General features: G+C 37.6%; 1 protein-coding gene across 8 annotated transcripts; it reads left to right on the top strand.

Moving 5' to 3' along the window:
* Nucleotides 1–27,780: 27,780 nt before the first annotated feature.
* Nucleotides 27,781–59,589, top strand: MYB (MYB proto-oncogene, transcription factor; the record flags this gene model as incomplete). 8 transcript variants are annotated; one of them, XM_081296536.1, is made up of 16 exons in its annotated part: nt 27,781–27,905; nt 32,169–32,286; nt 34,078–34,149; nt 35,720–35,812; nt 36,062–36,282; nt 37,962–38,196; nt 39,391–39,471; nt 40,125–40,220; nt 41,710–41,964; nt 42,933–43,268; nt 44,720–44,862; nt 45,887–46,001; nt 46,093–46,218; nt 46,895–47,008; nt 48,058–48,165; nt 59,473–59,589. In XM_081296536.1, exons 1-16 carry the CDS (start codon nt 27,883–27,885, stop codon nt 59,587–59,589), a joined length of 2,253 nt encoding a protein of 750 aa, XP_081152662.1. In that variant the 5' UTR covers nt 27,781–27,882. The 8 variants fall into 8 exon arrangements, with proteins under 8 accessions (XP_081152662.1, XP_081152663.1, XP_081152661.1 ...); XM_081296537.1 differs by having other exon boundaries at nt 40,125–40,229; nt 41,710–41,916; XM_081296535.1 differs by having other exon boundaries at nt 40,125–40,229.
* Nucleotides 59,590–72,089: the final 12,500 nt, after the last annotated feature.

Genomic DNA, 72,089 nt, shown 5'->3' with positions numbered 1-72,089 from the left:
AGAGGAGAAGAGAATCAAAAAGAAGAGAGGAGACAAATAGGAAAGGAGAGGAGAGGAGAGGAGAGAGGGCAGAGCCTTGATGCCAGAAGACATTCTTCATACCTAATTAGTTTGCTCTGATTGCATACTGTGTGATAGACATAGCCTCTCTTTCTCAAGACAAGTCTCTTCTCTGCTTCAGATCTCAGATCCAGACCATATGGAACAGATGGATTCTGAATATGGACATAGGTCCTCTTAGCTCAATCCACTGGAGTGCTGGTTAACTGGCTCTGGAGAACGGAATTGGCCAATTTTTATGATGTAAATACATCCACCCTGGCCATTTTCAAGCTACAACCAATGTTGCTGAATGTCAATTTAAAAAGACATGGATATATAGAAGTGGGTTTGAGCGGCTCCGGCCCACTACTGGCTCAATCCATACAAGAGTCATTCATTACCCTCTGTCACAGGACTAGCCACCTGGCCTTCTTTCAATTCCCTTTACTGGCTCTTCTTCCTCTTGCAACAAGACCTTTGTATTTTCTGTTCCTTCTGCCTAGGATGCTCCTTCCTTCCTTTTCACCTAATCAATGACTATTCATCCATCTGTTCTTAGCACAACTGTGACATTTTAGGCAGCATCTTTCTGACCTTTCTAGCTAGGTCAAGTACCTTAATTCTAGTCTCTCATTGTGCCTTGCACTTTTCCTTTCTAGAATGTGTCACAAGTATAACTTTGCATTTGTTCAACTGGTTGTTTCATTAATGTCTATCTCCTGACCTTGATGGTCAGCTCTAGGAGGTCAGGCCATATCAGCTCTTGTTCATATGGCATTCCCAACACTTAGCCTCACAAACAGCAGCTGTGTCATGACAACTGATTGAACAAATGAGCATTGCAGACCATCCCCCAATCCTGGCACATCATCAGCTGTTATTTTTCACTCGAAGGTGGAAAGTTCGAAGAACAGTGTTCATTGTATCTCTCTTCTCCAACAACATCACATTCAAAGTTGCTTTGGATCAATAGAAAAACTTTGATCAAACTCAGTTAAATGAGAGTCTACAGTAGCTTCTTCATAGCTGAGGAACCACATACACAATAAACCAACAGAGGTTTAGAAATAGCTTTGTATAATCCCGATACAATATCTTGTGTGGTTGCCCTATAGCATCTTCTTTAAACAACTATATTTTTTCATTCTTTTCTATCTATTATATGTGCTCAATACAATTAGATATATATCCAGTTAAAATTAATCTGGAACATAAGAAGAAGAGAAATTGGAACTTAAAAGATGTGCAATTTTCAGTCCTCAAATACTAATGTTTCATCAGTGAAAAGTTGCATCAGTCTTTAAATAATGAAAATGTTTATATTATGCAGAAGTTGAAAGGGCTTACAAAAAACGGTTAAATAATAGCTTAATTATGGAGTACCTATGTTCTAAATCCTCGTAACTGTGAAGCCCAGAGAAGTTAAGCTAAAGACTCAAGGTCATACAACCAGAGGTAGAGGAGAGTTGGGAGGCATGGACTCGGACACTGGTGCCCACACTTGTAATTAATAAGATCTGCAGCCTCAGGGGAAAAGATCAAATGCAAATAGATATAGTGATCCTCCACTCAGAAAGAAAAATATGGACAAAGACATGCAAATAGAATCGGAAGAAGGCAAGAAGAAATTTAAGCAACCGTGCTAGTTTAAGAAGATAAGATAATAGATGGGTTTATTGTGGTTGCTATTACTTTTACATATTTCTTTAAGTCTGTTTGAAACCATTGTTAAAGAAAAAAAATCCCAGCTTGCACCATAGCTTGACCTGTGGAGCATACCCACACACAGTCATTAGCATCTTGCTAAGGATTCTATGAGGAAAAGTAGATTTCAATTCATTCCCCTCTGATCATGTGAACTGTGCCCTAGCCTAGTCATAGTAGAAGAGCATATTTGGCAGTAAAATCATAGTTAAATTTAGTTAAGCTGTTTAGCTACACATCAAAAGTCAGGAGTTGACTATATGAAGTTTAATATAATTTTCTGTAAAGAATTCATTAGGGACTACAGCAAGGCTTTAGCAGAAAAATTTAAACATACTTATAGAGACTAATTAAATTTCATTTACTATAGTCACTACTTAGTACAGTTCCCTTTACCAAAATAATTCTAACTTTCACTCAGAACTTCCTATGTACCCACTGCTAAGTTAAAAGCTGGGGCAAGACTGACATACATTATTTTTAATTCTTACAAACTCCTGTGATCTACTGGCTGTTATTCTCCTCATTTTAGAGTTGAGAGGTAAAGTAACTAGCTCAAAAATGACACAACGAAAGGAAAGCAGAAATTTGAATGGAATTATTCCTATCTGATTCACTCTACACATTTGCCTGTAGAATACAAAAAGTAGAGAAGGGATTTTTTCAGCTCTGACTGCCCATGGGTGGGAGTTGATGACTTGGCCCTGTCAACTTGTGACAATTTCATTCTGGAAAGTCCTTTAAAAACATATTCCACAAAGGAACTTCTACTTTGTAAGAACCTTACAAAGCAGCCTCTTTGCTTACTGAAAAATAAATTGATTAATAAATAAGAATTAATTAGAAATAATTAATTAGAATTAATTAGAAATAAGCAGCAGCCAGACTGTAGTGGTGGTTTTTAACTCTATGTATGTAAAGTTTGGGCTCCATCCCAGGCCAGTTAAATTTGGGTTTCTTAGGGGTCAGACCTTACTGATCTTTAAGAGCTCTCCAAGTCATGGAATGTGCAGCACTGGCTGGAGCATGTTGTTTGCCTCTCCTCAGAGCACTGAACACAGGAGCTTTCACCTGTCCTCTGCCCCCGCAAAATAATGTTCCTTCTCCAACAAAAATGATGACAAAAAAACTGATGTTTAAAAAAGGGGTTTTTGTTGTTTTTTTACTGATAGGCTTAATTTGTAAATGTATATGACTACTTGTAATTGTTGTTTATTTTATAAACTTATCTATGCTCCACCACCAGAACTTTCTAGTTGCAAAAGCCATACCAAAAGGCAACAGTAGATGGCCCACCTCTCTCAAAAAGAAAGACCCGACATTGGGTATTAAATGGAAGAACCAAAGCTTTCCTAGTAAATTAACATGAGGGCGGGGAGGTGAGTGAGAAGATCAAAACGTGTGGAGGAAAATAAGTTTTCAGAGTCTTCAGAGAACCATGGGAGAAAGAGTCAAAAAGAATCACTTATTTAAAAATGCAAGGAATGGAAATGAGCAAAAGCGATTCCAGGGTATATAGTCTTTGATACTGATAATGAAAGTAGTGAAAGTTAGAACAGGGAAGTTGGCAAACCATAAAAATTGAGTCCCAAAGTTCCCCCTAATTATGGATATCTTTTTTCCTCTTTTTGGGTGAAAGTGGGAATGGAAGATTTAGGTTTATGTGGACAACATCTGTGAGGAAACCTGCTCATTTCTTTCTCTGACTCCACCAATGTGCACCTTATAGAAGGGCCAGAAAGCCCAGGAATTTTCCATTGCATCATCTATATTTAAAATTGTTTTCATTTTCGCTTTCACCATTTGTACTATACTTCAGAGACATCAAGCAAACATACCACTCCTTAGAAATTAATGAAAGTAAAAGTCTAATTAAAGACTAGCTGCTATACGGTTAGTCTTCTAATACAAAGAATTTGTTATAATTGAAACAGAGTTTAAGAGGATTGTCTTTTCTTTTTTTACAAGGTTAATTATTTTTAGCCAATAAAAATAATAATAGGTGCTATCAATATCTTTCCTCCTGCAGATTTCAATACACACTGAATGGTTCTCATCTCCAGCCAGGAGGAAAGTGCAGTCATTTCCATTTTACAGCTGAGCCAACTGAGAGATGCCGGAAGGTATTTTGATGGAGATTTTCATGGGAAGCTCATCTCATCACCCCAATTCAGAACTCTAATTCTAAATGTCTTTTCCTGCTTCATTTCCTCTGGGCTAGTAGAAGTATGAGATGACATCTTCACTGCTAAGAAGACTCAGGTCCTAGTTCTAAGACCTATCATGACTAAAAGCTCAGAGTCCAATTTTAGTCATTACTTTCAACTTTTGACCCCACACTCAGTCTGGACCTATGTAAAGTTAGAGACCCTGCTCAAAGCTGCAGTGGGGGACAGAGGACAAGAAACAACCCTTTTACAAAGTCTATGTCCTAATTCAACTTTATGCCAGGAACTAACATTGAGCATCACTACAAAGTCCTGTTCCTCCAAACACAAGACTATAGATCATCAAACTCCCATTTTAGTATGCTTAAAAACATGCTGTGCTTTCACTGAGGCCTACAATCGGGCAACAAGTACAGTCAGGACATGCACTGACCCAGCCCCAAAACTTTGGTGGAAAATAGCAATGTTTTTCCTTGAAGTTCACTAATTACCAGGCCTCAAAGGGAGTTGGGGTAGGGGGGTAACCTAGAGTAGACAACTGTGGTTAAAGAAATGCCAGTAGCCATGACTGAGAACAGATAGACATTGGGTTATAGCTTAATCATTTTCTGGAATGAGATTACCCCAACTCTCCCCAGCTCTATATGCAATTAGGTAGAAGTCTAAGGATGCATCCTGAGGTATTCATTCTCCCTCTGCATGTCAAGTTTTATTTTTTGTGGTGCTGGGAACCAAACCTGGGGCCTTGGGCATGCTAGATAAGAGTTTTACCTTTGAGCTATGCCTCTAGTTCTTCAACGTTTTTGTTTATTTGTTAAGGCTAATTTCTATTTAATGTTCAGAAAGGGAGGTTGCTGCCAAGTCTTTTTAATAATACAACAGTTCTCACTGAGTACATAATTTACACAATTTCATCTGCAAACACAGGTGATGGTAGTGGTAACAGAGTTTTCTTATGGATCATTTAATTCCTGAGTTCTAGATTAATACCAGTTGTAACTACAAACAAGTACTAGAGCTACTCCTATGCACACCGCCTCTGAGAGCATTTATATCTATACTCAGAAATATTCTTAAGTAAAAATATTTAATAACTATGATTATTTTTAGAAAGTTATAATAAATTCAATTTACCATCCCACAGAACACAGCCCCTGATCTTGCTATTCAACACCAATCATTTCCAGAACATGAACCAAGATGGCTAGCTAGAGGTCTGTGGGCCTGTCCATCCTACACTTTTATTTTATTTGAATCTTAGATTATTTAAAAATATTTTTGTTTGGGCATTTTACAGGACTTCTATCTTCTTATGAAAAATGGAAGATCTGCCTACACTGAGCGAAAATTCATGTATAGCAGCAATCAGCTACAGCTACGCAGTGGCCTCAGATGAGACACGTGCTGTAGTTCTCCACAATCCCCACCCCTTTCCATTGCATCATTTCTAGGCTGGACACTCATGGTCTGTATCTGACTTATCCCTGTAGAGACATTTTACACTTCCATACTGTCCCCTCCAGCTAGTTCCTTTTTGGGAGATGCTGAGTTTTTCTCTGGTGGACTCCTACTGCATCTCTCCTCTGTGAGGTCCTTTATTTGTCTCCTTCCATGGTCTCCTATATACACTGTTATCATGGGATCGATCACAGAGTTTATTATAAGCATCAGTTCCCCAGATACTGTCTCCTTAGGCACAAGGCTGGGGTACTGTTTATCTCTGTACTGTCAGGATTCAGCACAGATGCTGATGAATGAATAATCGTTCAAGAGATCACAACAGGAGATAGAGAAAAATGAACTAATTCCCATGACATTGAAGGGAAGAGTGATTCTTTTTTCTGAGTCAGACATCATTTGCTGTCAATAGTGGTTGAAAGTGGGGCAAAAAAGTAGGGTAGCATGAAAGTAAAGAACACATGCAGGATCCTCGCTGAAGAACAAATTCAGAAATTAGGACACAAAATTGTTCATACTTTTCAAATCCAGATACATAAAGAGGAAGAAGGAGGAGGGGGAGATGAAGAAAAAGGAGATTATGACAAGTTGGGCAAAACTGTGAAGGAAATGTCTAAGAGGTTTTTTTACTTATATTCTCTAGCTGAAAACATTTTCAAATGGAGTCATGTTAGGCTTAACCATTAAGGAAGAACAATTTCAGAAATTGTTTGTAGACCTAGTCTTACATATTAAAAACCTACAATTTGAGGTTCAAACTACCAAATGTAGGTAGTGGAAGAAAATATAAAAACAAAGAGAAAGTAATTCTTTTTTTTTTTTTTTTTGGAACATTTACTGCAGAATGAAGTGGGGGAAAATATCAAATTTATTAACATCTAAAAGATTTGACCACTAGGTAAACCAGAGGCCAACTTGTGTTTTTCCAGAGCAACACTTCCCAGTACATAGTTTTAAAATCACTTATTCTGGTGTATAAATGAATTCTAGAAACAACAAAGTTGGGGAAAATGGTTGAATGGTTGTTGACTGAGACATATGGTCAGTAGAAATTATTGGCACATATCATAACAACAAACTTAATATCCTGTGCTAGTAAACAATGGTGTGGCTTGTGAAAAGGAGTCTTTCTTATTACTTTAAGAGGTACCCCACTGTGGTGCAACCTGTAATCCCAGTGGTTTGGGAGGCTGAGGCAGAAGAATTGCAAGTTCAAAATGAGACTCAGCAACTTAGTGAGGCTCTAAGCAACTTAGTGAGAATTTGTCTATAAATAAAATATTTTTTATATATTCTATCGGCCATCTCCTATTCATCTACTCCTTCTTCTTTTCCATTAGCTGCTCTATTAGAAAAGGAAAATAAAGATGTAGAAACTAAAGGACAAGTGGCTTTTTTTATTATTTTAATGAAAGAAAGGGAGTACAGTGAATGTAAGGTAGCTAGTTTCTGCTGGGAGGTTATTTTGAGTGACTTCAAGGAACCTCACATTTGTCTTGTCTAACACCAAGTTGGTAGTGTGCTCTTGAGAGCTTAAAAAAAGTTTTCCCTCTCTTACAAAATCCTGCTGAAGAAATAAAACATACACATGAATGTATAAGATACTAATTTCTTCAAGTATCTTCTACAGAGTTACAAAACTCATGATGAAATAACAGCCTCTTTAAACACTGTGTTCAATATCTGGAGCTTCAGTTTGTGCCGTTAGGAGTTCCCCAGCTTTAGAACATTCACTCTCAATCCCATGTCTCCAGGCCTTGGCTCTAGGAGCAAATAAGAGGTAAAAATGATGAGAGGAAGAACTGAAATGGCTTCTTCTGGGAGGAAGAAAGTGTGTCTCCATGTTATCATTCTAAAAATCTATTATCATGGTCAAATCCTTTCCTGTCACCAGCTTTTTGAGTTATATGCTTTATTTTACTTCAATGAACAGCAAAACCTGTAGTCTTTACAGTTTACAACTATATATAAAAAGATGGTTTCTTGAATACATTTTCTTGATCTTGAGAGTTAAATTGCTTCTTTAGGAAAAGCGTCTAAAAATTCACCAGGATAATTAAGACCAAGTAACAATAACAATAGTCTTAATTTTCTTCTATTTCTCTTCTTTGCCATAACAGAAATTGACCTTTGACTTTTAAGAATTAGAAGTTCATTATCTCTTTTTCAACAAATTAGTCACCATGAGTTCTTCTTGCCTATTATTTTCCATTTAAAGGAACAACCTCCAAGTACAGCAGTGCCTTCTAAACCTTACTTAACTGAGCTTGTATTTTTAATAGGATGCTTTGTTTTACTTTTGTGGCTTTATTCTGTATTTGGGCTTGTTACAGTCCCTATTAACCACTTGTGCCCAAACCATTTGCAAGTGACCTCATCTTTATGTGTGGATATATATTAAATATAGAGCTTATATTCTAGTGGAGGAGGAAAAATCACAGAGACAAATAAGTCCAAATATATTGTACATCAGAAAGTGGTTGAGTGCTAAAGAGAGAAACTGAGCCAGGAGAGGGCATTGGGAACATGAAGGTGGGAAACTGAAATGTCTGAAATGTCAGAGTGCACAGGAAGGTCCGTGGTGAGAAGGGAAATTTGGATGAAGACTTAAGGAAGTGAGGGAGCAAGTCCTGGGGATAGAGAAAGGACAACTAGAAAGAAGGACAAACGAGTGCAAAGGTCCTAAGCAGGAGCAAGACTAGCATGTTCCACAATCAGCCAAGTGAATACATGATAGGAATCCTGAGCAAACAATAGGAAGATATAAGGAACAAAACTGTTATGGGGGGCAGGAAAGACTGAAGACAGCCAGTCAGAAGAACAATATTGAGATGGAGATAGCAGAGGCTAGGAACACAGCAGTATCCATGGAGGTGGTGGTGAGGTAACGTCATAGTAAGAATATTTTTATAGGTAGAGACAATAAGATTTCTTGATGAATTATGAAGAGGGAAATCAAAGATGAGCCACGAGTTTTATAATTGGAAGAATAAAGTTGTCCATGCCCAGAAAGTAAGGATTGGAAGGCGCAAGTTTAGAGAGAAGTCTAGGAAATATTTAGCTATGTTGAATTTGGAGGTCAAAGGCAGATCCAAGCTGGAGATGAAATTTCTAAAACATAAACTTGTAGAAAGCACTTAGAGCCACTTGAAAGAAACTTTAAAGCAATGATGGAATTAACTCCTAACACTGACCTGACTGAGCAGAGCAGAGGACAGCAGAAAGGAACGTACATAGAAAGGAAGGGGATAGGTAAGGATGGTTCACTACTGGTGCTTTGGCATCAGGGTGCCAGGCACGGCCCTCTGTAGTAGAAAACTGGCCACAGGGGCAGATCTGGAAGGGCTGATGTGCTGTTCTGCCTTCTCCTTGTCCCACAGGCCCTGATAACCTCAGCCAAATCTCCACATTCAAGAAACACCTGTTTCACTTAATTTTTCATTGACAAATTATTGGTCTTACTATAATAAAATGTTTTTAGAAGTTTAGAAAGAAATGTTTAGTTACACTTTTAATATGCAAAGAAAATGTCATGCTACGATTGCCATTTGTTGACGGTTGTTAGGAACATTCCTAACGATTTGTTATAGTGGGATCTTTGAGTGAGCCATCTGTTATCTTAACTCACGGCCTGTGGAGCCTGATGTTTCAGGCAGTTTTCTCCCCACATTCTGTTCTTTGCTAGGTTTTCCTCTGTCACTCAGGAGCTCTTGGCCCCTTCCCCTTTTCATCCTGCAAACTCTAACTTGGGAGCTCAAACACCCACATAACCACCATTGTATCTGTTGATACCCCTCATTTTTCAGTGGAGCACTACAATTCCACTTCATGAAACAATGCTTCACGGGCATCTCAAAAGTCACATTTCCAGTCCGTGCCAGGTGTGGTAGCCCACACCTGTAATTCCATCAACTCAGGAGGCTGAGGCAGGAGTATCACAAGTTCAATGACAGCTCTACAACTTAGCAAGGCCCTAGGCAATTTAGGGAGACCTTATTTCAAAAATACAAAATCAAAAGGACTGGGAATGTGGTTCAGTGGTAAAGCACCCTTGAGTTATATCCCTGGCAATAAATAGATAGATAGATAGATAGATAGATAGATAGATAGATAGATAGATAGATAGATAAATCGATCATATGTTACAAAACAGTATTTTTTCTCCAGTCCTTCTCCTTATTCAGAATTCCCTTACACACAGGATGTGTCATCATTTAAAATCTTTAGAGTCAGAAACCTTGGAGTGGTCCTAGACTCCTTCATTTTCTCTTTCTTCAACCAAGTATGCAGTGAGTCTCACTAGTTCTACAAGTTAAATATTATCGCCTCCTCTATACTACTGCTGTAATTTCTGCATCCTTTTATCATCACATACATCACAAGATTTAGCAATTATTCATTTATATGCCTGTGTCTCCCTCAGACTGTGAGTTTCTTGAAAGAGATTACTGGAACTTATTGAGGAGGTAAATTCCAGATTTTAGCAAGATGTGAGCAATTAGTAAGGATGAGGATATAGATATCAGTGACTGCAGTGAGGTGTTAATATCATGTAACAACAGAGGACGATGCCCCTAGAGTTTTGCATACACAACCAGCACAGACACAAGTTGGGGTCTTGATTAGATACACTTGAATAGATGAATGACAATTTACTGACAGCAAACCAACACCATGATAGGCACTGTTGAGCTATAAATATGTAGCAAAAACATTCACTGCACCCACAAGGAGCCTTCCATCGAGCTGCAGAGAAGAGGTGGGTACAAAATACCTGACAGTATAAAACTGATGGATTTAGGATCTAGAAGATAAAAATTAATGAGAGTTGAAATGAAAGTTTTTATGCAAAAGATGAACTTTAGAAGGGCCTTAAAAAGGGGGTAAAATCCAAAATAAAGGGAGATTAAACAAAGGAAATGAACACATAGGTTTTCAGGAATGTGTTCATGGGATAAGCAAGTCTGTCACTCACCGAGAAGAGGCTTCATTTTGTGGGACGGTGGAAATTAGTTAGGGCAGGCGAAAGGCTGAAAAACTAGGCAGAGGATGAAATGTGCAAGCCTACAAGAGTCTAATGACTCTTGAGCAAACTGTAATTAAAATTTGATCCTATATTCTCCCTGAGGTTGATATTTCTTTTGGCTCAGTTGAATTTCCTTAGGTCGTCTTACACAAGAAGCACAATGACATGGATCCAGTTGTTTGCAAAGATGAAGGAAGGGAAAGGGCGTGCCCGGTGTCAATCAATAGAGACAGACCAGCTGATGAAGGAGGAGCACTATTTCACTTTAAACAGAGACTCTTGCTTCCTCCTGGGAGCTAAAAGGCTGATCACTTCAAGGGGAAAGGCAACATCAAAAGAGCTTTAACAGTGGGCAACCAGTGTTAGAACTCCACAGTAGAACACCAATTACAGACTCTGCAAATATGCATTTAACTACAGAAAGAAAGAGAGGCTGGTCCAAAGAAACATCTTTGTGCATAAGTGTGATGGAAACAGAAGATATCAGTTAAAGACAAGACAAAGGAAATGAAAGAGAGGTGTGAGGTTTGTCAACCTTTTCCCTAAGCACCCTCTCCAATTCTCAGCGAATGCAATATCACTACCCAACATGACACAAAAACTCATCATGAAACTCAAGCCAGTGGCGAGGTAGAATGAGCAATTTCATAGAACAACAACTGACATGAGGTCTGCAGCAGAACTACAAAAGGAAGAAAAGTTAACTGTTAAAACCTCCAACAGTTATGTTCTGCCTCGTTCAGGAACAACAAAATTTAGAGGCCATGTAGTCTGAAATTGAAGCCTCAGATGTAAATGCTTTCCTTTTATAAGCTTGCTTAGAAACTGAACACACCAGACTGTAGGAGATTTTTTTTCTGTAATTTGTTGTGCATTATCAGCTATTTACATAATTACTCTAATTAAGCTAGTTACAGCAGTTCCTGTAAATATGTGAAAGATCACTGAAACATGTAATTATGTCCTTATATCATTAATTAAACTCTATCAGCTGGGAAAATTACTGTAAATACGTCTGGAGGTGTCATTAGTCTGTGTAATGGAGACATAGAGTTCTTTATTGAACAACAATAAAGTGCTCTGCATCAATAATCCATTTAAAACGCCACTTGTGATTTTTTAAAGTTCCAGATCTCAGCATAAAAAGAAAAAAATGTATCTTTCATTTCACAATGGTTTGGAAAACTGATATATGTTGTGGGCTTCCTTTATTACCTACCAACTTAGGCGGAATGCAAAAGGGCAAGCAGGCCCACTCCCCTAGTGGTCATTCTTGGCATTGCAGTAGGAGTGGGCAGCTCCTGAGATCTTCCTTCTGGACCAGGCAAACCAAGGTCAACACAGGAAAAAACTCCAAGACTTGTCTGACTCCTATGCAGGGGCCACCCCAGCTGTTCTCTCCTGGGTGCTCATGCAGGTGCACCAACCAAACTTTGTCTTCAGCATTTATGTGTAAATCAATGTACCAATAACCCAGTCAAAATGTCTGATTACTAACAGTGGGATTCCCAGGTAAGGTGGCTTTTTAAAAGACGCAAACATTAGAAGTGTGGAAGATCTCAAAGTAATACACTTCTAGAGACAGAATTTCAGACAACATGAGCATTGAAAGTACGGAATCCAGCCCTTCACCCCTTCAAACTCAGACAGTTTCTGACTCCACCTGAGGTGTACCTGCAATCAGCACTTGGAGCAACCTCAATCCCCAACACCAAAAAACAGTACCCTGAGTTAGTCAAGAAAAAAAGCAGCCCACTGTGACAGGGGATAGCAAACAGTGGCTTCAGAAGCTCTTATTGGTTTAAAGGATGCTCACTATGAAAAAAGTGCCTAGGACTGAAAAGATGAGGGGATCCCCAGAGCTTTAGAAAGACACACAGGAAACCCCCTCCTTCAGAAAATAACAAACACAGAAAGCTTTCAGTTCTTCAAGTGCAAAAAATAAAGACTTATGATTAGAATTCTGATTCTGTTTAGTTGAATAGATATTTCTGGGGAGAGGAAAAGGTTAACTTTGTTCTTCTACCAAAATCTTACAAAAGTTTTCATCTTTTTTGGAAATCAACATCTACATTTTAAAAGTAAATTCTTTGAAATAGACATGTCTCAGTTTTGGTAGAAAGAACATAATTTTACTTTTAATGGCTATGAAATATAATACTTCTACTTATCTCCAGTGGATACAGCAAATAATATACTTGACTATGGTTCCATAAAATTCACATTTATGGATAAATAAGTGATTAAAAATAGATTTGGATTAGAATTTCTGCCTTCTTTCAACTTCATTCCAAGAGGGAGGATTAAACTCATTTTACAAAATGACACATAATAATATACCAGCGACTCTGCACTTTTTGGATCCACCAATGACTTCATGAATCTAATGACTACTGTGGAAATTCTCTCCCTTAAACAATGAAAACTTACATGAATTTATTTGTATTTTGCACACAATTTTAGAATGTCCCCTAAAGTCTACTCATAGACCTGGGTTAACCCCTGAAATAGACTGAATTTTTAATTTTTATTGAACTATGAGTGTTCTCTTTCAGAAACTCTGGAGTAAAGTGAAAAACTAAAGCATTTAATGAAAGAAAATTATGGCTGATAATAATATACAATATTAAATTCTGGCAATATTTTAATGTATACACTGGTCAGGAAATTAGACTACCTTTTAGGATACAAACACTGCAAATGTTGTTAATTATCCTTCCTTTCTTCAATTTATTTTCATATGGTTTCAGAATTTTATACACGCACACGCTTTCCTCACATATTCCTGAAGTGGTCTTGTCCATCTGATTCTGTAGTATTGTCATATCTGACTCCCAAAAGTGGAGCAACCTCAAGTAGACCATCAGTAGGTTCTGCATGGTCAGCTTCTGTCCTGACATCAGGATTCATTGACCTTCAGGAACATTCTGATCTTCTCAAGGTGAAAAATCCTCCATAAGGCAGTTTCCTTTCCAAACAAACAACAACAATAAATAAAACAAAACAAACAAACAAAAAAAACACTGTAACAAAAGAAGAAGGGACTGTAAAAAGAAAAAGAAAACAGGAGAGACCTTTTCTCTGGATCTATAGGAAGATCAGCCCCAAGTTTTAACTCACCAACCAGGGCATCTCAGCAGGAGACACACTGCAGCCAGCTTCCAAGAAGGGGCCTCAGTCTCCCAGAAATATCTGTTGATTCCTTTTCACCTGATGACAGCCAAGCCCTGACCTCATTTGAAAGCCCTCAGTGAAGCTGTATAAAGTGATCTTCAAAATCAAATTTCTCTTAGATCTCTGTTGAAATGAAAACACAACAGGAACACCGGTTGTTGCATATTGACCTGAGTTCTTCTGTAGCAAGCAATGTTCTTCCTGGCGAGCAATCCTCAAAAGAAATCTCTTGGTCAGCCAGAGTAAATAAGCCTTTGGGGTCACATACCTGGCCACAGAATTCATCCGAGGAGTTTGGACTACAAATGGAGTCCCTGATACCATCAATGGATTAACTCATCTAATTTAGGTGGGTATTTGCTCTCAGATAGTAGACCAAGGAGTTTCAGCATGACTGTTTATATTAAGACAATAAGAATCTAGTATTGTAAAGACATCAATGATATTCAAAAGAACATATGTCTTTGAAAATTTTTGTTAAAAAAAAACAAACGTTTTACAACGCTCAGAGTACAATGGGCACTTACAGGTACTATATTTACTATGAATGAGTGAAAGTTAAAAAACCAGATTAATCCTAGGCTTCCTCCCAAATCCACCAAGTGAGATTCACTCTCTGGGATTTATTTCCTACTGAATGAGTTTCTTCACTCTAGGGTCTAATTTGGGCCTGTTCCCAGCCAAACTCCCAACTCAAAACTGAAGGCACACTAAGAAGTAATAGTCATCAACAGATCAATATGATCATTTAATTCAAAGCAGTAGTTGGAACAGGAGTTTGATACCCTGTTAGGGTCATGAAGTGTCAGGTGGCCAGGGAAAGTGTCTTTATTTAGGCCAGTCTAGTGAAACACAGTAGATAGAGTTATCAGGGTAAATCCTCACCAATGTCTTACTTGATTGTTTTAAAATTAAAGCGAACCTAAGCTTTCTCCCATCTTGTATGGTTATTACTACAAGTTGGTTTTCCCCACTGGACATCTTCAGGTCAGGAACTTATACACTCATCTTTTACTTACCACCTCCTGGCAATTGCCCATATGGCAAGCCCTGAATGAATGTTTTTCCTCAAAAAAAAAAAGTGATAAAATGCTCTATTTTTGTGACTATAGCCTGAATGCTGAAAATTATTTTCAAAACCCCAGAAGAAAAAGTAAAAGACAAATAAATTTCTTTCCTTCTGTAATGAGACAACATTACTAGACTGTCTTACATCTTTTTTTGGTACAAATGGGGCCTACAGAAGGTATATAAATATGTAAATATAATAAAACCCTGCCTTATAATTTGGGGGAAGCTGACTTCAGCATTGGTCACCTCTGATCACTTGAGTACTTGTTGTTGACTTCCTTTATTTTCCAAACACCACATCCTGCATTCCATAAAATAAAAGCCTTTATTTACATGAAGCCTGATAATAATGTTACCAAAGCCTGGTTGTTTTCTTTGAGAGTGTACGACTAATCATTGCCAACTAGCACCTATGGCTTCTGGCATGAGTGAAAGCCAGAAAAATCCTTATTAAAAACTGTGGAGTTATCCTTCATTCTATTTGTTGTGATAAGTTAGCCTTCTTATAAACCCAGAATTCTATAATCCCTCTCAAAATCAGTTAAATTATCAGTTTGCTCCTTGTTTAAAATCATCATTAGTTGATTATTTTATTCTATGACTGAAAAGAAATCTAAGAATCTCATTTTTTTTCCTTTTGGTAAAACTTCTAGGGAAACCTAAAGACTTCGGTATCAAAAAGGCCTAGGTTCAAATTCTGGCTCAGAAATTCGAAGATTGTGTAAATTTTCATATGTACTCAAACTCTCAACTGTTCTGTTTCCTTCTCAATCAAATAGAGTCAATTTGCCTACCTGGCAAGGATACTTTGAGGATTAGCTTCGGTCCAGAGTGGCTGGCATATAGCAAATGCGTAATAAATGGTACCTATTAATCTAGTGCTTCAATCATTCGTTTTAAACCATATTTGTGTTCTTGTAGTAATTCATTTACAGTTTACAATACTAAGAAGTAATAGTTATCAATAGATCAATATGATCATTTAATGACCATATTGACTTAAATTATCCACTTGACCTTCACTTTGATTCTTTATTGTCATGCAAAGAATAGGTATCTTCTTTATTATACAGATGAAGACAATACATTCAAATACTAAGCATTTGGCCCCAAATTATGCAATGCATTCAGAAGTGTTTGGACTCCAAATCAGATACATATTTCCTGTCTTCATGCTAGGCTGCCTTCTATCACTGACCCAGTCAGCCCATTCATTCATTTAAGGAAAAATAATAATTAACTGTTTGAGTCAAATACTAATGTCATATAATTTCAACCTATTGAGAAAAATTCCCTTATTTTAAACATTCAGAAATTCTATAATCTGATCCTTATGAAAATTATGAGGGTATGACTAACTTGAAGATAGCTTGTTAATAAGTATGTATCATTGAACAATACCAGGTTCTAGAACTACATTTTTTAATATAGTAGTCATAGCTACCATATGACCAATTGAGTTGTGATGTGATCACTGAGAAACTGAATTTAAAATTTATTTCTTTTCATTCATCCATTAGTAATTTAATCATTAATTATTAATTTATAATTAATTATTGGTTTATTTAGACTTAATTTAATATTAAATCTGACACTTGCTTCAATTACTGGAAAACTCTTAAGTATGTTTCAAATAACTTGGTTATATGAACCTACTTTTCTAACTGTATATTTTATTAATTCTAAATGCAAATCAAGTATCTCTGGTGAAAAATTAGCATCTGAATTGAAATGTGCCTTAAGTATAATATACACACTAGATTTCAAAGACTTGGTATCAAAAAAAGAATACAAAATATTTTCTTAACAATTTTTGTTATTGATTACACATTGAAATGATAACATTTCTGATATTAGTTTAAATAAAATAAAATGTATCATTGCAACTGGAGTTTTCTGTTTCTTTCTAGTCTTTAAAAATATGACCACAATAAATTTGTGTAATAGGTATAAAGCTCAGAGTAAATTTACTTTGTCATCACCATCCTATAGTGAAACCCAATTATCTGTGTAACTGGAAAAAAATTGCAGATAATATCCCTTTTCATTTTATTAGCTAATTTTCGTTTTTTGATTGGCCTGAGTCTCAGATTATTCATTACTCAGGTCTTTCAGAGGTGATATTTTTTTATGAGACAGCCAGAAAGAAGGAGAAAATGTGAGGAGTTTTTTTGGTGGGGTGCATGTGGATAAACAGTCAAAGACCTAAAAAAAATCCTGAAATTTACATAACTCTTGAAGTGAAAGCTATATTCAGTTTGACTCAGTGCCTCCAATATTTATGGAATATCTACAACATGCAAGTGACTTGTCATACAAAGTTTACCAGAACCCAAAATTCTCAGGTGCTTACATTCAAGTGCAGTATCTCTCAAGGTACGGTTCATAAATCATCACATCATTATCACCTGGTTTTGCCTGGGAATAATGCTAGATCAATGCTATATCCTAGGTAGCATTGAATTAGGCTTCTGGACATCAGAAATCTTATGTTAAAAGATAATTCTACACCACTAAAATATGACTCACTGTTCCACAAGGTGAGAGGGAGGGCAGGGAGATATGAAACATCGGCCATTGTGTAAGTACTTTGCTAGAGATAGTGAAGCATTCACAGCATGCCATGGAAGAATTTTTGAGCAGCAGGCCTCTAAATTGAGTCTAGAATGACAAGCAAGAGTTAATCACTAAGAAAGGATTTGAAGAGAATAATAAGAGGGTTAGAATGAGCAAGACACCTGGGCACAAATTCATATGGTGAAATTATTAATTACTTAATTAAAACTTTAATGTGAGAACATTGATGTACCTCACATCTTTCAAACATACTTACCAGTATAAGTCTGAAATGAGGCTATGAAGATCTTAGATGCAATGTAAAATATTTAAGGATCTTTAAGGCAAACAGATTTTTTAAGGTGAAAGGGACGTTGGTGGAAGTCATAGGAGAAACATATATGTAGTTTGAAAAGTTTCCAAATTACCCTGACATTCTGGTCAAGAGTCACTGCAGTAAGCAGGGTCTTAAGTCAAAGGAGTATTAGGGCTAGAAGTGTGTTTAGGAATTCTTCTGTCTGCAACTGTAAAAAGGATGCCTTTGAGAGGACTGGTCCAGCATCAGGGAGTTGAGGTGCCTAATTTGAAGAGGGATTTAAAGAGAGAGGCGGGAGGGGGAGAGAAAGGCGGGGGTGGAGGGGGGGATCTTTTAGATGAAGTTTAAAGAAGTGAACTTAGCAGGACTTTATGCTTGACTGAATGCTGGGGCGGGGAGTTCAGGGTGACTCCAACTCCCAGGTTGACCATGACTGAAAGGGTGGCAATGCCATTCACTAGGAGAAAATGTCAGCAACCTGGCCTGCTGTCATTTCAAAACTTTACTGCATGTTCTTTTGAGTGAGTCATTCTACACAAAACCTGTTGACAGTCTTCAAAAGGAACCAATAAAGCTGTAACAAGGCACAGGACTATTCACTACTATGTAGGAACTGCTTTGGGTTTTGCATTTATGAAATCTGTTTCCATATTATGATAGTGTTTTTGTTTGTTTGTTTGATTGATACCAGGGATTGAACCCAAGGGTGCTCAATCACTGAGCCACATCCCTACCCCTTTTTATGTTTTATTTTGAAACAGGGTCTCACTAACTTGCTTAGGACCTCCCTATGTTGCTGAAACTGGCTTTGAACCTGCCATTCTCCTGCTTCAGCTTCCTGCCTATAGGCATGCACCACCATACCCAGCCCATATTATGTTTTCTTTTTTTTTTTTAACCACTATTTACTAGTAAATGCTCTTGGGACTATAATCAACAGTATCATGATGAAAATTTTGATATTTATGTATAGGAAGATACCTTTAAGTATATTATAGTAAGGGTGTTTTCATAATTTTGATGTTTGTAACATCTACTTCATATATTTACATATATTCACACTACTATATATGATATAATATATATAATGTCATATATTATACCTAGTGTGATGTGTTATATATACATATGTATGTATATATGTATATATAATGAGTATGAAAGTAAATGTTATCTTCTTTCTAAAAGTATTTTTTATAAGCATTGTTCTTTAATGTTACACGAGGACAACATTAACTTTCCTTTATTTACAAGAAAGCAAAAATTACCAAAGGGTTTTTGTTTTTGTTTTGCACAGGGGAGAGGGAGACTGTTTGTAATCTAAACTAAAACACAAATTAGAACTTTTATACATAAAATCAAAACATCACATTGTGCCCCCTAAAGATATATAATCATCATTTGTCAAGTATTAATTAATTAATTAGAACTTTTTTATATAAGAACTTGGTTGTATCTGGCTTTTTTCAATCTCAGTATTGCCTTTGATGGCTCTGTGCTGTCAGGCTCTGAACTCAAATGGGATCAGATGAGCTTTCCTGAGTTCCCAACAGCTAATGCTGTTCATTTTTAATAGAAAGGATCATAAACATATCAATACAGTTTATTTATAAACTATTTTCTTTACAAAAAGTAAACTGCTTAGCACAAACATTTAAGTCAAATGAAGATAATTCTGGAAAACAACATTTTTCATAAGCTATTTTTATGCATTTCCTTTCTATGATTACTGAAAAGTAAATCAGAATAAGGAATCTCTATAGATGTCACAACTTTGCAGATTGGTTTTACATATTCACAAACTTTTTATATTTCTAGCAATAAAATTAAATGAAAGGAATGGGGGAAAGATGTACTTTAGCCTAACACTATTAACATTTAAAATTGTGTAATCTATTTGATGTGAAGGGTCAAAGACAAATAATAATTACTTTCCCCTCTTCTTGTTCTGCTTGGATTAAAAACTATCTTTTCTTAGACTGGGCAGGGGGAGGGGCAGTTTTGCTTTTCTTTTTGTTTTTAAAGAAGAATTAGGACAAACATTTTAAGGATTATTTTTGCAAACACTAAGAAATATTTTCACATGTACTGGAATCAAGCACTCATTCATTTGTTGATTTTATAAATGGATGGCTCCCTGAGGTAAAAGAATTTAGGTAAATTCAATATTATATAAAGAGATGTTAAACTAAATAAATGGAGATAAATATGCTATCATAGAGTAGGAGGGGAAAATATGATTCAGGAAATCAATGTATGAAACAGATTTAAAAAAAAAAAAAACTCCTGAACTCACACTGTCGAATGGATAGCAATCTATACAAATCTTAGAAATAAAGCCCTATTACTGAGATCAAAATTATGATGCTGCCACAATTTGTAAGCTTATCAACTTTTACCGGAGGACAGAACTGAATCTGTATGAGGGACCCATAATTTGAGAACAATTACAAGTACACAGAAGTATAGAAATTAAAAGTTGCCAAAGAGCAGTGAAAAAACTCGGGATGTGGACTAACAAATCAGGGTTTACATTCCAACTTTGCTATTTATTGGCCCTGTGACCTGGGAAAATCACTTCACTGCTCCCAACCCCAATCACCTCACCTGAAAACCAGGGGAAATAATACTGGGGGGTCAAGGAGAGGAACAGAGGCAGAAAGGCAGGAACTACCATGAGCATTAAAAGAAGTGATACATGACAAAGCCTGCTATAAACCAAAAAACCCAAATGTAAAGCATTGTTAAACAAACAGCTCCAACTAGTTCCTTCTCAATTGTCAATGCCACAATGATGTGCATACTTGTGCTCAAAACCCTGTTCCGGGAACTAAGTATGCAGAAAAGTGAAAGATATGATCCCCCTCTCTAGCTTACAATCAAGACTCCAGATGAGATAAGACACAGTTTAAAAAAAAAAAAAATAGATGATAGACAGATAGACAGGCAGACAAACAGCAAAGGAAGATAATAGGCCCATGTCCAAGAAAAGGCAAGGAAGTTAGGCATTGACAGGATAGCCTAGGTGGGAGAGACAACTATGGGAAGTTGAGAAAGGCAGCCTGGGCTTCAGCAGGGCTGGAGGGGGAAGATATTGCAGAAGCAGAGAGGAGGAAGTCAGGCATTACAGGCTGGAGCATGGTGCAAGCAAAGGCCTGAGATTGCCTGTGGTGTTTTGGGGGAGGAAAAAGAGTGAAGAGAGTCTGGGAGGAGTAGAAGTTGGAAGGTAGATGTGTTGTGAGGCAAAATGGCACTCAGCCAGTGTCCCCAGTGGAGCTTTGCAAGTTGTCTACAGCAAGCCCTTTCCTGATTGGTTGGTGTATGAGCCATCCTAGCTATTAAATACTATCACCCCTGCGGGTAAGGTCGTGTAGGCTGAGGCCAGAGCAAGCTCCAGGCAGGGAATGCCAAGTTAAAGAGTTCAGATCTTATCTCGTCAACATTAGGGAGCCAGTTATAGGTCTTTACACAGATGACTAAACTGCCAAAAGTGGTTCTAATGAGATTCGTGGAGCAGTGGGATGTAGAATGGATGGGGGAGAAAGAGGCCATAGGGTGGAAATTAATTAGGGGGCTGTTATGGTAGTTCAGGGTGAAATAATGATATTCTACAAGAAAGTGGTAACAATAGGATGGAAAAGGGGTCCCACGCATGCAAGAATTATCCAGCAAAATGACCAATTCTTTCTTTCTATGGGCCCATGCCTAGTACAGACAGAGCTTCACATCAAGTGAAACAGTGCATGTGTTTGTTTATTGCAGTACTGGGGATTGAACCGGGCAGGTGCTCTACCACTGAGCAACATCACCAGTCATTTTTAAAATTTAGAGATAGGATCTTGCTAAATTGCCAAGACTGGCCTCAAACTTGCGATCCTCCTGCCTCCGTATTCAAAAAAAAAAAAAATTACAGGTGTGTACCATTGTGTTTATCAGTGACAAAGAATTATGGAAACATTGTCAGGTGCACAAAGGTAAAATAGGGAGCTATTTGGGGAAAAGTGGAATATTAAAGACTCAAAACACCTTTCAAGATCTTTACTGCATTCTCCACAGTTTGAAGGTCTGGAATATGAAGCTCAGAAAAATTGTGTTCTGCCCATATATTTGGTGGACCTGACCTAGACAGTTTGTTGTTTTTGTTATTCCTATAAGCTCCTAAATGTTATGCATCTTTTGTTGTTGTTGTGTCTATTTGCATTTCTATTAATAAAAGCTTGCATTTTGTTGACTGACTTTGAAAGCTGCTATGTTACATTTATAACATATATGGGGGAAGCATAGAAAAGGAGGAGAAATTGACTAAGACCAGTTATGAAGAGACATTACTTCTAATTGGTTTTGATGACTTCACCCCAAAGCTTTGAAAAAATATAGTGCTGTCACTTGGAGAAAAGTTAGTGATTCCATAAAACAGTTTAGAAAGGAGAAAGAGGTAAGGCCTTCTCTCTGCAGCAGTATTTTTCAAACAGTGGCTCTCCGCCTATAAGCTCCTGACCAGAAGAATAGAATAGAATAGAACAGAACAGAACGCATCAGATTGCATGGTTAGTAGTGAGGGGTTGTTTTTGAAACTTTTTTTTTAAAGTGTGTTTTGAGACAGGATATAAAATTTGATTCTTATTGTGAGTCTTAGTCAAAAATGTTTGAAAGCTCATTTCCCAGTATATATTTATTCTCAGAGTAAATGAAAGTTTTTCCAATATCAGTTGAAAAATACAGAATTCTATTAAATGAAGAAATGAAAAAATAGTTTTTAAACTTTCCTTACTCCCCAACAGGTCTCTCCACTTAGCCTCTACCTCCCATTCTCAGTCCCATCTTTCAACCTCTTATTCTCCATGGCTTCCCCTTGGTCATCTTTTTTTCAGCAGTACTGAGAATTGAACCCAGGTTCTCAGGTGCTGAGCTACATCCCCAGCACCTTCCTTTTATTCTTTATTTTTGAAACACAATCTCCCTAAGTTTACCAGGATGACATTGAACTTGTGATCCTCCTGCTTCAGCCTCTGGAGTAGATAGAATCACAGATGTGAGCCCCATCTTTGGTCATCTCTCTAAATAAATGCATACCTAGGACAGAGTACAATTATTACCTTCATGCATATAAACTCCTAAATAAAGCATGTATTAAGTATGGTGCTGTTAAATATTTACCAACCAGTTTTCCAGGGCAAACAGCCCTTGGCGTAGAATTTGCCACTCTCGATAGTGTAACTACTCCAGCCAGCCCTAGTCAATTTCAAGCTGCTAATATTAATTCACTAAATGTAAAATCAAAAAGAAATGCCCACAACATGTAGTATACAGTGTTTCCATGACAGAGATATAACAACAACCTCAAGTACACAGATAACAGGAATATATAGTAAAACAGAAAAGGATGAGTTTTGAATATTTATTATTGTTTAAACTGTATTTAATTGCGAGTTTGTACAGTTTACTTTTTTAAATGGTTGTGTCTAATAACTGGCTCATAGCTCCAGCCCACTACCATCCTGGCTCAACCTCTCTACCAGGCTCCCATCCCACATTACCACCTGCTCAACAACTCAGTGCAGACCTCTTCCATAAGAAACCACAAACTTAACATACTGAAGTCTAAAACACTTTCCTCTTTGAATCCCCTGGTACACACTTCTCTTCCCCTCTTGACTTCCCTATTTCTATTAATGGTGCTTCCAATGCTCATCGAATCAGTTGCTAAGTCTTGAAGACTCTGCCTGTGCAATGATCTTCTAATCTGCCTCCTCCTTTCCATGTCACTTGGGGTTACTGCCCAGGTCCAGACCAATTAACTGGCCTGTTCCCTTTAAGTGTTTTCTCAGTCCAATCTATCTGACATTATTGTTATATTAATCTTCCAAATGCACAGCTCTGACAATATAATAATATAGCTCTTCTATTCAACGCACACACACACATACACACACACACACACACACACACACACACACACAGGACCTTCAAAGCTTTCCTTGTTCCAGGTAATTTGGACAGTTCCACTGTGCTTGGAACAAGTCTGTGCTTTCTGATTGTGTGCTTTTGCTCACATTTTCCCCTTCCTCTACAATATTCTTCCCTCTTTTTGGAAAGACTCACACCTTTTATTTAAGACTCAGTTCAAATGGTAATAAAAAAATGTGAGTCGGTTGTCACAGGAATATACAAGTGGATGAAGATTTGGAGAGTAGAAGCAAACAAGAAGTGTCAACTCCAGGAATTGTTTAAAGATTAAAAAGTTATTAAAAGGGCTGGGGTTGTGGCTCAGTGGTACAGCGCCTGCCTAGCACATGTGAGGCACAGGGTTTGATCCTCAGCACCACATAAAAATAAATAAATAAAATAAAAATATTGCGTTAATCTACAAGTTAAAAAATTAAAACCTTTTAAAAAAGTTATCAAAATGTATTTGATCATCATATCTTACAGAGGCTTTATGAAACATACCACTCTAAGGTAGGAATTATCCCATTGTTATTACTAAGAGGTTTGCTGAAAGCCAACATGAGATCTACCCCAAACCTATGGATTTCATTTATACATGCTACAGCTGTTCTTCATTAACTGAAATGATTAAGAATTGTCTGTACTTTAACCATTTGGCATTTACTGTAATTGTTTCCCTTCTAATGCTCTAAGCCAAATTGGGTTGAGGGGGTGGGAAGGGTAGGCGGTAGAGACATGGAGCCACTGAAGCCTGGGCTGACACCACCATTGAAAATACTTTTATCTTTAGGATGCTGATCACAGTCGTTAAACATCCACCACATGCCCAGGATTTCTCAGCAGTCAGAAGAGGCTAGAATTTTTATCTTTTATACGCCTTTCTTTCTTCAGGCCTTCTCCAATGTTTAGAGTAAAATAAAATGTTTCATGTACTGGCTTTTTGATGGGGAGAATTATGATCAGCAAATGATCAGGTGATTCCTTTTCCTTCAAAGCTTCAAATATGAGACTGAAGTTCAGTAGTAAAGAAATGAGGAATGAGGTGCTGCAGTCCTATGGTTGCAGGCACCAACTTTCCAAGGGAGATTTTGAGTTGTGGACAGCCTGACTCCTTAGCTCAGGAGAGGTCAGAGGGAAAGGAAGGCAATGCAAAAAAAATGGTAAAAGTATATCAAGACAGTTGCAGTTATCAATAAGGGGCCTGCAGATTTTTTTCCCCCATGATCACCATTTGAATATTTGTTAAAATAAAGATTTTATGGCTCCACGTGAGGCCTACTGAATCAGTTATTAAGGAGACAGCCTAGGACTGTAAATTTTTCATGGGACCACCCACTGATTCTGGTATACACTAAATTTCTTTTGTTTGTGTGTGTGTGTGTGTGTGTGTGTGTGTGTGTGTGTGGTGTATAGGGGACTGAATCCCCAGGGTCTTATGCATGCTAGGTAACAGCTCTTCAACTGGGCTACATCCCCAGCTGGTACACAGCAAAGACTGAGAATCACTCTTCTGTTTCCAGCCAACTATGGCCTGCAGACTGAATACAACTTTCCAGTTAAAGATTGTTTTCAATTTTTAAAGGGTTGTGAGAAGAGGAAGAAGAAGTCAATAACAGACAAGAAAAGAAACAGAAGACTATGTAATATAGCCCACAAAGCCTAAATATCTAGCTCTTTAGAGAATATAAATATGTAATATCTAGCTCTTTACAAAAAAGTTCTCTGACACAACCAGTGTGTCACCAGAAAAAGGCTATATCTGAATTTAGCCCCATTCCAGTTAAAATAATGATGTAGCAGACCTTAAAAAAATATAGGAAGCAATGACATATATAAAATTGTTGCCAAACAATACATTTATAACAATTAAAAAGTAGGTGAAAATACATAAATATAGTTATAATGAGCACTCTGTAGTCTTAAATATATTTTCATCCATACAATAATTTTGATAATGCCATTTGATTTTATCCTTCCATATATTTGTCAAATGACAATATATTAACAATTGAGTTAATAAAAATTATTGCATGTATATATTTACTGGACTATGCATGCACTCATAGTAGAAAAAATGTAAAATTTTTACTGTGATACATAAAACAATATCTAAGGAATAACAATATTATGAATTCTCTAAACAACCCATATGAAAATGATTCACAAAGGGAATAAAGACAAATTGAATTTAGTATCTTTCTACTTAAAAGGAGTTTTTAAATCATGAAGTAGTTTTACATATTAAGAATTCGGGAAAGAGGCTATGAACTCAATTTAGGAAGGGCTCAGATACTCACATTATGTCCAAGAAGATCTGCAATAGGGAATAATGCCATTTAGATTCATAAAGTGATCCCAAAGTGAGAATGCAATTTCCTTAGGGGTAATTTTTAGATGTTTTGCCATTGATATTTTTTTAAAGTTTAGTTTTCATGTGAAAAAGTTCATTATAGGTGGCACACACTTATAATCCAAGCTACTTGGGAGGCTGAGGTAGGAGGATCCCAAGTTCTAGGCCAGACTGGGCAACTTAGACTTTTAGCAACCTAGGGAGACCCTGTCCCCAAATAAGTAATGAGCAGGGGACATAACTCAGGGCTAGAGGGGTAGAAAAAGAAAAAAAGAAATAAAAGACATTTTTCATTATAGAATCTAGAAATAAATATTGGCCTTAAATAGTTATTTAAAGAGGGATGTCTTTTGGAATTATGAACTGAAATATCTTATTTTTTTTCTCAGTGTTTCCCCCCCTCAGGAAGAAAAAAATGTTAAAATTTTAGGAGCAACTAACATTTTAAAATAAAGAGGTAAACTGTGCAATAAATTTTAAGAAACAAAGCTTCAAACACTGAAGTGTTGAAACCTAGCATGCTTCACCATTTAATAAAATTATGACTCATTTTAGTAAGAACATGCTTTTTTAGTAAGAAAAATGCTTTCTGAGCTAAGTTTGAACTGCTGGGGCACATGGGACACCCACAAACCCAGTCAGCAGAAGTCTCAAACTCCTAAAAGATTAAAGGAAAAATAAATTAGTGTGCGCAGAGAATGAAAAAAAAAAAATCCCCAATGGTACTCATCTATAAACAGAAGTAAAACTAAAACTCCCCTAAAATCCCCCAATCATCAATCCTTATAAACTCAGCACTCCTCTCTTTACTTCTTCAGGACCCCTTAGTTAAGCGAACACGAAAGTCTGCTGACTTGTAGCTGGTAAAATTGAGCCCTCAAATTACATTAAGCAGGGACACCGACCTCGGTAATCACAAAGTGTTTTAACTTTCAAAACCACTCATGCAAGTGTAGGGTTTGCTGAATTTCGCGGGGGGCGGGCTGGCAGGAACCCAGTGGATTTTTTGCAGGTGTGTAATCAGTGTGATCCAGGGCGCGCGCACTATGCAGGGGGCAGAGGTGAGTGGAGAGCGCTGCCTGGGCGGGGCGGAGTAGGTGGGGCCGGGCGTGTCCCGGGGTGAGAGAGAAGGGCATGTGACAATAGGACGGTGGCGTGTGGGCTGCAGGATCTGGGAGGGGAGTGAAAGCTGGTGGGGGAGTCCTATATGCAAGTGGCGACAGCTGCAGGCCTACTCGTATTTGTGTCCCTTGTCACTATCAAATTAAAGATGTTCTATTAAAAAATTATAAAGACCTAGCCAAACATTCGGGGGGGGGGGGGCTCCCATCCTCTATTCACTCACCACCCAATTCCCCTATCTCCAGACGGCTGCGTTTTAAATCCAGTCTAAAAATCCAACCCCCAATGTAAGAGTACTCCCACACCACTTTCCACCCTCGCAACTGAGAGCGCGGCGAGCTCGGGTTCTCGTGTCCCGGAGCACCCACAATGGGGCTACCGTGGTGCAGCTGCCCAGGAGAAGGGGAGGCAGCATCAGCGGGCCATGGCGCGGGCCAGCGTCGCCGTGGCCCGGGAGCGGGGTTTGCCCAAGAAAAGGCGCCGCCGCAGTCCCCGGTCGCCCCTCCCCGGGTTCTCGGCCCGCGCGCCTCCCGAACCTTGCGGCGCGCCAGGCGCAGCTCGGCGGCGCGAGAACCGTCTGGGAGCGGCGGCCCCTCCGGCCCAGCAGCCCGCCGGCTGCAGCCAGGGCGACCGCGGAGGCGGCGGGCAGGGCGCGTGCGCACTGCAGGGGCGCCAGATTTGGCGGGAGGGGGAGTGTCCAAAGCTCTTTGTTTGATGGCATCTCTGTTTACAGAGTTTACACTTTAATATCAACCTGTTTCCTCCTCCTCCTTCTCCTCCTCCTTCGTGACCTCCTCCTCCTCCTCTTTCTCCTGAGAAACTTCGCCCCGGCAGTGCGGAGCGCTGCTGCGCAGCCGGGGAGGGACGCAGGCAAGGCGGCGGGCAGCGGGAGGCGGTAGCCGGTGCGTCCCCGCGGCTCTCGGCGGAGCCCCGCGCCCGCCGCGCCATGGCCCGGAGACCCCGGCACAGGTAACGGGGAGTCCATGAGGGCGGCCCAGGGCAGGGACGCGCGGGACACCGGGCGCCTAGGAGCAGGTGGGAATTGGTTCCCGGATCTTCTGTGGTGCTGTCAGAACCCGGGAGGACCCGGAGCCCCTTGCCTCGGCCGCAGAAGAGGCTGGAGATACTGATGAATGGAAGAGTCTCTGCGGGAAATGCATCAGGACATTGGGAAGCACGCCCCGCGGCTCTTTTTGCAAGTTGCACTGGTATATGTTTCCCTTTGGGGGGGGGGGGAAGCACGTTCCAGCCGGGGGCAGAGCGGTGTCCACCAGCCAAGGGGAGCCCACCAGGTGCCTGGCGTGATGCCTTGAGTGTCGGCAAGAGAGTCGCAGCCTAATTGCTGGATGCATAGAGATATGTTTGGATTTGAAAGTGCAGAGCATATGGCAGATATAGGAAAATGCCGGATTGTTTAGTAGCTGCAGGTAGTTTATTTAAATTTCATTCATTCATTATGGAGGCATAGAAGAGTGTCAGCTGACAGGCGGCTGGAAAGAAGGTTTTAGGGGACGAAAAGGCTTTGCAAATTGTTATAAGCCCTGGTTGAAGGTTCGAATCATTATTCTCTGGAAGGTTTTTATTTCTACTGCAAACTGCACGCGCACCCACACGCGCTCGCGTTGCACATGTCACCGCACTTGGGAAGGCTGGTCAGGATGATGGGTGAAATGCCCTTACATTTTGACCCTACAGATGGAATGAGGGAGTGGAGGAGGGAAATACTCATAGGAACTGTCACTTGCTGGCGGTCCAGCCTCTACCAGCCCCGGGGATTTTCCAGACTCATCAAGCCCGGGCTCCTTGAGAGAACAGGTTGCGGGGGCTGGCTCAGTGGCCATAGTGGTCGCTACTCGGCCCAAAGGGACAGAGGCCCTCAGCACCAAGGCCGCTGCTGCGCACCTGGGATGCAATCCTCGCGGGCTCTTCTCCTGGGCAAGAGATCCCGAGGCAGTGCGCACACGTGGACGCGACTAAGGTCGCTGCTCCTGCCCGCGCCCTGCTGCAGCTGCCTTAAGTCTCTCGGCCTCTGGAAGGGCGATCGGACCGACCTTCGCGAAGGCGTTCTGGGAAAAATCCCGTGAAGGCAAAGCAAACCCGCCTGCTTTTCTTCGGGTTGTTTGATTTTCTCATACTTATTTGTTTTATGTACTGGTGGGCATTGGTCCTCCTGTGGCTCTGGAAGTTGCAACGAGCGTGGGCGTGAGCCCTGCAGCAGAACCTCGAGGCTGGCCGGGCCTGGAGCTACGCCTGTGCGTGCGTAGCTTAGAGTGGGAAGAAAAGGGGGTCGATATAGGTAAATCCCGGCCCCCTACCCCTCTCACGGGGGTCGACCTCGCGGGGCAAGGATGCCACCCCTTGACAGGTTTCACCTTCGTTTTTTGGACTTCACAGGAAAGCAATCAAGCTCACCTGTTTTGTTGAGAGCACAAACTAGCAATAGGAGGAGGGAGCTGGGAAGGGGTGCTGACCCGAGGCGCGCTCCAGGCTCCGCGCCCCGAGGTCTTGGCTGCCCCCGCTGGGCGGGGCTGCGCAGGTTCCCCGCGGCTCCCAGGTAGCCCGGAGGGGAGGGGCGGGAGCCTTGAACCTGGCTCAGGGGGAAGAGAAACCCGGCTGCGGGTTCCGAGCCGTTTCTTGCAGGGCGAGCGTCAACTCGGCAGGGATTATTAACCAGGTCAGCGAAATAGTCTGAGCCCCTTTTCTAGAATCACAGTAGCGGCCACAAGGCACTTCCTCCCGCTCCCCTCCCTCTTCCCAACCCCCAGCGCTATTTTTCTTTTTCGTTTCTTTGCACGGTTTGTTTCCTTGACAGAATGTAATATTCATAGTTGTACTCTTGTAACCACACCGGGTCTAGCAGGTGGAGGAGTCAGTGCATCAAGCCTGAAATCAGCCTTTGAAAGTCCTTTGACTGTTGGGTCTGAGATCTTGTCAGAGCAGATAAAGGAAAAGTTATTTCAGGTCTTTAGCAGAAATTAATCATGCTACTGAGGCGGGCAGACAATTTAGTGCAAGGAAATCAGATGCAAAGGTCGAAGCAGAGCCCCCGCGCGAAGCCTGCGGATAACAGTCCTGGTCTGGTCCCGCTGTCCTCATGGCCCTTGCAGAAGGCACATGCCACGTTTTCCCCCAAGACCTTGGTTTTGCACAGTTTTGCCTATTTGCTTAATTTTAAAGAGGCACAGAAGACATAGAGGTATCATTTATGCACGCTGGAAAGTACCTTAGAAATAGAATCCAAACCCTAATGTATAAGCGAGGAACCGAAGTCGCGAGAGAGAGGAAGTGATTTGGCCAAGTCACGCAGCTAGGCGGAGGCAGAACTAGGACTAACACCTTATCCTCCAGAGAACTCTGGTCCTGTTTGATTCTAGTTCTTTCTCACCTGAGGTGGACTGCCCCCCTGTGGGCAGCTGAATATTTTGCTTGTTTCTAGACTGTTGTTGCCAAGGGATATGCCCAGTTAATGTTTTGGGAAATGTCCACAGTTCAGGTCTCCAGGTCTAGCCAAACCTAAAAAGTTAATTTGAGTTGAGCCTATGACTCTACTTTCAAATTCCTTTGGTTTTCTTGCTATCCATGATACTTCACAAGGAGCCACTTCATTTGATGGTTTTCTAAGGAGTTTACTACGAACCTTTCAAAAGATGCAGACTTACAGCTCTGGGCTTATGTTAATTTTTTCTTTATAATACTGTATTTTATGTTAAAAGGAAATTCTTTTAATTGTTATTGACTTGTCAGTATTATTATTGTAATTATGATTGATTGTTTACTCCCTCCTATTTTCAGTATTAAACAATACACTCTTGTTTCAAAGGATAGAAACTAAATGGAAAAAAAAAGACTAAGTAATGGGATTTGTGAGTGTGTGTGTGTGTGTGTGTGTGTGTGTGTGTGTAGTTGTACTTGAAGTTTAGATCACATCTTGTCACCATGCAACCTGGATCATCAGATTATTTCTCAAAATAATAGTTTTAAACTATTAGAATCACAACTCAGAGTTTTTGATGAGCACTTCTGCTTGACTTGTAGGAAGTTGGTAATTTATGCTTCTGAGTTAGGTAAGATAAAACCTGTTATGAATGTAAATTTCCTTTTTTAAAATAATTTGCATTATGATATTGATTTTATCATAAAGCAATCAGTCTCAGTTTGATGGATTTCTCAATATTACAATGACAAATTTTAATGAAGTTTGTAAGGTAGTATAGCTTTTCATATCTTGTTTTATAAAGAAAATTATAGCTGAGAGTAAGCTATGAAATTACTCTCATCTCTTCGGTATATGATAAATAAACTAAGTATAGAATTTTGTCAAAACTCATCAAAATTCATAGTTTTAGTCAACTAGTAAAGGGAAAACCTCTTTTGAAAACAATATATTTTTTTAACCCATAGATTTCTTCTGGGGGAATCCCTTACTTTTGAATTGGGTACATTTTAAGATATTTTAAACATCACTCAGTAAAGATAGAAAAAATAAGCGTAAAAAAGATTCTGACTATTAAGTGGCCTAATTATTCACTCAGTTACTTTGGAAACTGAGTCATGTAAACATAGCCACAGTTGTGTCCTTCAGGCCCAGGGTTTTGAACAATTTGATATTTATGTTAGTGCCCAAACACTTTGATCACTTGATGGTCTTATCCTTTCTCAGGCTTTAAAATGCTTTCCTCTTACCTTCTCCTAAGCTTCTCATCTTAAGGAATGACTATAATTATATTATTGGATATATTATTTCTTGAATTTTTATTGTAATAAAATGCCAGCCCTGTTGGAATAGCATAAGTGATTTGTTTGTTGTATTTTGGAGATATTATTTAAATGATGTGACATATCCCAGAGACTTTGAGAGTGCACTTATATAAAGGACCCGGGTTCTTATTCTTTTTCTTGTCTTAACATTAAGTTTTAAATTTAAACCTTCATTGGTTGGAATGTTGCCAAATGTGTAACTTGTCACTGATCTAACAATAAGTGCAGGTCCAAACATGCAGAGCAGTAAGACAGTGCCAGGTCCTTTGCCGTATCTGTGGATACCAATAACAGCAGAACCAGTTTACAATACTACAGCAACAGAACGCAGAAAACAATCTTGTTGTGCAAGTTTCCAAAGTTTCATCTTCATAACCTTTGAAAAGCTTGTTGAGGAGTTTTTATGTAAGTTTTGTAATCCAATAGTTTAAATCCTCTTGTTTCAGCCCAAGTCTGCCATTCTTATTTCTGCAGCATATACAGTAGTGACGAGGATGATGAAGACATTGAAATGTGTGACCATGACTATGATGGGCTGCTTCCCAAGTCTGGAAAGCGTCACTTAGGGAAAACTAGGTGGACCAGGGAAGAGGTAAATAATCATATTATCAAAGCATGAAAAAAATGGTAGTGTATAATTTATGAACAACAAAAGTCCAGCTCAACTCCAGGTGCTACAGCTTATTAGGAGGCTCTTTGAAAGCTCAGCCTTGACTGCTTATGTCCCCCACTCATCCACGTGTCCTCTCCTTTCTCCTTTATGCTCCATCTGTTTCCCTCTGCCTATCCAGTTCTCGCTCTTGAGTCCCACCACTTCCTACCATTTCTTCATTAATTACAAAGATATGGCCACTCTGTGAAGCCATCCTTGGCTTCCTCGAAGAGGGCTGGAAGCATCCTCCTGCATTTCTCTGCCCTGGGGTATAGCTTCTGCCTTAGTGTTGATGTGATAGCTACATCTCTCCCAGGAGACTGCAAGCCTCTTGAGGATAGGGCTAAACATCACTATCTTTGTATTTCCTGAACCCAGAATTACTCACTGCAAAGTAGGATGTTAATAATACTCCCTAAATAAATGAATGAATTGCTATTTCCAAAAACAAAACAAGGAATAAAACAAAACATGTATAGAACTTACCCCTTTATAATATATTCATTCATTTAATACTCTTGGTATTAATCTTTCACAGATCCATATATGAGTATGAATGTTTGCTCTAAAACCATCCATCCAGCAATGGGTAGAAAGACCACTGTTCCCCACATTTCTTTTTCTGCTAGTTTATCAAAAGCTTAATCCTTTCAAGAAAGGAAAAGTTCTTCTGAAGCTAAATTATTAAGGTGCGAGGAAAAGTTTCTTTTTTTTTAATATTCTCCAAAAAATTGCCACGGATCATAGAAGATTTAATTTAAATATAAGTTATATTAACTCTCTTCAATTTCATTGCATTCTGCTTCATTTAAACCAGAGTACCTTTGGACAGACAGACAGGATTCCCAGGTGACACATGGGAAATTCATATTTTACCTGTAGAGATTGTGCACCTAGGATGATCATTAGGGAAATAGAAGTTCTGTTGTTAACCTGGTTCCTGGTTGTGTCTGTATTGTACCAGGGACCTGTATTGTGAATGGATGTTACCTTTGCAGAAACATAAAAAGCACATTAAGAACGATTCTTGTGAAGTGATGGGACAGTGAATAGTACATGAACTGAAAGAAGCAATTTTCCATGAATGTTTTAGTGTCTTCTGTGTTCTAATATGTTTTGGCCTCATTTAAAACTGCATATATTGATAACAAGAACTAAATGATTTTATTACATTATATATGCATTCAAGTTTAAGTATCAAAAAAGTTATCTTCTATTTTTTTAACATATGAAAGAGATTGAACCAACTGGAAATATTCTATTTTTTTATTCAAGATCTTATCTATTATCATAGTTCAATGGCTACTGAGTCTAATATTGAAATTTATTTCTTCATCATTAAGTAAAACTTCTAACAGTTGTCTTATATTATGCACTGAATAGGTGCCTGGGATTATTATAAATGTTTTGCATAATTACCCTGTGTAATCCCCGAACAATCCTATTGATATCAGCATTCCCATTTTATAGATAACAATACTAAGGTCTGAAAAGGTAAAATAATACATGCAACTGGTACAACTAATCAAAGCTGAGCCAAAATAAAAACTCTAGTCTGACTCTAAATAAATCTCTGCTCTAGACCAGTATAATTTATTTTCTGTATTTGGATACTTTGAGTAGGGTTTTTCCCCCCCCTGGATCCTAGCATTAATTCTGTTGTTCAGTAGAACTTGAGCAGAGTTATTCAGTAAATGACTGATACCCTAGGATTATCTTTAAATGTCCTAGGATGAAAAACTCAAGAAGCTGGTGGAACAGAATGGAACAGATGACTGGAAAGTCATTGCCAATTATCTCCCGGTAAGTTAGTGATTTATTCTCTTTGTAATAGAAAAGTTCCTCCTAAAGATTTAAATAAAATATTCTTATAGAAGCTATTAAGATATCACATATTTCTCATATATAAGAAGTAGGGGGAGAGATGCCCCTCTCATCATTCACATTTTATAATGCATGTTTTTGGGGTTTCTAAATAAATTTTAAAACATTTCCACAACATCTTAAACAAGTACTTCTTGCTTATCTTTGATTTCTTGAGATAATATAAATTAATGTTCTCATGATTTGTTACGTAGTAGATGATTAAACTTGATATTTTTTCCTGTTCATCTTCTGAATTCCCCATTTTTGTAAATAGCCATATGTTGGTACTCAGGTTTGAAATGCTAGGATATTTTTTACTTATCCCATCCCGTTGTCCCTTATGTCTAAGCAGTTATGAAGGAAGCTGGAATTCCTTGGTAGTCTCTTATCCTTTACATTCCATGGTTGGGTCACAAGTTAGGCCTTCTGTTTTCTCATCTGGGCTATTCCAATGGCTTCCCCACTTGTAGCTTTCCATTTTTTTTCTCCATCCCAAACACTATTGACAGATAGGGCTTCCTAAAATGCATATGTATCTTCTCAAAAACAACAATAGTAGTTGGAGGTGTAGCTCAGTAGCAGAGTACTCGCCCAGTATGTGCAAGACTCTGGATTTAACCCTTAACATCACAAACAAAACAAAACCAAAACTCACCAATGGTGACTTACAGTCTTACAAACTAAGTAAACTGCTTTGACCTGATACAGAGAAGTCCCCCTACATAGCCCCAACTTATAGCTCCCATGCTGTTTCCTACTTCCTCTCCATAAGCTCATTTGGTGGAATTCATTTCTGCTTTCCTCCTCTGGAATTTTGATCCTTTCAGTCTCACCTCCTAGAATGTTCTCCTTTTCCTTCTCCAGTCAAAAGTTCTGACCATCCTCCAACGTCCACATCCAGAGCTCTTTTGGATTCCTTTCCTTAGAAGGAATTTCTCCTCCTAAGGGAATGCTTTACTGCCCACCTCTATGGCACTTTGCTTTGCATCTCTCCTTGCATATGAATTGAATTCAGCCTTCTGTTATAATTAATTATATATTTGCCTTTTTCTTCATGTAAGATTGCAAGGTCCTATAAAGTAGGCCTACCTTTTATCATCTTTGTTCCTTCCACAATATAATTTCTTGTGCTCCTGAATGCACATCTCTTAGTTTGGGAAGCAAACTTTATTATATTCCTTACTGGTGGGTTTCCATTGAAGTCTGACAAAATGGAATTTCTAAGAAGTCTGTAACTATATATGTTACTTCACAAGCCACAGACTGAGGTCAAGGTTAAGTTAAATTGACAGGCACAGGAGGCAAGGCTTCTAATTTTATATGCAAGCTTGATGTATTCTGTACATTCTTTAGCCTGTAAGTACTGAGGGAAAGGTGGGCTCTCTACACATGCCTTAAGGTGTTCTTGAATGTTTTCATTGCATATTTTCTCTGTATGACTCATATTAAGCAAAGTCTTCACATACATATGGTGTTCTATCTTTATGATGGTGCATACTTTGTCTAGAATCGGACAGATGTGCAGTGCCAACACCGATGGCAGAAAGTGCTAAACCCTGAACTCATCAAGGGTCCTTGGACCAAAGAAGAAGATCAGAGAGTAAGTTTTGTTTTCATGTATGTGTACATTAAAGTTAAGAATATTCCCCAGACATCTTTGTTGGATGTTTCCCCAGCCAAGGAAGCAGGTAAAGTGAGCAAACAGGAAGTAAAGGACTCTGGTCCCATATTTCCAATGAATGAAAGCAGACTTTTAGAAGTTTTCTAAAGAACTTGTAACACTGAAGAATGATTAATGACTCATTACATAACATTAAAACACAGGTTATTTTTGTGTGTTTATCTGAAGGTGATAGAACTTGTACAGAAATACGGTCCGAAACGTTGGTCTGTTATTGCCAAGCACTTAAAAGGGAGAATTGGAAAACAATGTAGGGAGAGGTGGCATAACCACTTGAATCCAGAAGTTAAGAAAACCTCCTGGACAGAAGAGGAAGACAGAATTATTTACCAGGCACACAAGAGACTGGGGAACAGATGGGCAGAAATCGCAAAGCTACTGCCTGGACGGTAATACTATGTCAAAAAATATATTGATTGGGAAGAATGAAGGAGCGGGATTCTAACATTCTGTTTTAAATGTATGAACAAATTACATACCATCAATCATGTTTTATGTAGAACCAGAAAATATCCTATAGTTTATGTAGTAGAGGACGTTTAGGATCCAGCCAGTGGTAAGCCTTGGGCTAAATCTTTGAACTTTACTTAGCCGTGGTTTCCCCATTTGCAAAAATAAGTAATAATCTATATCACAGAGCCAATGTTAGGATCAAAGTAAAATAAATGTCAGAGCACTTTGTAAACTGAAGAGCTCTAAACACAGAAGGAAACTAAAGGTAGACAGTCTATCCTTGGTCTGAGTTCACTCAGCCAGTTTAGTGACTGGCTACCATTTTGGTAGTTGCTCAGCTATTATTTTCCAAATACCTGGCTTCACTTCATTATGCCACATGATTAACTTTTTTTTTTACTTTGAATAAAGAAATAATGTATTTCTAGACTTATCATACTTTTTCCAGGTTTTAAAATAATGTCTATATAATGCTTCTTTTTCAGTGAACAAGACAAGAAAATGATCTTATTATGAGGAATGACTATGGAAGCTCATTTTTGTCCCATGTTCCTCCCTTAAGTAATATATAACTGAATTTTCTTACTTTGGAAAATACTTTTTACTATAGATTTTAAGGTAGAAAATATTAAAGATATTTTTATTTTTGAGCTTCTTAATATAAAAATGGAGAAAGGGTAATTTCAAAAATGAATTATGCTGTGGTTTCTTGTGATGCTCCAAAGCATTTCCTCCCTCAGGGTTTAGTAAAAGCTTAGAAAATTCAAGAGATTTATCAAAGGTGGCCTTTTCTCCCCTATGGAGGATATACTATTGCCTCTTCTAAAAATTAAAGGGGTGATCCAACTTCCTCTTACTTTATCACACATTTCCTCACCCCCATGGAAATAGGGAAAGGTTGTCTTAAAATGGTTTTTGGGGTTTGGGTTTTTTTTTTTCTTTTTTTCTTTTTTTGAATTGAGAAACTTCCTGAGAATGGAAAGCGAAAATGCTTTGCAGTTTGAAAATATCCAGGAGTTATCATTTTTCCCTTTTTTCCTTTCCTTTCACCTCTGTCTGGCTATAAAAACAGTGGATGCTTTTCAAAAGGTAGGAAGGGTTTTTGACTCAAAATTTCTCACTAGTAATATAAGAGCTAAAGAGTAGAAACTGAGACAGCGTCTTTGTCATTCCCAAACACTGCCAAGTCCCTAATTTTTGTGGTGGGTAGGCCTTGCTAAGCCATTCTTGAAGGAGTCATTGTTTTAGGACAGCTAGAACTTTTAGGTTGTATTAGAGTCTTGTACCACAAATGGTCAGGATCAACACTGAAAGGTTATCGTGTTGAAAATACTCCTTTACCTCAGTCACAAAATGATGAAAAGATACCAGAGTTTATGGAAAGCTCCATACATTCTAGATTAAATAAATAAGAGAAATCTATGGATTTTTAAATTTGGCTACAGGGAAAGCAAGATCTTAGCAGGTGGAAAAGAGCGAAACAATTAAAAAGAGAAAACAACTGTTGGTGGAACCAAAGTAAAGATTTCTGTTAGAAACAGTTTTCTGTCAATTAACTCTAATCTGAATTGAAATTTTTGTTTGTAAAATTTTTATATGCTATATTTCTGTGCAGAACTGATAATGCTATCAAGAACCACTGGAATTCTACAATGCGTAGGAAGGTGGAACAGGAAGGTTATCTGCAGGAGTCTTCTAAAGCCAGCCAGCCAACAGTGGCCACAGGCTTCCAGAAAAACAATCACTTGATGAGTTTTGCTCATGCCCCACCTTCATCTCAACTCCCTCCAACTGGCCAGCCCTCAGTCAGCAATGACTATTCCTATTACCAAATTTCCGAAGCACAAAACGTAAGCCATTCCTGAGAATTTACTTTAGTGAAAGACATGGTTATTTTAGCTTTCCTAGACATAAACTAAGATCAATCTTCACCTATACTCCTTGAAATAGATCAGGGTAAATATGGGTATCCCTGAGTCATGTGTCTAGAAATGAGATGGTTAAGTGATTCTGTCCAGGATTACGAATCATGGTAGTGCCAGGTAGAATCCAAGTTGTTTGATTCTAACTCACTACTTCAATTCTAATTTAAAATTAGAGTTTGGATGTAAATTTTCTTAAAGTACTGCTGAAGAAGAATGGGGGAAGGGAAAGATACATTTATAGTTTAATATTTTTCTCTTCCAAAATGAAAAGTGAATGTAATATTACATTTGGAGAGAAAATAGCTTGGCACCAATGGATAGGCTGTTAATTCTGGTAGTGATCTAGCCAAAATGCAGTTATTGATTCAGTAAACGTTTACATTTTTACTCTGATTCAAGAGCAGAGCTTTATGGCATTGATAATCCAATGTTCTCTTTTATCTTTCTTTGGATTGGTGTGATTCCTTCCTCATTTCTAGACATTTATATGTATGGAAAGAAAGGATTTTTAGTGAGTGGAAAAGAAGAAAAATCAAGGAATGTTAATCTTTGAACTAACAATAATAAATGATGAAATTTATCCAAGAATACAGACCTCATATGCAAATGTTAGGCAAAACATATTCATGAGTAGTTTTTACTCTTCTTTCTCTCTTCCATGGATTTGACTACAGACTTTCCAGAAAGGTCTCGGGTGAATGGATTATCATAAGAGGTTTTGTGCTTTTTATCAAAACATCATAATTATTCTCAGAAAATATTTTGTTGCAATCAGCTAGTACCATCTCCTTTTCCCATGAAAACGTTTCATACATTCACAAATATATTTTAGGTTATATTTCCATCGTGTTTTTTTCTCTAAGGAATGCTTCCTGTTGGGACTGATGAGCACCTTAAATTTCTTTCATTGTATTGTTTTAGCTGTTCAGCCATTTTTAAAAGGCCTGGCTAAACTTCAAATTAAAGGAGGTTTTTTGTTGTTATTTAATTGTTTAGAGAATTTTATCAGTAGAGTACTTTTCCCCCTTCAGTCCCAGAATAAAACCTCAGGAAGTCAAATCCCCTGAAGCATATGTAACCATGAATGACTCGGCCTTTGTTTTCCCTTTTTTGATCTAGGTCTCCAGTCATGTTCCATATCCTGTAGCTTTACATGTAAATATAGTTAATGTTCCTCAGCCAGCTGCTGCAGCCATTCAGGTAAGATTCTCTTATAAAGAAACTCATTATCTGGGCAAGGCAGTGCTTTTAAGAAATGCTTTATTTCTTTTATGTTAGACACTTATTTTCACCTGAGCAGCTGAAGTAAAAAGAAAAGGGAATAGTAGAGAGGAGGGTAAAGTTCAGGCCAACAATCTACCAATCTTGGCTTCTTGGAGGGTTTGTTCCGGAGGGTTTTCTGATGTTCATTGTTACAAGTTGAAACAATTCATTAGGCAGCATCCACTCTATAGCCTCAGATTTCCCATCACTACCTTAAGTTTGAAATCTCATTTAGAAAGATTTCTGTAGTGGAAATATTTGACTTGTCTTGGTTTTACACTGAGGCTTCTTGGGCTGTGTGGTGGTACCTTAAGACTCCAGGCTACAGGAAAGGTAGCAGAATACAACAGTTACTAGTATCGCATTATGTAAAAATGTGGATGTGTAACCGATGTGATTCTGCAATCTGTATTTGGGGTAAAAATGGGAGTTCATAACTCACTTGTAGCTAATGCATGAAATATGATATGTCAAGAGCTTTGTAAGGTTTTGAACAACCAATAAAATTAAAAAAAAAAAAAAAAGACTCCAGGCTACAACTACTTTCCAATCAGACCTTTGCTTCCCCTCCCCTTAACTTCTAATTTCAGAGACACTATAACGATGAAGACCCTGAGAAAGAAAAACGAATAAAGGAATTAGAGTTGCTCCTAATGTCAACTGAGAATGAGCTCAAAGGACAGCAGGCATTACCCGTAAGAATGTCACTACGTACTTGGGGGGATGGTTTGCAGCTTTACCCCAATACTCTTCTGTATCCTTTTTCTTCTCTTCTAAATATTACCCCAGCCACAATTCTATATATCAGTTAACTATGTTTAAACAGAAGTAGTTGATAGTAAAAAAAAAAAAATACTGTTGGTATCAGAATGTGTATTAACTATGTAATGCACTCCACCATTGTCATGTATGTAAGAAATAAATTTTAAAAAGAAAGAAAAAAAGAATGTGTATTAACTAAATTGGAAGTAGTCTTTTTGTATTACAGTAGAAACAAAATTCATTTGTGCTTTTCATCAAGCCATTTTTTTTTCTCCAGGACTGACTGTAATCAGTTAAAAGATTAGCAAGGATAAAATAAAAGAAGTGCTACTTTTTTTTTTTTTTTACAAAGCTTTGTACTATATGCTATTTGTTTAACGTTTTTTATTTTTCTCTCACTTTCTTAATCTGTCCTTGTTTTATAATTGCAAACATGATTTGATGTACATTCAGTATTACATGTAAAAAAGATTTATATATATTTTATATACTTATTTTTAAATATATATTTATTATATTTTTATTTTATATACATATTTTTATATGTATAGATGTAAAACACTGATGCATAAATAACACTGCTCTCTTTTGTTTGCATGCATGAAAGTTGTGTGGATCATTACTGAATTGTGATATCTTTTTTAATAATTGGGCAGCAAACCGAGAAAGCAGCTTGTACTTTGTAACAAATCTAGTTAGCCAACAAAGTGAATAAAAGAGAAGTGATACCTAGTAGGTATTCTTAGGGGTTAATTTCTTTTTTGTTAAATAATAAAATGATTATGTGCACATGTTAGTTTGACCACTCAACCACTTTTTAACTTTAATGTTTTGCAATTTCTCCTGTTGCGTGGTCATGCTGAAAGGAGACTTCTGTTAATTTGCTCTTCTGCTTTCCTAACCACGCTGATTTGGCAGCCCTTCACTGCCTCGGTACAGTCTACATCCTTAGAAAGGGATAGAAGCATCAGGAACATATACACAGAAAAGCAACTCAACCTCTTGAGTTCTCTAGCTTTTTAGTAGGTTAGAATGCAAATAAGACAATTCTTACTCAAAGCAAACATTGATGGACCTTTTGCAAATTGTGTTCAAGTTGATTATTTCCTAAGACAGTCAGTATGAAAACTTTGTACTTTGTAGCATAGTTTGAAGTTTTAACAAAATGATAACAATGAAGGTAACCACATAAGCATAAACTCTAGTACTGTTAAAAAGCAGGGGCTTGCATTGACAAAAAGGAAACATCTTGACAACTGTTTCATAGGCATAAGTTTTGGATGATGCAACTACTTTTATCTTTCCTCCAACAGCATCAGATACCTTGTGCAACATCATTGCTTTAAGTTCCTTCTTCCTTTCTTTCCCCCACTTTTTCTTTATTTCTACACTCACCCCACCCCCCTTCCTCAGACACAGAACCACACATGCAGCTACCCAGGGTGGCACAGCACCTCCATTGTCGACCACACCAGACCTCATGGAGACAGTGCACCTGTTTCCTGTTTGGGGGAACACCACTCCACTCCATCTCTGCCAGTGGATCCCAGCTCCCTACCTGAAGAAAGTGCCTCGCCAGCAAGGTGCATGATCGTCCATCAGGGTACCATTCTGGATAATGTTAAGAACCTCTTAGAAGTTGCAGAAACACTCCAATTTATAGATTCTGTAAGTAGAATTACTAAGGCAAGTTAATGTTTCTGGAAGGGATTTAGAAAACTCATTTCATAACTCTTTGCCATTTTCTATAGTAAATGTTATTGGTCTCAATTCATGTGTAGGTAAACGTATGAATTTAGACTTAACAAATATATTTTTGCAGAGATCTCATATCATACCCTACCAAGACAAAAGGCAGCTGTTAAACTTTTCCTTCAAAAGGCATATTTAAAAAAAAATAAAGCTTATAAAGTAGGACTCCAGCTATCCTTCAAAGAGCATATTTAAAAATAATAATAATAAAAAAGCCAATGACTTATAAAGCAGAACTCCAGCTATGGAATTGGTGTTTGAGTTACTTTTAAAGGATCTTTTATTTTGCTTACTTCTTTGTGCTTCTCTAGAATATTGCTTTGCTTTTGGATAGCATATTAAGAATTATGTTTACTGGGAACTTAAAGCAATCTTCCAGTGTATTTGAAATAATCAGTTCATTGGTAGATGTGGCTTTCTGTATAAAATATCGAACATTAATTATCTGTCCCATTGGTTCACCAAGATAAATCATTCTTAGTGAAACAAAACTGGAGTTCAGCCCCCACTCAGCAGACACTCACTTCATTTCCTGGGTTTCCTAGTTGGTTAAAAAACATTTATTGTGTACTTGCTGGAAAGGGCATGGATATCGCCACTGTGTGCCTTCTAGAAAGGTTTTCTCTTTGCTCTATATTGCATGTAAATGATAGGATGTCAGGAGCTCCCCACAGCACATCTGTAGGGCTAACCTCGAGCAGTTCCCGAACCCCTGTAATGCAGGGTGACAAACAACTGTTACCCTTGCTTCTGGAAAAAGTTCACCATATGGGCCCCAGGTTTTCTGTGCACTTAGCATGTCTTTCTCAGTGCTGTTTCAGGTGATGATGGCACACAACTTGCACACACTGTCTCAAAGTTCTGTGCCTCCCACATTGTTTCAGGATTCTTCATCATGGTGTGATCTCAGCAGTTTTGAATTCTCTGAAGAAGCAGCTTTTCCACCTAGCCAGCATTCCGCAGGCAAAGACCTCCAGCTTCAGCAAAGAGAGGGCAATGGGAATAGCCCTGCAGGAGAGCCTAACCCGAGGGTGAACAACCCTCCCAAGGCTTTACCTCCTGCAAAGCATAGCACAATTCCACTGGTCATCCTTCGAAAAAAGCGGGGCCAGGCCAGCCCCTTAGCCACTGGAGACTCTAGCTCCTTCCTATTTGCTGACGTCAGCAGTGCAAGTCCCAAGCGTTCCCCTGTCAAAAGCCTGCCCTTCTCTCCCTCGCAGGTAGCACACAATTTCTGCACAGCTGTTACTAATTTGCAACAGACACCTGAGCCTTAATAATCTAGAAACTAATCCTTTGGAACAAATGACTACTGCTGCCCTTGCTGATTTCATTCTGGCACTGAATCTAGCTGTGGCTGAGACCTGTTGCCTCTCAGAGTCTAGGCTGGCTGCAGGCTAGCTGATGGTTTTGTCCTGATTCTCTCTTTTACTTTATTTGGAAGATAGTTTGCATGGGATATGCTCTTATTTCCTTCTACCCTAGAATTTAGCATTTCTGTCTCTTTCTCTAGTCCTGTGTGATCCCTTTCTTTTAAAATATTAACATGTTTTCTGCCTCTTTGTTCATTTGTCATTATGTGATTCACTGACCCCAGAAAGGAGGGAACCAAATTATGAAAACATACCATTTGGGTTGCAACTGGAAATTTAGATTCCAGTCTGTCTTTGAGTGGGAAGGTGGAGGGAGAGGATGAGGAACAAACGCTTAAGGAAAATTTAAAATTTTCATCATTGGCTCTTGAGTTGTGTCATATTTTACTAGTGAAGTTTTTGCCAAATATTCTCATTTCATATAGTGTTTCTAAGGCATAGAAATTATAATCTTTATCAGACACTTGTGTTCCTAAATTATTAAAATAATTGAAATTAATAGATAATCTGGCACTTTATAATGTTTTTCCAATTTTTTCTGTTGAGTTTGTTTGGAGAACAGCTTTAAGTATAAACAAATGATACCTCCACCAAAAAAATATATGTATACATACGTATGTATATACATACATATTTGTATATAAGTATATATATGTACACATATGTGTATATATGTACATATCTGTGTGTGTGTGTGTATATATATATATATATATTGGGGTTTTTTTTTCTATATTTTCCAAGCAGTGTTTTGCAGAATGTTAGTTCTGCAACATTTTAATAGGTGATGTTCCAGAAAAAAAGTCTAAGTATATAGGTATGTACATCTGAGAAACATGGACTCAAAGTTAAAAACGGTTTCTTTACACAAGTACACTAAGTTACTTTGTTGTCATCACTATTTTTGTTTTGTTTTGTTTGTTTTTTGGTTTTGAGACAGGGTCTCATAAGTTGCCCAAGCTCCTGTACCCAAGTGGTCCTACCTCAGCCTCCTGACTATTAAAAGAAATACTTTATAACCTTTATAACATGTCTCATTTTCTTGAATCGCAAGTGTCTTTTATTGATAATATTTTCTTAGCATTTTGCAAGTTTTTCAGTATTGACCCTAGTTTTATTTTGGATGCTCAATTGAAGTAAATTAATACCCTCTTCAACACCATATGATTGTTAATATCTATTATTTTGCATAGTGGGTCAGTAAACCATACTTGCTTATTATGTAGGTGTGATTTTGAAGTTGGGCTGAGTAGAGAATCACTGTTTAAGTAGTTCTTTTCTCTCTCTCCTGTGTTTAGTTTTTAAACACTTCCAGTAACCATGAAAGCTTAGACTTGGAAACACCTTCTTTAACTTCCACCCCTCTCAATGGTTACAAATTGACTGTTACAACACCGTTTCATAGAGACCAGACTGTGAAAACTCAAAAGGAAAACACCATGTAAGTTCTTGGGTCAAGAAAAAAGTATTTATTTATCTTGGTTATAACTAAATAATGGATTATAACCCCCAACTATCTGATATATTTGTATGTAAGTAATTTTGCTAGTGTATTTATATGTATTAAAAATATTACATATTCCCAGACAGAATATGTCTGTCCTAGGAATGTTAGAACTAACTAGAAGTAGAAGCTGGGATAATAAACAAAATTGCCTTTTATAGTTCACTCCAATTTCTGTATATGCAGAGGCAGTTTTAATAAAATGTTTTCATCTAGTTTGTTTGTTCATTCAGTCCCTACTGAATTTTTCTCTCACTGAAAAAGATTTTCAGCCTTCTTTCTTCTCTGATTATAAGCTTCAAAATAAGATTGATCGTGGTTCTTTACATGGTTCGTATTTTTAATCTTAAATTTTCTCTGACATCTTCAGAAATATCATATGATTAAAAGCCAAGGTGTGATTAAACAATCATTTTTATTTGATGAAGGCTTAACCTATTCAAAGAAATGGAAGAGAAAATCAGTTTGAATTATAAGAAGCCTTTGAAGGAAATCCATTCTTATTACTTTCAAATACAAAAAATAAATTTTAAAAGGTTAACATGTTTTCTAGTGTGAATCTCCTTTTAATGAATAGATAAATTGATTTGTCAATGACATCAGATATGGCAAGGTTTATTATAGTTATTATATAGATTGAGGGCATTTTCCCATATCCTCTGAAACATTCAGGAAAGATGAATAATATTTTAGCACTTTTAGTCTTAAGACTATATAATATTTTGAAATATTATATACTATTATTATATAATATTATATATTATATATATAATATTTTGACAATATGTCTACTATTATCTTCTCCCTAGTGAATGTATATGATTTATAAACATATCCAATTCCATATCAGTGGTAGAGTTTATTGTGTTTATTGGAAAAAAATTAAATTTGATAGATAAAACAAAGTGATGACCATCACATTTCTTTTATATTAAGCCACTGCTTGTTCTCTTTTTTAAAGGTTTAGAACTCCAGCTATCAAAAGGTCAATCCTAGAAAGCTCGCCAAGAACACCCACACCTTTCAAACATGCACTTGCAGCTCAAGAAATTAAATATGGTCCCCTGAAGATGCTAGTAAGTTTTGGAAAAGTCCTTGAGTGTAGTTGACTTATTAGCATAGATAGGAATTTTCCTCTGATGCAAAAATGTCCACTCTTCCCTACAGCCTCAGACACCGTCTCATCTAGTAGAAGATCTACAGGATGTGATCAAACAAGAGTCGGATGAATCTGGCATTGTTGCTGAGTTTCAAGAGAATGGCCCACCTTTACTGAAGAAAATCAAACAGGAGGTAAGTATAAGACCCTATGGAAGGAACAAGCTGTGACTCCTGCTGCCTTTGTTCTTTCGTGCATTTTGATGTGCCTGGCCTCGGTGCTGTGTGACAGCACCACTTCTCATGTAAGATTTTTATACAAGATGCATTCAAAAGGTACTGCCAGACTGTGGGCAGCAACCTTTCGTTTGGAAAGCCACGCCACTTCTATCAACTTCATATTGGGATAGAGAAGATGCTAGGATAAGGGAAAGAGAGGGCAGAAGCTTTTTATTATACTTAAAAATATAGATAGATGATAAATATTCCATTTTCTCTCTCCCTTTTTTAAGGGAATAAGAAACAGTTTATTCTGAGCCAAATATGAATGACTGTCACTGGGAACACAAATTCAAGTTACCCTGAATGACATATTCCCTCACTTTCTGAGACCATAGAAAAATAGGAATTCACATTCAAATGGTAGTATTTTAAATTCATATAGTATAGAAGAAAGGAGATGTAACCTGCAAGGATCAAAGTAGCTTTTTGGCAAGAGGCATCTCTTAACAAGTTGGATAATTTGCCTCTTGGATTTATTTTCATGCAGGGTTGAATGTTTGAGAGACTGACCAGAAATTTACTACTGAGAATAAATATTTCATAAAAGTAGTACTGGTAGAAATGACAAGCACTTCCTGTTTGATTTTAGGTAGAATCTCCAACTGATAAAGCAGGAAACTTCTTCTGCTCAAGCCACTGGGAAGGGGACAGTCTGAATGCTCAACTGTTCACACAGGCATCACCTGTGGCAGAGGCACCACCAGTAAGTACCCATGCACCAGTGCCCAAGTTGCTCCACTAGTGACTCAGAATCCTATGTGTGGTATGTTGGGCCATTGTGGTTTCAATACTCACTCTTTAGCGCATCTGGTTTCAAAACAGCCTCTCATGCATTTTTTTAAAAAAATGATTATTAATGTTAGAATATAAAGTTGAAATTTTTGTTTATGTATTCAAAACAGATTCTGTCTATATTGTTTAGTGGATAAAGATCACAATAGTCTGTACATATCAGTATATGTGGATTTTCTTCCCAAGGTTTGGTTGCTGAATACATGGGTGCACAGGGCCAACAGGATTGCCTTGCCTTGGTTCCATCATTTTTCCAGTTTACTATTAGTGAATAGTGCCCTTATATCTTATGGAGAATCTAAGCAAACAATAATTACTAATACTTATTCAGTATGTAGTAAGTGGTGAGTCCTAATTTAATGACTTTAGATGAGTTAATTCATGTAATCCTTGCAGTAACCCTATAAGATTGATAACATTATCACTTCCATTATAGCAACTAGAAAATTTGGTATCTTAGTCATTTATTCAAGTTTATATTCCTCATGGGGCTGGTACTGGATTAGAACTCTAAAACTGTGGCTCTAAATTCTAAAAATCCATAGAAGCGTGGCTTTTTGTCATTGAACTATACTGCCTTTAATACAGCTATAAAATATTTCTGTCCCAGTATATGAAATAAACAATCCATATCCAAGAGCTTAGAATATCCTTTAGTTTTAAAAGCATGGACTTATGAATTCATTTAGAAGATGGATTTTAAGTGCATACCCCATGCTTAGAATAAGATGGGACCCAAAGCTTTTTGGGTTCTGGTGGTGTTTGCCACAGTGGTGTGAGGGTTAGTTTATCATTGAGTTCTCCTTTTAGCTCACAGGGAAGAAACTTTCTGGAAGATGCCTGCATTTCTTCATGCTAATGAGTACCATCTCATAGTAATCTCCTCTCAACAGTGTTAGGATTGTTGGCTTTCATATTATCCAAGCTCATTTAAATTTCAAATATTCTCTTTCTTTTTAGAATATTCTTACAAGCTCTGTTTTAATGACACCAGTATCAGAAGATGAAGACAATGTTCTCAAAGCATTTACAGCACCTAAAAACAGGTCCCTGGTGAGTCCCTTGCAGGTAATTATTATTCCATCACTGGTGTCTTAAAATTCATTCACTGAAAAAATGTTATATTATTGTTGTTTTTAACATATTAGACATAGAGGAGTGGTGTCTTAAAGTGACATCTAATGTCTAGAAAATCTCTTCTAATTTTTGGTACTACTCATATGAGACAGGCTGGAAATTTTCATGAGAGCTGGTCCCCCAAGCATGATGAAGGAAAACATTTTTTACTGTGACTAAGATCATTGATCACCCTTGGGTCAGTATCTCCTTCCTCTTGAAAACATTTTTTTTAAATGTCTACATAGTTTACTTTTTGTTTCAAAATTCTTGTTTTCTATGCTCTATCACTAGACAATCAAAGCTCTGAGATTGGTTAGATTTTAAATGAAATGTGAAGTTATCTAGACAGAAAATAATTGCAATGTATTTGACCATCAGAATAAAAAAAGCAACTGTCAATGCTTGTGACTAATCCATGATGGACCATCTGCTCTCAGGTTTTAATATCAAAGGAGATTTTCCTTATAACCCTGAAGTAGATGTGTGTTGAGAATATACAACAAATTCCCAAACTAATCCGAAGCCAAATGTAAATAAGAATGCAAATTTGCTCCCACAAATTATTTAAAGCAGTTCCCAACACCAGCTGTAGGGTCCTCCCCTCAGTCCTCCTGTGCTACTCAGAGGAAAACCCCCTCACTCTCCTGCAGATGGAGATTCAGAAGGGGAAAGTCATATTTGATGCTGTAGGTTGCAAGCACTGTAACTGGAGTGGCCTGGTCCCTTATAGAACTTTTTTTGTCATAGTGCTGGGCCTTCATATTCCAACTTGTGAGCATCTTAAAACTCCCTTCTTAAGTATTTGTGACACTTCGAATTATTTTTTAAAATATGAAAATACAGCTAGAAAGGTTGTAGGCACATTTGTTTTTAATTCAGTGAGATCACTTTCTTGTGGCCTCTCTCAGATACCATGTACTTTGGTAAAAGATGTCTCGGGGCTGGAGTGTGGGACAGGGAGTGTCAGAACATGTGGACAGTCAGAAGTTCCAAGTTAGTCAGGCTTGGGCAGGCCTTCTGTGGAGAGGACTCAGCATATCACACAGAATTGAGAGGTGAGAAAATAAACACCATTGGGATGTTAGAGGGGCACTGAAAAGGGATTAGAGGCTTGTCTGGGCAAAGTGGCAGCCATTTCAAAATTTTACCTAGACCTGATCCTGGGTCTACAAGAGAAACCCTTTCTTTGTTTTTCTTTGGTCCTTGGTATCCAGAGCATAGAATTTGACTGATGCTATTAGTATTTTAGTTAGATTAAGAAATGAACTTAATAGTTAAGTTTTATGCATATTTTGTAACCTAGCCTGGGACACAACCTGTATTTGTAGTAGTAGAGAAAAAATGCATTTTAAGCTGATTATGATGGCACATATCTATAATCTCCCAGCTACTCCTGAAACCCAGGCAGGAGGATTGCAAATTCAAGGCCAGCCTCAGCAACTTAGTGAGACTCTGTCTAAAAAAAAAAAAAACTCGGAATTTCCAATACCATAAAAACAAAATTATAAGAGAAAAATGCATTCTGTGTGTCAAAAAGCAAGCATGTAAGTATATCTGGGAACAGTAATCATTACCTAAATTGAAAAACCCTGATTATTTTTCTAACATAGAATCCTAATAACTTTTGGCCGATCCAAACACTGTTTAGGCAAAAAACATTCAGAATTGAATATGATGCTGATATAAAATATATGTTATATAAAATATATATTATGAGTAATAATGTCAATATTTATGAAAATAGTTTGATATTTTTTGCCACAGGACTTTTAATGTTATTCAAGTTTTTAAAAATTTTAGTATGGGAATATATTAACATTTAAATTTTATTTAATGAAATATTGGTTATCTTTGAAACTCAAAATTGAGTAGCAGCTCTATTTTGTTAACCTGTGTTTTCTAGTACACAGTGGGTTCTATTTGCACACATTCTAATATCTGAATGCTGAAACTAAGTCCTGTATGTACATTCCATGGTGAAGGTGGTATTTGTCACTTCCAACAACTGAATAATTGAGACATAACAGTCAGTGCTTCTATATATACTGTATGGTTTACTGATTTACATTGATCAAATATTTTTAATAGTCTGCTATAACAGATAACTCAATTTGTTTTATGTCATGGAGCCTAGCTTCTGATACTACAGAAATGTGTGATTTCTAAAATGTTTCAAACTTTTGGGCTAAACACTGGAAGTTGTATCAAGCAATTCTAACTATTGAAACACTTACTACCAATATTTCATATAATCTTGATTCAAAATATTATATAATAATTCCTTCTATCCAAGGAGTATGTTTTTCCAAGACTCCTGGGCGTGCCTGAAACAATGGATAGTGCCAAATCCTATACACTCTGATTTTTCTACACACACACACACACACACACACACATACTCACACACAGATGATAATTTATAAGTTAGGCATAATAAGAGATTAATAACAATAAAATAGGAGAAGTATAACATTATACTGTAATAACAGTTATTTAAAAATCATGATTTTTTTTTCTGGATTTTCTGTTTAATAATTTCAGACCATGGTTGACCCTATGTAACTGAAATTACAGAAAGCAAAACCAAGAATAGGGGGAAACCACTGTTTGTGTTTTCATGCATTTTGGTGATTTGCTTGTTTAAAACATAATGCCATTCCATATATTTCCACTGATAATCCAATTTGACCTAATAATGCACAGTTCTCACACATGGTGTTTTTGAAGACATTTTGCATTCATTAAATGAGCTGGCTGTTAACTTAAGAGTACTTCATACAGTCTATAACTTTTGTAATTCGTACTTATGTCAAATACTAACTGGAATTTTGAACAAGCCATCCAGATATTTTTGTCATAGCAATACTTTTAATTGAAACAAAGTATGATTCCCCAAATATTTTAAAATTTGAATACCTCTAAAATGTAAAATATTTGCCACTTATATAGTGCAGTAGGTTTTACATCTTATTTTCCAAATAACTTTGCTTAGGCACAAGAGCAGTTTATTTAAGACTATAGTAACTGGAATTCTGTGCTCTGTCATTTGAGTTTTAATCATCCTTGCCTAATTATGCCAATAAGGTTTTTGATAGAGCAATTAGTAAACTTTTTAAGACCCATACACTAGATCTTTATGGTTTTGCTTCTAATATATATAAGAATACACATGTTTATAAATTTGTATAAGTTACATCTGATATTTTAAAATTAGAAATGCAGATTGGCTGGAGATGTAGCTCAGTGGTGGAGTACTTACCTAATGTGTGAAAGGCCCTGGGTTCAATCCCCAGCACCACCAAAAAAATGGAAGCAAAGCAATGAAAGAAGCTGTGAGTTTTGTTATGATATGCTGTGTTCCTAACAACTATTAACATTTACCTTTATCAAAAGTCTTTAATGAAGTATTTTAAATTCCAGACAATATAACATTCTATTCTTATGTACTTGCAGAGAATATCTAAATATAGAACACCTTTATAAACAACCTAATACTATTATCACACATTATTAACAATAATTTATATTCTAATTCCTAGGGCATATTTAAATTTTCTTATCAATCAAAAAAATGATATTTGCTTGTATGATCAAAATTGAAACAACTTCACACATTGCATTTGGTTTTTAGGTCTCTTAAATGTCTTCTAATTGCTAGCCCAGTGCTTTCCAAAAGAAACTCTGCAGTGATGGAAATGTCTAATATGCTGCTGTCCAGTTTGATAGCCACTAGTCATATGTACTTATAATGTGACTTATATCACTGGAGAACAGAATTTTTGATTTTATTTATTTTAAGTGACTTTAATAACCACATTTCCTCATTCTCTTCTTGGAATCAGCCATTTCCCCCAAGGTGCTCTGAGTCATTTCAGTGGGAAATTGTATGCAGAGATCAAAATCAGGGTGCTAAGTATGCCCATGGTTATGTGGATTGTCATTGACACACAATGAATAATAACTCAGAACTTTCCATATATCCCCTGATCTAAAATCTGTATGTAGATTAAATTAGTTAACTTAAATAAGTAGAAGCTTAAATAGAGGTTGTTATGCACAATCCTGTTATGTTTGTTTTTTAACTTGTTCTCTCAAACACTTGTGACACCCTGGGCTATGTGATACTTAATCTTTTTCCAAAGAATTTGTGGTAGCTGCACAATCCTAATTGTATTTCTCTGTTTTTAAAGATGCCTTGATTTTAAACTATAAAAGCAAACAGTGGCTGGGATGTATCTTAGTGGTAGAGCACTTGCCTAATATGCTTGAGGTCCTAGGTTTGATTCCCAGCATTGAAGAAAAACAAAAATCAAACAGTACACTTAAAGTAAAATGTTCTGAGACATTTTTGATATTTATTTTTCTTACATGGTTCATTATATTTGAGATTTTCACATTGTACCATTGCCAGTACTCAGCCTTTCTCTCAAATTGTGTAAGGTAGAGATGGAATCGAGAATCTTATAAAATGCTCACAAATGTGAGGTAGTAGCAAAAATATTCAGCTTATAAAGCTTGCAATTTGGAGTAGGAAAGACAAATTCACTGTGAAATTCCACTGGATTCTACCATTCAGAAATTACCCTGAGAGATACTGAGGCAGACATGCAGAGAAAAGACTGCCTATTTTCCTCAATATGCTTTCAATTTGTTGTACATGTTGAAATAAATACATTATGCTAATAAATATTTCTTAAGGTAGACATTTTTTGGTAGATCCAAAATTTTATAAGTTATAACCTCCTGAACTTCTGTATTTTTCTCTTAAATTATAATTTCCTTTTATTCCTATTTAAAACTCAAGTGTAAAAGTTATGTTCATATGCTTTTTACTCACTCACTTTCCTCTTTTTTGTAACCACAGAATGACAGCCTTAAATTTTAATTTCCTGACTTGGCTTGTCATGGCCTCACTTTTTTAAAACAGTGAATTTAATTTAAGTAAATTTCCCAATTATTTTCCCATTATTATTAAACACATTTATACAACATCAAAAAATTTTAAAATATTATTACCAGAAATTAAAACTCACTTTCAACCTTGGATTTTAAGTTCTGTGTGTTTTAGATTGCTCCCACCACTATATGATTCATTTGTGACAAAAAATAAGGCAAATACTTTCTGTGTGACAAGTGTTGCTGAGAAGGGAAATAAACTCATATGTGAGCAACAGAACCTGGGTTCTGATCTGGACTCCACCATTTCCTACTTGAATGAATTTAATTCATTAATTTAATTAAATTATTTTTTTCTTTATAAACTGGGGAACATGGCATAACCTCCACTCATCACATAAAGTTACTATGAATATCAAATGGACCTAATATTGCTTTCAAGATGGCGGCACACCAGTGTCTGGTGCCCAATGGCAGCACAACGTCTCTGCCCTTAAAAAGGCAAGTAAGAAGACCTCACCAATGGCCTGGTCTTCTTTTCAGCTAAGGTATATTATTTCTCCTAGTGTAGTAGTCCCTGATCCATTCTTACAGAAGAATGTCAGTGGGTCACAAAAGAGATAACCATTTCAAGTAATTCTCTGAAATAAAGGCCCTCAGACCTCTTGGTATTAGGGAGACAAAACAGCTGATTTACAGGTTTTCTTTTCCTTTCTGCTGCACTGGCATGGAAACAGTCTGCTTGTGATAGAGATCTTTCTGAGTGTTGACTTAGTATGCCTTATTGATCTGTTCCCCTGGATGTCTCCACACTCATTTGGTTCTCCTTTTGGTCACTTTTTTCCACTTACCCCAGCAAAAATTCATGTAGCTGTCAGTAGTATTTTCAGTAACCTGCCTTTTAATAAATGTTATAAGTTAAGCAAATTTTCTCTGTGAGGTTTTGAGGTTGAACTGAGAAAGGCTAAATGAAGGGAGATGCTGCATTAAGCCCAGAGTCAGGGTACCCTGCCCCAGACATTACAAGACATGAATTTTTCATTTGTTTTGGTGACACTGGGAATAAACACTCTGAGATAGAATCTTCTTTAGGGACACCAGCAAAGATAGAATTGCTTTACAGCAATTTGGCATTTGTCTTAATCTTAATAGTCTGGAACTAATGTGGCCAAGGAAAAAGTTGTTCTTTCAAACATTTGTGACACCCTGGGCTATGTGATATAAACTGTTGGGAAGTCTATAAACATGAGATAAAGAGACCTCTAAAGACATCTAGGACAAACTCCATAGCTGGGAAGGGCCCATCTCCATTAGCTATTATTTATTTCGGTTTGGGAAATGGAGGCCTTGGTGAATGAGACATCTTCCATCTGGGCCTTTAATCACCTAAATTTTAAGATTCTTTCCTGTGAAAAATCAGCAACCCTGAAGTTGGAGACATTTAATTGCTTTGTTCTGGAATAGGTAAATATGTTGTTTAAGCACCTGTGGCTCTTTTTTTTTTTTTCTTTTTAAATATACATGACAGTAGAGTGTATTTTGACATTATACACACACACACACACACACACACACACACACACACTATACCTTAGTCTAATTAGGATCCCATTCTTGTGGTTGTACATGATGTGGAATTATACTGGTAATATATTCATATATGAACATAAGAAAGTTATGTCTGATTTATTCTACTCTCTTTCTTATTTCCATCCTTCTCCCTTACCTTCCTTTCAAACCTTTTCCAGTCTAATGGATTTCTATTCTTCCCCTCCCCACATGTGGGTTAGCATCCACATGTCAGAGAGAACATTCGGCCTTTAGTTTTCTTGGGACTGGCTTATTTCACTTAGCATGATATTCTCCAGTTCCATCCATTTACTGGCAAATGACATAGGGAAATATACAAAGGAAAGTTTAATATCCATTGGCCCTACCTTAGCAACACTTCTGCTCAAGTGTGAAGTCAGGGATCTGACTTCAAGATATCACCAAAGATTTCAATATTATCTCTTACAACTAATACATTGTAAAAAGATATCCCTCTGGCAAGGAATCTGGATCTTTGGAATTTTTGTCCAGTATAAGTGCTTTCTTCAGATAGGTTAAATAGTATAATCAAAAAATTCTTATTTCTTATTCTTTCATATACCATTTATACTGGCTTACTATTATAAAACAAAACAAAATAAAAGCATAATACCATCTCACAAGTTTGATATTCCAGAATATTTTTTAGGTTTATAAGAATTTCTTATGAAGTCTTCAAATTGTAAAACACAGGTTCTTGACATCAGTAAATGTTGTGTGAAGCTGCTATCTGAATATGATCATAATAGCAGGTGTTCAGTGTGATGAAAAATACCTCAGATTCTAAATGAGATTTGAAGATAATCTAATTCTGACAGAAAACCACCTGTGGACATGGTCTTTTCTCATTTCACTTCTTCTGTTTTCTAGGAAGGATCTGGGTATTTATTCAAAGTGCTTCAACAGGATATCCCAGTTAAAGCTTTGACAGACTGTTTATAGTTCACTTCTGCCCAGGGGCAATGAAAGGCACATTGCAGGATAAGCAAGGTGACTCTTCAGCAATGGGAGGAGGATGTGTGGATAGGATTATTAATGTTGAAATGAATTAGGATGGTGTGATATGTCTGAAATAGCACCGTGGGTTAGTAATGGAACAAGAATTCAGAGACAGAAATCTGTAATGCTTATCAGTTCCCTCATGTAAACGAAACTAAAATTTAGGTAGAGGGAATAAGGAGGATGCACAAAAATATATATGACAGTATTAAAAATATTCTTCTAGGACAAGGTCATTTAATATTTTTCAAAGCTATTCTGTTTAAAAGTTGGTGTAGGGCCCTGGGTTTAAGGTAGGAAGGGAGAAAGGGAGCCATTCTTTTTTACTTGAGTGCTCAACCTTCTTATCTTTGTGATTACACCATCAGTATGTGTCTGTTCTGACCAGTGTTGCCATGTTCATTGTTGAAAGTTGTTCTTGCTTTGTGCTCTCAATATAGAAAAGGGGATTCCTGGCTCGCCTTGCTGGCTTTTTTGTTACTGTACACAGTGGCCAGTACATCCCAGTATTTGTCTATCCTGGGAGAATCAGGTGTTCTTGGCCCATCCCAGGCTCTAAGCATCAGAGTTATATGTCAAGAAATTAGAATATTTCAGTCATTTTCATTAGTTTCTTAGTACATTCTCTTTGTCTTAAGAGAAGCTGATTATTTAAAAGTTCTCTCCAAACACAATTAAAAATATATGGCACCTTCTTTATATCAATGTCATTTTAAATATCTGGTCCTGGAGGAAGAACCACATATGAATCAAGTGATGAGCCATGTGGGGAATCTGTCAAAAATCACAGTCACATGTCAAATTGAAAATATATGAAGTTGGAAGTGTAGTATGTTGAAAATTATTAGTGTTAGATTCTCCTGAACAGACTGGGAGTTCTGAATATGATGAGACAAGGGATGGGAACTTGACCTTTACCAGGAGGCGTAGGAAAAGCAAATACGATTATTTTAAGATACTTTAATTTACACATTTGGAAAATGCATTTTATATTAATTGAAGCCCAGCTAAGTAGAAATATTCTTAATCTCAGAAAAACAGAAATAATCCTCTTGTTTGCTGTTCAATTCTTTATCTGTTCTCACTTTCCTTCTTCTTGTCCCTTCATTTGCTTCAATATATGTATTTTCTTGCATAGATTTCTATGTAAATTTTAAATATACATATAAGATATTAGTATATGAAGATATTCCATTCTGCTTCCTTATTTGTCACTTATTTTAAGATCTGTCCTCTGGCCAGGCATGGTGGGGCATGCCTGTAATACCAGTGAGTCTGGAAGCTGAGACAGGAGGATTGCAAGTTTGAAGCTCTAAGCAACTTAGTGAGACCCTAATACTCAAAATAAATAATAATAATAAAATAAAATAAAAAGGGCTGGGGATGTGGCTCAGTGGTTAAGCACCCCTGTGTTCAAACCCCAGTACCCCTTACCGCACCCCCAATATCCATGCTCGTTGATGTGTGCATCTATCTATGCATTGCTTCTAAGTACAGCTCTAAATAACTTAGTGGTAGATAAACCATACTGACCTTTGACCTCACAAGTAGCACCTGCATGTCCCATTTTGCCACAATGACTACTCAATAATTTAAAAAGATAACATTACATTTTATTTTTTAAAATCAATCACATGTGTCAATTTAGTGTTTCAGTCAGCAATCAATAAAACTAAAATGTAGAATTTGAATGGATAGATATATACCAGAAAAACATGTATATTTAATCCACATGCTCAAGTCTAGGGAAACATCATTTATTCAGAACTGATTCAAAGAATGCTGTAACTACCGTGGTGATTTTGTTCAGGAAAATAGTAAATATGACTCCGTGTGAGAATCAACCCAGAATACCTGTCATCTTTGTCTTGTCATTTTTGTGATCCACAGTTCCTGGGAATACTAGGATAATCCATTTTGCTATGTAGTGTTTCAAGTTACATATGGAGCTACTGAGCTTTCAAAGTAAACATGTGTACTCAACTGTGCTATTTACATTGGTGGGAAAATGGCACAGCTAAGAAACTCAGGAAGGACTAAGAAACTTCCTGAGTTTCTTAGTCCTAAAGAAGAATATGACACTGCAGACCTTATACCACTGGAACTTTGCTCATGTCTGGTCACTACTGTACCAGTACAGTGTTCATTCAAAATTATCAGACCTCTTTGCTAAAAAGTCTGATGACCCTCACACCCCACCTCCATACTTCCTCCTGGATCCCAAATCCCTGGTAACTGAGTCTCCAAATTGCCTATCAAGACACTTGCATTCTTCCTGACGAGAGCTCTCCTGGAAGCAGCATCTTGTACTCATTAGGGGTATGAGCTCCTGAATCCCACCCAAGTTCAAATTCACAAACCACAGGTGGTTTGTTTGTTTGTTTGTTTTGTGAGAGTTAAATGAGATGAGACTTGTGAAACTGTAAGATGAGTTGGCAGCACAGACTAAGGGCTTTTGAAACTCTAAGATGAGTTGGCAGCACAGAGTAAGATGCCATCATTTAACCACTGTATCCCTTTCTCTCCCCTGCTCCCCCCATACTCCCCACCAACAGTGCACAGATTTCAGATTCCTGCCTCTTTCTTGCTCTCTCTCCACAAGGATTACACTCCTGTTTTTCCACCTGTCTATCTCAGCTATGCCTGTTCTTGCCCTTCCCCTACAGCAGTGTCCCAGCACTCCCTCCATCTTCCATGCTCTGTTCACCTGCACCACAGCCCCCGCTCCCAAGTTGGTTCCACCTGTTGAGAAACACCTTTGCATTTGATCTCTTAAAGGACACTTTAGGTTCTGGAAAGCAAAGGCTTTCTTTTTCTTCTTTTGTCCCTTGGAAGATAATTCCTTTTAGATCAGGAGTAGTGCTTTTTCCTGAGCCACTGGCTGCTTTTGACTTTAAGGTACCAAATCTTAGACCTGCTTATGTTTGTTTCCCTCTGCACTGACTGCTGGCAGCCTACATCTCTCTGGGGCACTGAATTTCGTGACGTTTTGTGTACAAATCTTGCCCTGTTTCATATTATTTATTTTCTGCATGTTGATTCCCTGTGATCTTGCTTTCTGCACTTTTATAAACCTGTTGTATTTATTTTGTAACCGTATTAAATCCCTTTGGGAACTAAGTGGGACATAAATACTTTACTAAGACTTTACTTTGGGGCAACATGGAGTATGTCTTTAAAAAATTAAGCCATACTGAAGGTTGAGGGTGTAGCTCAGTGGTAGAACACTTGCCTAGCATGTGGGTGAAGCCCTGGGTTTGATCCCCAACACTGCAAAAGTTTAAATAAAAATAGCAAAATTAAGCTATACTGCGAAACAGATATTTCTAAATTAATTGTGAAAAGATTACTGTGCTTAGCAGATATTGATCAATTCCTTCACCTACATGAGCTTCATGGCCCCAGCACTCACCAGTTTGCTTAGTGAGTAAATGCCCAGGCAAGCTTATGGTCGGTGTCTGGAGAATTATGCTTGTTCTTGTCTCCAGCCTCAAGGCATTCCAGTATGAAGCCGTGGCCCCATCTTATGAAACCGGTTGGAGTGGGGTTTCCCTCCTAGGAGTGAGCAGTTCTGACCATTAATGTCACTTAAGGATGCTGGATTTCTGGATGTCAAGGAGTTGAAATCTGTCCACAAAGGCTTCCTGGTGTCAACCACTTGCCTCTGGCATCCAAAATGTGGCAGCTGGCCCTTCTGGGATTGGGAATCCCTTTTGGACTCTCGTGTGTGCTTCCTGGTCTGACCCTGCTGTCACCCTCTTCCCCCCTCAGCCTTGTAGCAGCGCCTGGGAACCCACATCCTGTGGAAAGATGGAGGATCAGATGACGGCTTCCGGTCAGGCTCGCAAATATGTGAACACGTTCTCAGCCCGGACTCTGGTTATGTGAGACGGTTCCAGAAAAGCATTATGATTTTCAGAACACTTCACGTTGACTTGGGATATGTCATTCCTCGACATGAAACTTTTCATGATTGGGTGAAGAACCTATTTTTGTTGTGGTACAACAGTTGAGAGCAGCACCAAGTGCATAAGCGCATTTAGTTGGATGAAATCTTATTAGATTTCACTCAACTAAAAGGATTTTTTAAAATAAATAAATAACGGTCTTACCTAAATTATTAGGTAATGAATTGTAACCAGTTGTTATTATCTTGTGCAGATTTTTTTAAAAAGCATAAAATGATTTATCTGTATTTTAGAGGATCCAACAGATCAGTATTTTTGCCTATGATGAGTTTTTTGAAATTTTACACAAGAGGTACTCCAGTATTTCTCTTTTCTCAATCACTAAACATTTGAATAGATTTTTTTTTAAATCAGTAAAAGCATTACTATAAATGTTGAAAAATATCACAGGACAATAGAGATTGTTAATGCTCATTTATGGTTCATAACATTGGAGGTACATTAATTGTACTAAACCATTTTGAGTTTTTTTAGCTTGCTTTAAAAATTATTACTGTATGAAATAGTTTTATAAAAAATTATATTTTTATTCAGTAATTTAATTTTGTAAATGCCAAATGAAAAATGTGTTTTGCTGCTATGGTCTTAGCCTGTAGACATGCTGCTAGTGTCAGAGGAGCAGTAGAGCTTGGTTGAAAAGAAAAAAAAATTTTGGTGTTAGGTAATTGACTATGCACTAGTATTTCAGACCTGTTTTATTTTTTTATATGTATACATTTTTTTTTTCCTTTTGTAATACATTGGAAAACTTGTTTGGGAGATTTTGCATTTGTTGTTGTGTGTGTGTGTGTGTGTGTGTGTGTTTTTGTAATTTTTTTTAAAAAAAGCATGCATTGCACTTCTTTTTTTGGGAGATCTATGTTGTCAATGTCCTATGTTTTGTTTTGATTTCAACCCCTGACTGTACTTTAATTCAGGGATTCTGAGTTCCATCAACATCCCCCAGGGTTTCTAAGTGTATGGTTTCGGAACTGCCTCACAGATACTACGTTTGCAGCTGGGGGAGACAAAGACTGAGGTCAATAGTCAGTTTCTGCCTTAAGAACATTCAGTGCAAGATGGCCAGCACTGAACTTTTGATATGACAGTGTACTTACTGCCTTGTAGCAAAATAAAGCTGTGCCCTTATTTTACTTACTTTTGACTTCTCTCTTATTTATGATTGTGAATGTAGTTATAATTTTTTCAACAGAATGAATTCTATGCACTTTTCCTTTCAAAAATTTGCACGCCATCTGAGCTTCATTGGAAGAAGCCAAGATTCATTACTATGGAGAAAGAAGAACAAGCAAACCAAGTTAAATCATTCATAAAATAGTTATAGTGACAACTGAGAAGAATCTTCCAAAATGTATCAGTAGAGGTTCTGGCAGCTTTTTAGTTGGGATAATGCAAAAAGAGTTCATTTATGAAAGTACTCATATCACAGATATGAGCAGGGTGTAGTAAGGCCAATTGCAGGCTTAAACTTAGGGGTCACTTTATAATTATTAACATAAATTAATGGCAAGAGTGAACTCAATGTTATATAAAATTAAAATACATATTTACTTTCTCAATAAGTATGTAACTTCAAAACTAGTATCTTAAAAATCTAAACTATTTGATAGAAAAACTAGTTAATATAATAACTAGTCAATAAACTTAGATTTTATATGCAAATGCTAACAAACTCAAATAGTAGTCATTTCACAGTCATCTCTAAAACATGTTTTTGTCTTCATCTATAAAAGCAAGTAGAATGTTAAGATGATTGCTAGTAACATAACTGTAGAACAGGTTTTCAACAATCTGAGGGTTTTTATAATAAGGAATACTGTTAACTGGGGATAAATTTTAACAGTCACAACTAAAGGAAAGTTAGCTTTCATCAAATTTATCAGGCCCATGTCCCTGATTGTGTGTTAGATTACTTTCTAAAACTAAGATCATATCTAAATGAATCATATATTCTTGAAATATTCCTAATCATTCTGAGAACCGAAAACAATTTAACTCAAATAATTTGCTTCTAGATCATCTCAGTGTGCCAAATAAGTTATTAGAGATGATAGAGTGGGATCAAAGTACTAAATACTCTTTCAGGGGACTGGGCAGTTAGCTTAGTGGTCGAGGGAGAGCTAACCATGCATGAGGCCCTGGGTTCAATCCCAGCACTGTAAAAACAAATAAAACTTCTGTGAATGTTTATCTATATTTCAAACATAATCACATGAAAGGTGAAATGAAAGATTGTTCAAATTCTAGTAATTTCAGGAGGCAGTGGTCAGAGGCTTCTAGTTTATAGTCAAAGTTCCTTGTTTTTTAGCTCTGGAGGCTAGAAAGTCTAAGACCATGGGCTCTGGTCAAGTCAGAATCTGGTGAGGGTCCATTTCCTGATTCATAGATGGCATCTTTTTTGCTGTGTTTTCACATGGCAGAAGGGCCTGCTTTTTTTAAGAATGATTTTTCTCTCTACACCACAAATTCAGGCAGTAAAATAAATGGAAGTAGAATTTTTACTTGAGTTACTATGTGTGAAGCTGGCAACTACATATTATATCCAGAGAAGAAGAAAGAAACTGAGAAGACTGATTTGGCCCAGTCTAGATGAGATGGATAGGTAGATGTCCAGGAAAGAACTTCCTTGTTTCTTAAGAAATTATACACATTAGAACTGGAAGGGACCTTAGATATCTAAGGAGCTCATTGCTTTATCAAAAGAAAATCAGTTTTACAGCTTGGCCAATCTTGGTTTTTGACTCAAACTTTGTCCTTTCTTTACTAGCTCTATGACTTTTTATGAGTTTTATATCTTCTAACTTCATTTCACTTATATTTTACTAACATTGAAGATAAAAATACTCCTCAAGATTGCTGGGCATCATGAAGATTACATAAGATAGTCACTGCCTTCTTGCATCTCTGTATTTGGTACAGTGCCTGCCAATTAGCTAAGTCACCATGAATTATGATTAAAGAAAAAACAAGTCTGTTACCCATCAATGGAGAAGGGAAGGCTTCTGAGGCCCATGTCCCTGATTATGTATTAGATTTACTTTCTGTCTTAAAACTGAGATCATATCTAAATGAATCATATATTTTTGAAATATTCCTAATCGTTCTAACACACATCAACCTTTTTTATACAAATGTATGTAGGAAAGATAGGGCATGTTTTTCCTTAAACTTCCTGGTTTGTAATCTGAAATGTATCTTATGTGTATTTGTTTTCTCCATTGTCGGTAATGACATGACAGTATTTGTTAAGTGCTCCCTGTATGCTAGGAAAGAAGAGTGGGAGGGAAAGGGTCTGGTGTGGGAAGAATAACAGTGTCCCCAAATGCTCAGAGTGAAAGGGAAACTTGTTCAACAAAGGACTTACTATGAGCTAGCACTGTGCCCATGGAGGTCTGTAATAGTACAGAGATACTCAAAGAATGCAACTTGGACCTGTAGCATCAACATTGCTTGGGAATTTGAGCCATAGTTAAGCAGGTGGCTCTGATGTGCCTGGATAAGGGCACATAACACGTATTGGTTTCATTACTAATAAAAAGGCAGGAGGTCCTTTCTAAAATTTCTGCTATTTAGTTTCAAACTCTGCCTTTCTATTATGGTATCATCAATTTTTTTTTTTTTTTTTTTTTTTTTTTTTTTTTTTTTGTGGTCGGGCATACTAGGTATTAAACTCAGGGGCACTTGACCACTGAGCCACATCCCCAGCCCTATTTTATATTTTATTTAGAGACAGGGTCTCACTGAATTGCCTTGGGCCTTGTCTTAGCTAAGGCCGGCTCTGAACTTGAGATCCTCCTCCCTCAACCTCCCAAGCCTGGGATTACAGGTGTGTGCCACAGCGCCCAGCTGGTGTCATCAATTTTAAGACTGTGGATTTAATAACTGTTTTCAAAGAAAAACAAATTAGACTGTGTTAAAGATAAAGACTGAAGTCAGAAAAATTTAAAACATGAAAAAGGACAATTTTAATTTAAAGAAATACTGTTATAAAAAAGTAAATATGACACAGGTCTTTCTTTCTTGATACTTTTGGGGGTATCCAAGAAAATTGCTGCATCTATAATTATATATGTTGTATATATATAAACATGTACATATACTTTTTTTGAATTCTGCCTTGAATAGGAAGTGCTCAACAGATAATTATTGAATAAATGAATGACTTAGGTTCTAATCTGGATAAATGAATGAGTTAATTCTTTCCACTTTTAGTTATATGGGGCCATTAAAGAACAGGTGATAGATTTACATTCTTTAGAACAGTGATCAAATGAAAACAAATCCTTACTCCATCCTTAGCATCTGCCCCTAAACACAGGCTGAGGGCAATTTCTCAACCTGTAAATTCATTTCAGAGGACATTTTCTAGCAGGAAAACCCCACAATTCTCTCCCTAGTATTCTGGTGTCTTTGGGCTCCTGAAACTTTCTTTGAATTTTTTTTTGTCTTTGATCTGAAGACGTCTGTTTGCTTTGTAACTATATACAGGATTAAATACTTCCTCCATTTAAATAGAAACCCCAGAGCACAGAGGTGTAAAGTGACTTGAACAAGGGTTTTTGGCAAGTTGATTAGAGACTTGTTTAGAACCAAGGACTTCTGAATGTAAATGTTTTGTTTTTGTGTGTGTGTGTGTGTGTGTGTGTTTTGCTTTGTTTTCACATTAAACTTTTTGAGATATGTATTTCCTTTTGCCAGAACTTGTGCAAGAGAATCATAAAAGAGGTTCAGATATATTGAGAATACAATTATCTTTCCCCACATACTGTAAAAATCAAACAAAAGACAGATCTGAAGGCCAAGGTTAGTTTTAATTACCAACATCTGTGACATTATGTTATGATTCTTTGTATTTAAGAAAATCTTACAGTTAGGGTCTTAAAAATGTTCTAATGTTCTATAGACCAATGGACATTTTAATTAAAAAAACATGGGCTCCCCAGGCACCAAAAGCTATTGAAAAATATTCAGGTAGAAGTCACAGGGTTGGGGAATAACAGATTTTTCCTAAGGCAGGGTTGTTGTTTTTTTTTTTAGTATGGTCCTTGCAGAACACCTGTATTACAATCACCTGGAAGCTTGCCACACACTTGACTCAGACATCAGAGTTGCTAAGGAATAGGTGAAGAATCTCCATTTTAAATAAGTTCCCAGGGACTGGGGTTGTGGCTCAGTGGCAGAATGCTTGCCTAGCATGTGTGAGGTACTGGGTTCTATCCTTAAAGGCATGCTGTCCATCTAAAAATAAAAAATAAAAATAAATAAGTTCCCAAAGTGTTTTTGAGGCTCAATGAAGTCTGTAAACCACTAACTCTATGAATGTGCTCTAGATTAAAAAGTGAAATAAAACATAAAATCATGCGGAAATCACCTTTAAGAAAAAAACATAGGCAAGATTACTAAATGGGAAAAAATATCAAAATATAATCAAGAATTATACCATATGAAAACTCAGGGATGATTTGGTTTGAAAATGACAAGGAAGGTTTTAGACAAATTATTGGTTGAAGCTATTTTGCTCTTAAAGGAGGAAAGTGTTTATGCAATCAACTCGTCCTGAACAAATTACTTTGTTGACTATAAAATGGGGGACAAAAATTATGAACTTCAGGTCAAAAGGTAGTTTTTCAGTAAGATTTCTAGGATTAAAGCACACTCTTTTGAAATTAAGTAGCTGGAAATATGTGATAAACCCAATTACCTGGGTATAAAATTCAGACTCTGTAACAATCTGTCTCTGCTAATCTGAGGTTTAATTTTATATCATCTACAATAAAGGATTTGGACAGGATTATTTGTATAAATCAGCTATAATTAATCATTGTACTTCCCTGCCTACCATTCAATGACTCCCCCATATCTCTAAGGACAAAGTTCAAGGTCAATTTACACAGCTTCCCAGCTTTGTTATCTTTTCCTGTTCTGCAAGTTTCCCTTTCACTCTGAGCACTGGGACACCGTTATTCTCAGATGCTGTTCCCACCCAGCCTCTTCAGCCTTCCCCCTATGAGCACTCTCTCCAAAGACCCATTCCTCTCTCTCTCTCTCTCACTCTGGTTGTTATTAGGAATTAGCATGACATGATTGCCTTCGTCCTGGGCTTAATTTTTTAAAATTCTTTTGTATAAACTATTATTGGTCTCATTTTTCAGGCCAAAGTCAGCATGATCTTGTCTAAGGGAAATCAATAAAGAATATACTACAATAATACATTTTTGTGGAGTAGACTTTTCAATACTTGCAAGACAGTTGACTAAGTCCCTCCACAGTTCTTTTTCCATCCTGTTTCCATTCATCTAGTCGCTTTCCTCTAGGTGTTCTCCTGATAGGTGTTAGCATTTTCTAAACCCTGGCTTGTGGTTTTAGCAGGGGGAGGAGGGGCCTCTGGACTACACTTACTGGAGAAGATGTCAGCAGCCATAATCAAGCAGAAGAGAGCTTACCCCACCACAAATCCTAAGCCACAAATCTCAAATCCATTCATAAATCTGGTTACTAATTGCCCAATGTGTAGGTAGAATGAGGCACAAAGTAGCATGTTCTGGAGGTGTAAAATCAGTCATAGTGCTAGGTGGGCCCTACTATGGCTTTAAAACAGTAGTAGAGTCTGTCAAGGGCCCCACTTTCAGACATCAGTTGCTTGTGGTGATACTTCTTCCCATCAGCCACGTCATTCTTCCGGAGTTCCTTTGCCTCCTCTCTCCATCAGGACACATGTCTTTTAGTTTTCTTGATGCAATGGACTTTATTTACCCTTTATTCTGGACAACTGGCCCCTTTGACAGAGTCACAAGGCTATCTTCTGCCATTCTGTGTCCTATAAGTTCATGATTCCTCTTCTTGCCTTTTACCTTTGTTTATTTCCCTATTGAAAGGGAAGTCCCAGAAGTTAAAAGAAAAAAAAAAAAGCCCAGAACATGACTCAGAATTAGAGCTTCAGTAAAGAAGTGCTCTCTGGGCCAGTGGACAGGAGCTGCATTCTTGCCAGCCCTTTCTCTGAGCAGGTGGGCACTGCTTCCATGCAGCCTACCTAAGTCATTTTGAAACTGATTGCAATTGGTGCTTCTTCGTTTGAAGTTAACTTTTCAGATCATCAGTGGTTTTGTCTGCAGAGCCTGGTGTCAAGGTGTAGTGGCAAACCTTTGCTCACACAGCAATACTCTTCACTGTCTTTTGTTGTGGGCTGCCTACCATTCTGTCTGATTAAAGGTGAATGTAGATAGATTGGTGGAAGGATAGGGATGGTGGATGGATTGATGATATTATAGAGCAAATACTGTTAAGTGTTAACTGTAGACTCTAACAGGGAACGTGTAGATGACTGCCTTAAACTTCAACCTCTCTGAGTGTTTAAACTACTAATAAAATGTTGAGAGAAGGGCTGCAGCTGCAGCTCAGTGACAGAGCACTTACTTAGCATAGGCAAGGGTCTGGTTTGATCCCCAGCACTGAAAAAAAAAAAAGAAGTTATGGGGAAAAGAGAACTGATCACAGTATCAGCAATGAGGTCAGGGATACGTAATAAACACTTGAAAGCTGAGCTTGCAGGTAAGACTACAGAGGAGAATTTTTTAAAATTAAATGGCTATTGTTTTAAGTTAATGATTTTTCTACTCATTATGTTCCACATTAGAGACAGATAGTAATTAACATTTTGAAGGCCTTAAATAAAATATACTTTCAAATTCCAAACCATTGATCATCTAATAACACATGGGCAATGCATGGTTTTGGTGTTAATGGTAGGGGAAACATATTCTGCCTCTTCCATTAGGCAAAGTGAATTTCTCTCTCGAAGTCTCAGTTTTCTTATGTGTAAAATGGAGGGGGGAACTGGTAATATATACTTCTTAAATTGTAAGGTTTAACTGTGCTAGGCAACTCTCTGCCACTAGAATGAAATACCTGATATAATCAATTTATAACGAGAAAACTAGATCACAGTTTTGGAGATTCTGATCCATTACTGGTGGCTCTATTGCTTCAGGCCCATGGCAAGAGCACATCATGGTGAAAGCACATGGCAGAGTAAAGCCACTCACTTCATCAGGAGGTAAGGAACAAAAGAGAGTAAGGAGGAGGCCAGGGTCCCACAATCCCCTTCAAAGACATATCCCAAATGATGTACATCTCCCACTAGACCCCACCTCTTTCAGGTTCCCCCACAGGCAGTCATATAATACATGCCTATAATCCCCCCTACTCAGGAGGCTGAGGCAGGAAGATCAAAAGTGTGAGCCCAGCCTCATCAATTTAATGAGATCTTGTCTAAAGAAAATGAATAGCATTGGGGATGAAGCTCAGAAGCAGAGAACTTTCCTGGCATGCACAAGGCCAGGGTTCAATCGTCAGCACTGTAAAAGGGAAAAAAAAAAAAGTTTCTACCACCTCCCAAAAGCACACCCTAGAAACTAAGCCTTTGACACATGGGTCTTTGGAGAACATTCAAGACCCAAACTACAGCAAATGCTCTATACAGTATCTCACAAACACTGCTGATAAGCCAGGTGTTGTGGTGCATGCCTGTAATTCCAGCAAATTAAAAAGAATTAAGAAAAATTTTTTTGTTATCATGTCAAATTTGGTTCGTGCCATATGAATGGCATCACGGATGCTCTAGTGATCCCAGAGACTCTTTATTAAATTTCCATTTTATGATCTGAAGCCCCTGAAATTCATTGTACATTTCATGTTTTTGTTTGGCTGTTTTTTCTCTTAAAAAAAAGGATGGAAACAAAATATTTTGGCTTTTAATAAAGATCTTCAGTAAATATACTACAAACTCCTCGTGGACCTATTACAGAAAGATAATTTGCATGTCATTGAAACAAATAGATCATGTTATGCTTGCAAGGTTCTGTGAGAAATTGTTGTCTCAGGTTACGATTTAATGTTGCTCCTAAAAGAAGAGTAGGACTTGCCTTTTTAACTTGCCTCAGAAGAGAAGTGGAACTATACACTATAACAAAGCAACCCGAAATTTAAATATCTTAAAATAACAGACATTGATTATATCTTGTGAATCTGTGGTTCTGTTGACCTCAAACGATTGTCCTCCAGCTCTGCTTCTGGATGTGTTTGGATGGGCTACCTGTTCTTGTTCACACGGTGACTCAGCAGAGTTGCCAAGGGACAGGAAGAAATGTGCTGTCTTCTGTGACTAGGTCTCAAAGACTCAGTGTCATTTCTTTTGCCTTTTATTGGTCACAGTCAGTCACAAGATCAGCTGAGTATCATGGAGACAGGCCATGGCCTCCACCTCTTGATGGGAAGAGCTAGGGAGTCACGTTGCTGAAGGAGCTGAACAATTGTAGTCACTCTGTGAATGTTCTATGTGTTGGCTTTGTATCACTATGACATAAATACCTGAGAGAAACTCAGAGGAGGAAAGGTCTATTTGGGCTCATGGTTTCAGATGTCTCCGTCTTTTTTTGACTGACTCCATTGCTTTGGGTCTAAGGTGAGGCAGAACATCATGGTGGAAGAGTTTGGCAAAGGAAAGCTGCTCAGCTCATGGCAGCCCAGAAGTAGAGAAAAGGAAAGAGGTCAGGGACACGATATAGTCCCTAAGGCACACCCCCAATGACCTACTTCTTCCATCTGTGCCCCACCTGCTACAGCTTCCACCACCTCCCAGTGGTTGATTCAAATTACTAACCCATCAAATGGATTAATCGGATGAGGTTTGATCCCTCATGACCCAATCATTTTATTATAGCTCCACCTCTGAACACTGCTACACTGGGGACCAAGGCTTCAAACATGAGACTTTTGGACACATTCCAAATCCAAACCATAACAATCTATGAAAGAAAGCACCACACCAGCCATTTTTACCCTGAAAGGATCAGCAAATCTTCCCCTTTAGAATAGAAATGCAGTTATGGAAACAATGCTGTTTCTGGATTGCTCATCAAAGGTGGGAGGTCTGGAACAAAGAAATCTTGTGAGCAAATGCAAAGCTACAGTGATGATATCTGAGGATTTTGTGCTACTTTTTTGGATAGAGCAGAACACAGTAATAGTTGATCTGCTGGCTAGTCTTTGAGTCTCTTGATGTCATAAATCTGATGTCTGCATGTCACGGATTATTTTTCAATAGTCAAAATAAGATCTAACTCAGAAAACAGAGTTATCCCTGCATTGGGCATAAAAGTAGCTTTCATATTTTGCCAGAGCATTAATATGCATGTTGTAGAGGGAACTTAAGCAGGATCTTGATAAATTGTTCTTTTGCTGAAATTAGGAAAGGCCTAGAATTTCTGCTGTCCACCTGCCTCACCTTATGAGCTGCAGCCCAAGGAACCTTCTGGATTTTTTGACTTTCTTTCCTCTGATCACAAAAACCTCACAAAGCATTTCATTTTTTCTCTTTTTATCCTTTACATATATACCTCATCTTTCTTGCAAGATTTTTGCATCAGATCTTTTTGTTTTCATCTTCCTATCTCCCATAGCTCTCAATACAGTGCTTTCTCTATAATGGAGCAGAGCACGGCTGCTCTTCAGCTACCCTGCCCCTTCAGAGCTGGTGTCCATTCTGTTGCTATATTACTGGTAAATAAATAATAAATTCACACACAGATTGACTCAGTAATTAATAAAGAATCCACTAACATTGAATCTGTCAGCAGAGAGGATTATGTATTCCAACACGTTCTCCACTGCAACATAACTAGGCCCTGTGTAAATGTCAAAATACTTTGTAAAAGAATTTTTAGCCCCACAAAAAATAGTAGAAATTTTCTAAGCCTCCCACTCAGAGAAGACAAAAATGTTAAGGAAGCAGAACAGACAAAATCTAATGGTAAGCACCAAGTAGCTCAAAAATTGAAGTTGCCCTAAGAGAAAAATACTTATGCTAGCTCTGAAATATGGACATGTTCATATCCATGCAGAACTAAAAGTGCTTCTAGTTGGTAGAGGTAGTAGGCAGCATTCTATACATGATCCCTTGTCTTCAAGATACCTGTGCCTTAGTTATTCAAACACTACTTTAAGAACTGCTAGGAGGGCTGGGGATATAGCTCAGATGGTAGAGTGCTTGCCTCAAATGCACTAAGGCTCGGGGTTCAATTCCCAACACCACAAAAAAAAAAAGAAACTTCTAGGAGAAGATTTTTCAGACACAACAACTCTCAGATTTCCTTAATGAAGATTGTACTTTTCCTTAATGAAGATTGTACTTTTCCTTAATGAAGATTGTACTGGTGAGCTTAGCCCAGCCTGGCAAGTCCTTAATACAGATTTTGAGCTGGGAGTCTAGCTTAGCAGTAGAGCACTTGCCTTGCGGGCATGAAGTCCTAGATTTGATTTCAAGCACCACAGAATAAATAAAGCAAAGCAAAGAATTTTCTCCAGAAAGTAGCAGAAAGAGCAAGCCAGAGATGTTCAAAGTGTGAGGGGATTCATGTGCATTGCTGGCTTTAAGGAGGTCAGTAGCTTTGTGCCAGGGCAAGAGAGAAACCTCTAGAAGCTGACAGTTGCCTCCAACAGATAGCCAACCAGGAAGTGGGGACCTCAAGCCTAACCAATCAAAAAGAACTTAGTTCTGCACACACTTAATAAATGCACACACAGATTGATTCAATAATTAATAAAGAATGGGCTGGGGCTGGGGCTTAGTGGTAGAGCACTTGCCTAGCATGTGTGAGGCCCTGGGTTCGAACCTCAGCTCCATATAAAAATAAAGAAATAAAATAAAAATGATATTGTGTCCAACTAAAAAATAAATATTAAAAAAATAATTAATAAAGAATCCATTAACATTGAATCTGTTAGTAGAGGAGATGACATATTCCAAAATGCTCTCCAATGCAACATAACTGGGCCCTGTGTCAGCAGCCTGAAGAAGCTTGAAAGCAGATCCTCCCCAGTGCCTCCAGATGAGAACTCAATCCCAGCTACGCCTAGGCTTCAACCCTGTACAACCTGAAGCAAGAAACCTAGCTGTGGGCTAGTGGCTGAGAGCTGACCATGTAACTGTGCAAATAAATGGATGTCATCTTAAGTTGCTAGGTTGGTGGTAGTTTGTTATGCAGCAACATATGATTATGGAGTCGAAAGGGGAGAAGGTAACACAGCAATCTATTCTTGAGAACTGGCTAGGAGGGAAGCTGTCATCAAGCAAAAGCAAGCTTCAGTTAAGGCAAAGACGTAAAGGCAGCATTAAAGTTTCATGTGTGCCTGTCAAAATGAGGATGATATGATGACAGAAAGATGGAGATGTAGAGTTATCAAACGTAAAGTCAACCTCCCTTCCTTCCTTCCTGTTTTTCTTCCTTTCTCTTTTTCCCCTCCTTCCTTTTCCTTTTCCTTCTTTTATTCTTTCTTTCTTCCTACATTCTTCTTTCTTTCAAGGAATTATAAATAGAAGATTAAATTTACAAAAATACAGTTGTCCCCCTGCTCCTTATCTGT

Source organism: Spermophilus citellus (genome assembly GCF_964194105.1).
Source record: "Spermophilus citellus genome assembly, chromosome: 5".
Classification (NCBI taxonomy): domain Eukaryota; kingdom Metazoa; phylum Chordata; class Mammalia; order Rodentia; family Sciuridae; genus Spermophilus; species Spermophilus citellus.
The sequence above is the reverse complement of the archived record's forward strand: the minus strand, read 5'-3'. Positions and strand labels throughout refer to the sequence as shown.